At 45.9% G+C, this 59,749-nt stretch overlaps 4 protein-coding genes and 1 pseudogene across 6 annotated transcripts; 1 reads left to right on the top strand and 4 right to left on the bottom strand.

Moving 5' to 3' along the window:
* Nucleotides 1–4,173: 4,173 nt before the first annotated feature.
* Nucleotides 4,174–24,400, bottom strand: orc1 (origin recognition complex, subunit 1; the record flags this gene model as incomplete). Its single annotated transcript, XM_079245170.1, has 17 exons — nucleotides 4,174–4,466; nucleotides 4,978–5,065; nucleotides 5,143–5,309; nucleotides 6,074–6,193; nucleotides 6,265–6,414; nucleotides 9,650–9,757; nucleotides 10,762–10,933; nucleotides 12,191–12,292; nucleotides 12,375–12,481; nucleotides 12,557–12,794; nucleotides 12,866–12,970; nucleotides 15,631–15,693; nucleotides 18,231–18,433; nucleotides 18,484–18,972; nucleotides 21,481–21,653; nucleotides 23,528–23,655; nucleotides 24,306–24,400. 17 exons carry the CDS (start codon nucleotides 24,398–24,400, stop codon nucleotides 4,272–4,274), a joined length of 2,703 nt encoding a protein of 900 aa, XP_079101296.1. The 3' UTR covers nucleotides 4,174–4,271.
* A 1,588-nt stretch (nucleotides 24,401–25,988) lies between these two features.
* prpf38a (pre-mRNA processing factor 38A) lies at nucleotides 25,989–36,721 on the top strand. Of its 2 annotated transcripts, none has more exons than XM_079245012.1 (10): nucleotides 25,989–26,143; nucleotides 28,224–28,383; nucleotides 28,523–28,644; nucleotides 31,204–31,289; nucleotides 31,509–31,619; nucleotides 34,089–34,195; nucleotides 34,275–34,301; nucleotides 34,389–34,480; nucleotides 34,593–34,641; nucleotides 36,618–36,721. In XM_079245012.1, the coding sequence occupies exons 1-10, from the start codon at nucleotides 26,014–26,016 to the stop codon at nucleotides 36,661–36,663; spliced, it is 930 nt and encodes a 309-aa protein (XP_079101138.1). In that variant the 5' UTR covers nucleotides 25,989–26,013; the 3' UTR covers nucleotides 36,664–36,721. The 2 variants fall into 2 exon arrangements, with proteins under 2 accessions (XP_079101138.1, XP_079101137.1); XM_079245011.1 differs by having other exon boundaries at nucleotides 34,275–34,333; nucleotides 34,404–34,480.
* A 2,810-nt stretch (nucleotides 36,722–39,531) lies between these two features.
* On the bottom strand, nucleotides 39,532–41,913 carry LOC306759500 (interferon-induced protein with tetratricopeptide repeats 1-like; the record flags this gene model as incomplete). The annotated part of the gene is made up of 2 exons (XM_079245169.1): nucleotides 39,532–40,780; nucleotides 41,852–41,913. 2 exons carry the CDS (start codon nucleotides 41,911–41,913, stop codon nucleotides 39,532–39,534), a joined length of 1,311 nt encoding a protein of 436 aa, XP_079101295.1.
* Nucleotides 41,914–42,467: 554 nt separating this feature from the next.
* LOC306759499 (interferon-induced protein with tetratricopeptide repeats 2-like) lies at nucleotides 42,468–43,784 on the bottom strand (the record flags this gene model as incomplete). Its single annotated transcript, XM_079245168.1, has 1 exon — nucleotides 42,468–43,784. One exon carries the CDS (start codon nucleotides 43,782–43,784, stop codon nucleotides 42,468–42,470), a length of 1,317 nt encoding a protein of 438 aa, XP_079101294.1.
* Nucleotides 43,785–57,751: 13,967 nt separating this feature from the next.
* LOC306759498 (interferon-induced protein with tetratricopeptide repeats 1-like) lies at nucleotides 57,752–58,511 on the bottom strand (annotated as a pseudogene). The gene has a single exon. The product of its transcript is annotated as an interferon-induced protein with tetratricopeptide repeats 1-like (transcript).
* Between the last annotated feature and the right edge of the window lie 1,238 nt (nucleotides 58,512–59,749).

Below are 59,749 nucleotides of genomic sequence, written 5' to 3'. Positions count from 1 at the left end.
AGGTATACTAACATGTAACAGGTATACTAACATGTAAATGAACCTCTTTTTCGCTGTAAATGTAGATTTTTTTAAAGAAACTATGAGCAGTTATCTTGGAAGTGTTGTGTAACTGCGTTTAGGGAGATTGTGTCAATTCCTTCTAATAAACAGAAGCATCTGAGTCAATGAGGAAAATCAAAAGAAAAACCTGTTTGATATTATTCTGTTCTGTGACACAGATTCAGTTTTCTGACAGTCAAACATGTCTGGACATGTCTCCAGGGTCGGCCCCCAGCCTGGATGCCATGCACACAGAGAAGTGGTCAACACACCCTTCCTGTTTCCCAGCATCTCAAACTAAACTGAGGCAAAAGTCAGAGCAGATAAATCAAGAGAACAACCACATGTTTGGTAAAACACAAGAAGAAAAGCAGCGTGAGGGCTGCATGGTGGGAAGTGACAGAAGTGTGGATCAGAGTGGGCCTGCATCAGCCTTATGGAAGACCAGCATCAACTTTATTTTCACTCAGGAAACTTAATCACATCTGCTCCTGTGTCTTAACCACAAACATTTTAACACCCCAGTTTCCAGCAGCAGACAGAAAGACTCTGCAGAGGTTTATAAAAACTGCACAGTGAATAATAAACTTCCCCTTCTGCTGTGGAGGATCACTCTAACCGTCTCCTCGAGCAGGAGCTGCAGATAAAAGCAACACTTCGGCTTCACTGACGAGCTTTTTAGGAGCCACAAAAATGGACAAAGAGAGTTTTTACTTCATCGCTGTGACATTGTTGAAACGTCTGAAGCATCTTTTTTCTTATGGATTTTTTCTGATGTTATTTCATCGCTACATTTGTTAGTATGTGTGTGTGTGTGTGTTTGTGGGGGTGCACGAGACATGGAGACTATATATTTCTGTCTTTATTTCCTCTGTTTTAGTGGAGCTTTTAAAAGAGCAACAGCTTCCTGCTCTGACTCGTGTTCTGGCTGCAGCTTTGTTTGCTGCCAGCTTTCTTCTGACCTGCAGCAAATATGTGTGTCTTCACCGTCAGTCAGCTGCATGAAGAGATTTCACTCTGTAAACTGTGACTAAGTGGTGCTCGACACGTCTGCCTGCAGTAGTTTAGAGAAGATTAAATGCAAACAATGTGTAGTTATAAATCAGACACACGCAGCGTTTTTTATACGTTTGTAGATTCAAGGCTGAAACATCAGGCTGCACATGAAGAAGAAGGTGTTTTTATCGAATTAAAATCATTCCAAATACCTCAAAGGCCTGAAAACAAACATTTCTAGAAACCAGGAGCACTGTTGGGACATGGGGTGTGAGTGGGAGCCGTTTCCCAGGTCACATCATCTTCCTCTTCCCAACCACCTCATCTGGGTCCAGAAACCAGCCCAGTACAGAGCTGGTCTTCTCTGATCTGGTCTGTCATGTCTGGTCCTGACCACATAGCATGCTAGAAGTAGCTTAGCTTAGCTTAGCTTAACTTAGCTTAGCTTAGACTAAATGAGGATTCATGAGGAGGTAGAGACCCCTGACAAACTGCAGGACTTTGAATTGTTTTTATTTGGCTTCTAATCATCACCAACATTGATTGTTGAGCTACAGATGGCTAACTGCCATCTACGTTTTGTTTATTTTAGATGCAACTTGATGCAAAGCATCACAGCAGAGGTTCGTTGTATCTGGTTCCCTCCGGAGGAGAACCGAGCAAATCCTCACCAACATGATGAATCTCAACCTTTTCAGGCTGGTAAAGCAGCTTCTGCAACATCTGCAGGACACACACATGTCAGGATACACACACACGTCAGACTCTCCCTGCTTCACAGGGGGAGGAAGCCTCCCCTCCGCTTCTTCGTTTGCTGCATATAAAGCTGCCGACACGCTCGCTGCTGTGGAAGAAGAAGAAGAACTCTTTGTGGTAAGTAGTTTACGTCTCTGAGGTTTCACTTTTTTATTTTTAAGAAGACTAAACTTCTGCAGGTGCACAATACTAAAGGATGTAACGTCCTGCCCAAGATCCAAGAAGCATCCAATACCGTTTCTGGCCTGGAAGCCGGTTTGCCTGAGGAAGGAGGTCAGGAGGTGAGGAGGTCAGGATGCAGCAGATCAGAACAGCAAACTGCTGTCTGCATGTTGGCAAAAAGCTTTTAAAACCGGGAAACTTGAGTTTTGAAAGGTTAAAATGTTCTGCAAACAGGATTTTGGCTGCAACTCCTTGTTTTGCAGAGTTTCAAACCTCAGTTTCAGAGTTTGGTCCCCGCGGCTGCGAGCTTGTGGTGCGAGGAGAACACGCAGCTTGTTGCAGATTATAGCAGGATTCTTCTGTTTAACACCAACTCTTCTGAATGGAGAATAGAGAAATGATTTGTTTTTATTATGCTTGGGAAGCTGATTCATGTTCAGTGAAACTTGACGTGAAGGACAATCTGCCAACCTCCAGGATGAAGAGCAGCCTCCTCCTCTTCATCACACGTGATGCTCCTGCTTCCTCTCTGCAGCGCTGCTCAGGTCGGTTTGCATGCAGAAGACTTGAGTTAAAGTGTGTGAGTGCCACACCTTCCTCACACACCGACAGCATGTTTCCACACATCCAGGAGGAAACTAGCAAACCGTTCGTCTCAAACCGCCGAAACAGCAGCAACACACCACGGCTTTTATTTCAGCTGAACACACAGTTTCTGCCAGCATCACCAGTGGCTCCTGCTCTCCGACGCAACACTGCCCCCCCCCCCCCCACGTGTGACGCAACACTGTGGGGATTAGCAGGTGGTTAGTTGTGGGGATTACCAGGTGGTTAGTTGTGAGGATTACCAGGTGGTTAGTTGTGGGGATTAGCAGGTGGTTAGTTGTGGGGATTAGCAGGTGGTTAGTTGTGAGGATTACCAGGTGGTTAGTTGTGGGGATTACCAGGTGGTTAGTTGTGGGGATTAGCAGGTGGTTAGTTGTGAGGATTACCAGGTGGTTAGTTGTGGGGATTAGCAGGTGGTTAGTTGTGGGGATTAGCAGGTGGTTAGTTGTGAGGATTACCAGGTGGTTAGTTGTGGGGATTACCAGGTGGTTAGTTGTGGGGATTAGCAGGTGGTTAGTTGGGAGGATTACCAGGTGGTTAGTTGTGAGGATTACCAGGTGGTTAGTTGTGGGGATTACCAGGTGGTTAGTTGTGGGGATTAGCAGGTGGTTAGTTGGGAGGATTAGCAGGTGGTTAGTTGTGGGGATTAGCAGGTGGTTAGTTGTGGGGATTAGCAGGTGGTTAGTTGTGAGGATTAGCAGGTGGTTAGTTGTGAGGATTAGCAGGTGGTTAGTTGTGAGGATTAGCAGGTGGTTAGTTGTGGGGATTAGCAGGTGGTTAGTTGTGGGGATTAGCAGGTGGTTAGTTGTGAGGATTAGCAGGTGGTTAGTTGTGGGGATTAGCAGGTGGTTAGTTGTGAGGATTAGCAGGTGGTTAGTTGTGAGGATTAGCAGGTGGTTAGTTGTGGGGATTAGCAGGTGGTTAGTTGTGAGGATTAGCAGGTGGTTAGTTGTGAGGATTAGCAGGTGGTTAGTTGTGGGGATTAGCAGGTGGTTAGTTGTGGGGATTAGCAGGTGGTTAGTTGTGGGGATTAGCAGGTGGTTAGTTGTGAGGATTACCAGGTGGTTAGTTGTGGGGATTAGCAGGTGGTTAGTTGTGGGGATTACCAGGTGGTTAGTTGTGGGGATTAGCAGGTGGTTAGTTGTGGGGATTAGCAGGTGGTTAGTTGTGGGGATTAGCAGGTGGTTAGTTGTGGTTCCTGGGGGAGACTGCTGGATAAACACAGGAAACTCTGGAGGATCCAGGTGTCTGATGCCATGAAGGACTGGGAGCTCCTGACATATTGCAGAGGGATGACGACAACCCTCTACAGCGTTGGAGGAGCAAACAGCTGTGGCGAACCACCCTCCAGGAAAGGACCTCTGGCTCCCTCTGTAGGACAGGTAGAAACACTGCGCCGCTAGGGAACCCACATCCCTGACTGAAACAAAACGAAGTTCGTTGCAGGAGGAGCACGTCTGCAGATGATATATAGATGATACAGAACCCCCCCCCCAGCAGAGGAACAAAGCTGGTTTATAATACAGATGTTTTATTGAACATGTAAACACAAAGACGACAATAAAAACAAGCGTGAGCAGAAAAACGTCACATTTAGGATAAAAACGGGGTCTTCAGTCTCACATTTAAGAAAAGATCTAAAATCTGGTTTATAGAGACGTCTGGAGTGACGTCTGCTCTCTTCATCACCTCCCGGTCCTGACTCCCTGTCAGTCGGCCTTCAGGGCGAACAGAACGTCATCCTGGCTGACGTTGAGGCGGACGCGCTGCAGGACCCCCAGCCGGCTGGGCTCCAGCAGCAGCAGCCTGCAGGCCCCCAGACGCTGACACACCGCCAGGCCCTCCGACACGCTGACGGGCTGCAGACCCTCCACCCGACACAGAGCCTGGTGCTGCACGAACACCTGGCAGACAAAACCCAGGGGAAAGTATTCAGATGTGACAAACAGTTCCAGTTCAGGAGCCACAATCTGGACTCCAGTGGGCCAGACCAGTAAAATACCAGTATAAAACCTAAAACTGATCAAAACGCCACATTTTCTCTGTTTCAGCAGCAAGATGTAAAAATATTTTACAGACGTTCACATTTAATGATCCATCCTTTCAAAAAACAGAAATGAGAATCAATATTAAATTTATTTATACACATTTATGCAGCTTTAACACGTTTGTATCAGTTTCACATTATTCTATTTATGGATTTTATTTCATATTTTCAGGTGTTTTTCAGCTGAAAATGAAATTATTCCTCATTTTTAGTTGAAACATTTTTATTTAAACTGAATAAAAATATTTTCTCCGCTTTATTTTGTCTATTAAAACATATTTATACATTGTGGGAAATAAATATTTGAACAGCTTGATGGCAGCTGCGTCCGAGCCAGAAATCCCACGGCGTGGTTTATGTGGTCTCACCTGCTGGAAGGTGGCCTCCTCCAGCCCGAGGCGCCGGAACTCCGCCATGACGGCGCGCAGGAAGAGCTGCTCCTGCGTCGACGCACACCTGAAGAAGAAGAAGAAGAAAGTTCTGTTTTCCGTCACATGAACACCGGAACCCCACAGCAGCAGCTCAGGTCTCACCTGATGGCGGTGATGTAGGCCGAGGAGAACATCTCATCCAGCGCCTCCATCACATGACTCATCCCCACCAATCCCGCGGAAGAACCGCACAACGAGTGCTCGCAGATCTCCGTCGCCCGGCGACAGATGTCCAAACATCGGCGAGCGTCGCCCGACAGAGCCGCCACCTGTCAGGGTCAGAGGGTCGCTTTGGTCAGGGGTCAAAAGATTCTGGTTTAGGGGTCGCGTACGACCCAATCTGATCCAAACTGGACCAGTACAATAACACGATAACCAGTAAATAACAAAATAAATATGATCAATATTTTTAGTACAACTGTGCCTTCGTTCAACATGAAAAATTTCACATTTTTATGGTTTTAATGAATACACTTTATTTCTTTAATGTTTTAGATGCATATATCTATCTATCTATCTATATATATCTATATATCTATATATATATATATATATATATATATATATATATGTATATATATAAAGTCTTGAAATATATTCAATTTCTCAATTGAATATATTTTATTTACATTATATTTATTATTAAATAATTTAATTAAATTAATTAATCATTAATAATATATTTATAATTAATTTTTATATTTATTCAATTATAAATTAACTAAATTAATAATAAATATTACTTAATTATTAATTAATACATAATATATTGTATGTAAATAAAATATATTTACGTACATATTTTTTAATTTAATTTCATAAAAGTCTTTTCATCTTTAACATTTAAACAGATGTTTATATATAAATCTATCAAATAGATTTTTTTTGTTTCAGTATGTAATTTTATAAAAAAAAAATTCTATATATTTTATGACTTGTGCTTTTTATATACTTATTTATTTGAAATACTTCCAGATGGATGACAGTCAACTTTATGCCACGCATCTGGAGGGGAATGGAGGAGGTCGCCTACCTTCCTGGACACCAGCTGCAGAGCGTCCTCCTCGAAGGCCTTCACCTTGTTGAGGCGCGACGTGATGATCTGCTGCAGCTGCTTGAAGCTGTACGGCTGGAAGGACATCCGGGTCAGACCCTGCAAACATCCCATCACCGTGTCAGCGCAGCGCTTCACAAACTTTCCTCACCAACGGCGCAGCGTCTCACCAGCCTGCTGGCCACTCGGTTGATCATGATGCGCTCCGGCAGGTCCATGGTGTTGGCGATGGTCAGCACCACCAGGCGGGCGTGGCGCCGCGTCGGCCAGTCGAACAGATTGTACATCACGTTCTGCTTCCTGGTCCACAGCAGGTCCAGCTGCAGGAGATGAAGCACGCAGGACGTCAGAGGTGTTAAATATACGGTCCAGGGACCAGAAAGTGGCCTCCCAGAGGGTCCGATCCGGCCCGCTGGACTCATTTAGGAAATAAATTCCTAGAGTGTTGAAGTTTCCGAGGCAGGAGGAGAATTTTTATCTTTTCATCCACTAAAACCACAAATGTGACACGTATGTGCACGTAAACCAACTTCTAGATCTGGAAAAGTGACTCTGATCACAATGTGTAATATTTTTCACTTCCAGACACCTGGGATTAAATATCAGCTGCTTTTACACACCCTTTCCACCTGGAAGTTGTACCTGAATTAATATTTGTTACACTTCTGGATGTTTGACCCACAGGGAGCAGATACAACAGACGAGGTCCAAGAACCGATCCCTGGAGGACTCCACAAGTCATGGCCACTCACTCAGATTCATAGCAGCAAATGGCATTAAAATAACTTCTAAAGAAGACCAGAACCCGTTAAGAACCGCTCCAGAAGGTCCAAACCATGAGGCTCATCCTGCCCGACTGTCTCCTGCAGCTCAGCTTCAGCTGGACTCACAAGTCGCCACAACACACACCTTTCCTGGAAGGTTTGGACCTTGATTGTCGGGAAATTCCTGTTTCTTCTTCTGCTTCCTGTTTCAGCTCTGAAACGTTCTCACAGTTCCTGAAACAAACGACGAAGACCACCCCGTCTGGCAGATTCCATCTCATGGAAGCTAAACGAGCTAAAAACAGAAACTAAATCTGACGTGGAAAATGAGTCATTTCTGTTTCTTCTTCTGACAAGTGGACCCTGGTCGAACCGTGCAGCTTCCTGCTGTGGTTGTTCTGAACTCACACCTTCGCTCTTTCAACGCCTCCGGCGTCTTTCTGTTGCTCGTAAACAACAAATCCAGACATATCTGCCTGTTTCTCCGTTACAGAGGGTGTGTGAAAGAAGCTTTAACTGGTCAGATTTCCTCAGCGGTGAAGCTTCACTGTGGTCAAGTGGAAGATGAAACAGGAAATATGAAGGATTTTCTCCTCGTTGGAGCATTTTATAGTTTATAAGACCTTTAAAAAATCTGTTGTAGGAGATAAAACACTAAAATATCCATGAATCAACATGTGGCCAACATCTGTGCAAAGAGCGGCGGAGCAGAGGTTTTAGTGGAGATAACTGGTGTGTTTTTCACATGAACGTGTGACATCGTATTGATCCTAGAGGGGAATGCCTGCGTCGCAACGCTCCTTAGAAACCATTCCACACACGCCCAGAGGAAACAGGAAGCTGCTGAATTTAATACCATAAATAATAAACCTCCAAACGAATAAAATGTGAAGATAAAAATACAGAGCGGAGACGCCTCGGAGCGCGGAGACGCCTCGGAGTCTAGCGCGGAGACGCCTCGGACAAGGAGACGCCTCGGACAAGGAGACGCCTCGGAGCGCGGAGACGCCTCGGACAAGGAGACGCCTCGGAGTCTAGCGCGGAGACGCCTCGGAGTCTAGCACGGAGACGCCTCGGATAAGGAGACGCCTCAGACAAGGAGACGCCTCGGAGTCTAGCACGGAGACGCCTCGGAGTCTAGCACGGAGACGCCTCGGAGTCTAGCACGGAGACGCCTCGGATAAGGAGACGCCTCAGACAAGGAGACGCCTCGGAGTCTAGCGCGGAGACGCCTCGGAGTCTAGCGCGGAGACGCCTCGGAGTCTAGCGCGGAGACGCCTCGGACAAGGAGACGCCTCGGAGTCTAGCGCGGAGACGCCTCGGAGTCTAGCACGGAGACGCCTCGGATAAGGAGACGCCTCGGACAAGGAGACGCCTCAGAGTCTAGCACGGAGACGCCTCGGACAAGGAGACGCCTCGGAGCGCGGAGACGCCTCGGACAAGGAGACGCCTCGGAGCGCGGAGACGCCTCGGACAAGGAGACGCCTCGGACAAGGAGACGCCTCGGAGCCCAGAGACGCCTCGGACAAGGAGACGCCTCGGACAAGGAGATGCCTCGGAGCGCGGAGACGCCTCGGACAAGGAGACGCCTCGGAGCGCGGAGACGCCTCGGACAAGGAGACGCCTCGGACAAGGAGATGCCTCGGAGCGCGGAGACGCCTCGGACAAGGAGACGCCTCGGACAAGGAGACGCCTTGGACAAGGAGACGCCTCGGAGCCCAGAGACGCCTCGGAGCCCAGAGACGCCTCGGACAAGGAGACGCCTCGGACAAGGAGACGCCTCGGAGTCTAGCGCGGAGACGCCTCGGAGTCTAGCACGGAGACGCCTCGGATAAGGAGACGCCTCGGACAAGGAGACGCCTCGGACAAGGAGACGCCTCGGAGCGCGGAGACGCCTCGGACAAGGAGACGCCTCGGACAAGGAGACGCCTCGGAGCCCAGAGACGCCTCGGACAAGGAGACGCCTCGGAGCGCGGAGACGCCTCGGAGCGCGGAGACGCCTCGGACAAGGAGACGCCTCGGAGCGCGGAGACGCCTCGGCTCCTTCGCTGCAGTAGGAATTCAGGATTCTGGCAGAACCATGAGCTGCATCTGGCCTGGCGGAGGACGAAGAGGAGGGAGCGCAGTCCTCTGAGGATCTGAGACGCAGCTCTGTTTCTCTTCTTCTGTGGTGGAGCGTCTCTTTTGAGACGTAGTTTTGTTCAGATCAAACGTGACGCACCATCGTGGAAATATCGATCAGCTGATCTGCATGACTGATGTTGCCGTGGTTACATCCATCTCACCAGTCTCCGTCGCTACGGAGGGATTGCAGCTCGGCCGGCAGCTGAGTCCCGTCAAATCCATCGAACCGGGTGGAAAATGGGGATTTTCCACGAGAACTGGTCTCAGGAGGACTCTGGGAAGTTTTCCGGTTCCGGTCGACAGAAGGACAAAAGTTTAGTCAGACTTCCCGACGATGCGTTTGCTGCTTCAGCTCGTAGTGAGATGAAACTTCCAGCAGAGACGTCGTTTCTCTGCGTTCTCCCGTCACAGAAACGGTTTCAACGAGTTTTAGCCGAGCTCCTGAACTTTTAACACGAGTCTAGATGAGCAGACCTGCAGATGCCTGCTGGATCTGGGCGTGAACCCCTCCAAGCCCAACTCAGAAGGTCAACCTGGAAACGGACTCATCCAGCGAGATAAACAGCTCTTCTGGTGCTTTCAGGTCCAGAAGACATGAACAGTAAAAAACATCTGCTGCCTGTTTGGGTTCATTTCAAGGTTTTTGTTTCCTGTAAACCTGTCTGACCTCGTCCACCAGCAGCACGGTGCTCTCCTTCCTGGGCGCCGGGTTGCTGAACCTCCTCTCCAGCAGCGCTGCGGCGTGGTCGGCCGTGGCTTTCTGACCCGTCAGCTTCTGCAGGGAGGACAGCCGTCAGTCAGCATCAGCATCGTCTCTGCAGCTCCACACGCAGCATTACAGGGCTGATCTCAGACTCTGCAGCGAACCGCCAGGAGCCTCGAGTGGAAACGTCACACCTTCACGCCGCTTTTCATGCAAAACCTCCAACACAACATTTAACAGCTTTTCTGTTTCTATCATTAATAAAAAATGTCATCAAAACACTTATTTTAGAATAATTGATTTCTAATAGTTTTATTCTGTTATTTTTTTTAATGGTAAATTCACCTTTTTTTTTAAAAATTACTTTTATTGATTATATTTTACCAATTCTCTTATTTATTTCTAATAAATTGTTTTTTTTTAAATGTTTTATTTTATGTTCAGAACTTTGTTGTAAAATGATTTATAAATAAGCTATATTGGCTTTAATTACAGTTAATATTTAATTTAATTTAATTTGCACATAATTTCATATTCAAATTAAAAGTATTTTTTTCGTTATTTTATATTTTCTAAATTTATCAGATATTATTATATAACTATATTTTATTTAAAATTTTATTAATTTTATTAACTATTCTATCAACTCTAAATTAGTTTAATTTAGTTTTAATTTTTAACTAAATATTTTATGTTATACTGTATTTAATCTTATAAACAATTTAAGTTGAGCCGTTTCATATCACGTCATATTTAAGTCAATATATTATGTTTTATTATTATTTAATTTAATTTTATTTAATGTCAGATTCAACTTAATCACATTAAATTTAATTTAAAATCTTGATATTATGTAGATTTAAGTTTACATCCTTTTTTATTCAACTCTTCTGGTTTTAATTCTACTTCGGCTTATTAAAGCTGCGTTTATAAATACGTTTACTGGTTTTACTGGTGCGGGAATTCATCCTGTGCAACAACAAACAAGGAGTCTAAACTGTTTCTGTAGACTAGGAGGTCTCTCCTTCCTCCTGAACCCCCACCGGGTCTCCTGTCCAGCTCTCCACCAGAGTCACCTGCAGGATCTGGACGTAGGCCTGATGAGGGTCCGTCATCTTCATCCCGTTGATCTCGATGAAGCTGAACGGCGGGATCTCATCCACATCAGCTGCGTGCTGCAGACAGCGCATCACCTCGTGGACCGTGGCGGTTTTACCTGTTCCAGGTACGCCTGAGATGTACATGCACCTGAAACACAAAGCAGCAGGTCAGTCAGAGCCGAGCAGACAGAGCAGAGGTTGGCTTCAGGGTACGGATCTGAGCCTCTCTCTGGGGTTTTAACCAGTTAGCTCCCGTATGTCCAGCAGACATGTCTCCGACCCAGACTGGAAGTAACCGGAGAGGTTTCAGGGCGGTTTTCATGACCTCGTGGTGAAACGCTGCCATCTGCTGGTGGTGTGCAGACAAAGCAGCTGACGTGCAAGTCATCCCATCTCCTGGTTTTAGGACTTCTACATCCTCCTCATCAAACGTTACAGCTTCGTCAGAGCTTTTAGGAGCACATGAGCCTGTATGAAGTCTGAGATGCTCCTTATCTAAGAGCAGAGGTGACAGAAGGAGCATCACAGCGTCCTCCAGCTTCACCATCTGTCCCACGTAAACGACTTCATCCCGTTTCTTCCATCCACTGCAGCAGAACGCTTTATTCCACCTTTTCACAGCAAAACGACCAATAATCATGATATGGTGCCAGTTTTATGTCAGGCTGACGGCGCTACGCTTCTGCACACCTGTAACCAAAAACATTATCCAGTACCAATGTTTAGGTTTATTCTGTTAGGGTTAGAAAATGAAGGAATGTTTAGATTTAATATGGTGAAACTCTGCACTCCACATGAATGCCGTTCATGGAACCTGGTACCGCCGTCACTCTGAGACTCTTCAGCTTCATCCCGACGACGGGAGGATTTTACTCCGACGCCAGCTCTGAGCAGCCCTGATGAATACGGTTCCAGTCCTGCAGCATTTCCTTCCCATTAAACCAGACTTTCCTGATTTTACTGATTGCTCAGGATGGAGGATTGGATCCAAGTCATGACTCCATGCAATCAGTTGGTTTCTATTATAGGATGTGTATGAATTGGCTGGAAATGATGTGTCCTGTGACAACATTGTTGTGAAGTGGCGCTGTACAAATAAAGTTGAATTAAATTGAATATTTTTTATTCTTGTGGTGTTTTTTAAGCTTTGAGTGGATTTTATCTGCTGCTATGTGAAGCACCTTGTTAAAAAGAGCTGAAGATGAATTGTAACGTTCTCATCTGCATCTCCAGAAGCTCCATGTTGTTCATTAAGCAGCTTCATGAACTCAGCCTGACCTTCTGCTGCTTTCAGGCGTTTAATCGCAGCTGATCCGTCGCCATTTTACGCCGCCGCCGCCGCAGCAGAGCTGAGGCGTTCCTGCACCGCCGAGCCGGCGGGTTTGTGTGTGTTAGGCGACCTCACCCTCCCGTGCCGTCGATGATCTTGCTCTCCACGAAGCTGTAGATGTCCTGGAACTCCTGCTCCCTGCAGGGCAGAGACTCCGGCACCGAGGACACGTGGAGCCTGAGGGAAACATGACGATAACAGATAAATCCTGTGGATGGGGCCGATATCAGACCACCGAGTCTGCGCCGGGTCGCTCTACCTGCTTCTGGCCTCCTCCAGGACGTTGGCGGGCCGTCGGGCCGGCAGCGCCCTGCAGGGGATGCTGGGCGTGGCGTTCCGGGGGGTCCGCGGCGTGCTCGGCCCGCTCTGTTTAAAGAAAAGCCTCTAAGTAAGAAATGTCCCAGCGACATCCCTAAACGTCGTCTCCATGGCAACCCTCACCTTCCTGCTGGGAGTCTTCCTCGGCGTCCTGGTCGAGGACCGGGTTTTCTGTTGGGACTGAGGCACGCGACACCCAGCGGCCCGGCGGCTCTTCTTCACCGCCACCTCATCGTCGCTGTCAGACCCCGCCTCCTCCTCCTCCTCCTCACTGCTGCTCTGCAGCTCCTTCCTGGACGGAACGAACTCGTCCTCGTCGTCGCTGTCAGAGTGGCGGTCCAGTGGACCGTCCAGGAGGCTCCTGATGAGAATTCACAACCTGATTCATCATTTCCTGAAGCCGGAGGTCAGAGGTCGCGATGAGTCACTCACAGCTGCTTCCTGATGCGAGACGACACCTTCAGAGCCGACTTCCTCCTGGAGCTCCGCGGCGTGGCGGCGACCGGCAGCGTGGAGTTCTCATCGTCCGCCTCGGCGCTGGGCGAACAAACACGTCACGGTTAATAAAACATGTTCAACGCTAAACCAGACGTCATCAGGACGCCATTTCATGGCAAATGGCGTCGTTTCAATCGCAGACATCCCCAACGTCAGCAGCTTCCAGAGGAGATCACGTAGGAACGGCGTGATGGGATCCGGAGGCCGCTCTGATCCCATCACGCCGTTCTGATCCCATCACGCCGCTCTGATCCCATCACGCCGTTCTGATCCCATCACGCCGTTCTGATCCCATCACGCCGTTCTGATCCCATCACGCCGCTCTGATCCCATCACGCCGTTCTGATCCCATCACGCCGCTCTGATCCCATCACGCCGCTCTGATCCCATCACGCCGCTCTGATCCCATCACGCCGTTCTGATCCCATCACGCCGCTCTGATCCCATCACGCCGTTCTGATCCCATCACGCCGCTCTGATCCCATCACGCCGTTCTGATCCCATCACGCCGTTCTGATCCCATCACGCCGCTCTGATCCCATCACGCCGTTCTGATCCCATCACGCCGTTCTGATCCCATCACGCCGTTCTGATCCCATCACGCCGCTCTGATCCCATCACGCCGTTCTGATCCCATCACGCCGTTCTGATCCCATCACGCCGCTCTGATCCCATCACGCCGTTCTGATCCCATCACGCCGTTCTGATCCCATCACGCCGTTCTGATCCCATCACGCCGCTCTGATCCCATCACGCCGTTCTGATCCCATCACGCCGTTCTGATCCCATCACGCCGTTCTGATCCCATCACGCCGTTCTGATCCCATCACGCCGTTCTGATCCCATCACGCGTGTTGCTTTGTTTCCTTTAATGTGAAATTTCCCACCAAAAACTGACGGATTAAATCCTCCTGCGGCGGAGGATGTCTCGCCTTGCGACCCTTCAATCTTTATGCTCTGGCTGTGGAGAAAAATAGTGTTTTTCTGTGGAAATTAAATTAAAATGTTTGGAAAATGGTTCTTTTGCTGGGAAACGTAGCAGATCTCTAGTTTATTCCGTCAGAACCACAGACTGTGTATAAAAGATGGGCGGAGCCTCCGTGACGTCACCCGTAGGTTTCTGAAGAGCTGAATTGAAGCTCGGTGGGCGGTTCCTACCATCACCATCTTGGCAGGGGCGTGCACGTCGTCTCACCCGGAAAATACAAATATGGTCAAAGAGGTGGAGCTGAGAGGGGGGCTGAGAGCATCATGGTGGATGATTGACATCGAGCGAATTCTGAGCTTTCTGTAGCTAAGAGCTAACCGAGCTAACCTGGAGATAACAGGAGCTAACCAGCTAACGGAGGTAAGCGGGCTAAAGCTAAAGCCTGTTCCATCCTCCACGAGAAGCAAGAACTGAGTTCTTGTTCTCGAGGCTGCAAGAACAAGAAAAAACGTCTTGTTCGGCAGGTCCATCCATCCTCCACGAGAAGCAGGTCTGCAGCGGGGAGGGGTCACTGCGGGGGGGCAGATGTCTGCTTTACGTGCGATGAACCCGGTTGTTACCTCCGCCGAGGAGGTTGTTTTCCCCGGCGTCTTTTTGCTCAAGATAACTTAAAAGGTTACGGAGGGATTTTATAAAGAGTTGTTGCAAATGTAAAAATGAAGAAGTGATTAAATTCTGGTGGTGATCAGGATCACCGTTTGGATCCAGGAATGTTTTAAAAGGATTCTTAAACATTGTGCTTTGCGGAGGTTTCCGCATCTCCTGAGTTTCTAGTTTCATATTTAACGAGCAACTTCGTCCGCGGCGGGGCGGGTCGTGCACGCGGCGGGGCGGGTCGTGCACGCGGCAGGGCGGGTCGTGCACGCGGCTGGGCGGGTCGTGCACGCGGCAGGGCGGGTCGTGCACGCGGCAGGGCGGGTCGTGCACGCGGCAGGGCGGGTCGTGCACGCGGCAGGGCGGGTCGTGCACGCGGCAGGGCGGGTCGTGCACGCGGCAGGGCGGGTCGTGCACGCGGCTGGGCGGGTCGTGCACGCGGCTGGGCGGGTCGTGCACGCGGCTGGGCGGGTCGTGCACGCGGCTGGGCGGGTCGTGCAAGCGGCTGGGCGGGTCGTGCACGCGGCTGGGCGGGTCGTGCACGCGGCTGGGCGGGTCGTGCACGCGGCTGGGCGGGTCGTGCACGCGGCTGGGCGGGTCGTGCACGCGGCTGGGCAGGTCGTGCACGCAGCTGGGCGGGTCGTGCAAGCGGCTGGGCGGGTCGTGCACGCGGCTGGGCAGGTCGTGCAAGCGGCACCTATTAAACCTAACATGGATTTTTGAACCAGGCTGTAAACATGTTTATTTCTGCTGTAAACATGTTTATTCTTGCTGTAAACATGTTTATTCCTGCTGTAAACATGTTTATTCCTGCTGTAAACATGTTTATTCCTGCTGTAAACATGTTTATATCTGCTGTGAAGTTGGTCTTTTTAACATGGGAGTCTATGGGGATTTGCTCGTTTTGGAGCCCCTAGTGGATGAAGGGGGAACTGCAGTTTTATGTACTTCCACATTTCCTTCACTTTTAACCACAGAAGGTTGCTACTTGGTTGGAACATTTCAGTATTTTTAAGAATGTCGGCTGTTTTCTGTCCCCGGCGACAGCATCCGATTGTTAAGCAGCTCAGAGCCTGATGTGTTTAAGCAGAAAGAAAACCATGTTAGATAAACTCACAGGACGGCCAGAGCTGGCTCCTTCACCTTCCTCTGCTCCTTCTTTCTGGACGGTGTGACAGCTCTGTTGGAGGACAGAAAAGGAGACGTGAGCTCTGTTGGGGGACAGAAAAGGAGACGTGAGCTCTGTTGGAGGACAGAAAAGGAGACGTGAGCTCTGTTGGAGGACAGAAAAGGAGACGTGAGCTCTGTTGGAGGACAGAAAAGAAGACGTGAGCTCTGTTGGAGGACAGAAAAGGAGACGTGAGCTCTGTTGGAGGACAGAAAAGAAGACGTGAGCTCTGTTGGGGGACAGAAAAGAAGACGTGAGCTCTGTTGGAGGACAGAAAAGGAGACGTGAGCTCTGTTGGGGGACAGAAAAGAAGATGTGAGCTCTGTTGGAGGACAGAAAAGGAGACGTGAGCTCTGTTGGAGGACAGAAAAGAAGATGTGAGCTCTGTTGGAGGACAGAAAAGGAGACGTGAGCTCTGTTGGAGGACAGAAAAGGAGACGTGAGCTCTGTTGGAGGACAGAAAAGGAGACGTGAGCTCTGTTGGAGGACAGAAAAGAAGACGTGAGCTCTGTTGGAGGACAGAAAAGGAGACGTGAGCTCTGTTGGGGGACAGAAAAGAAGACGTGAGCTCTGTTGGAGGACAGAAAAGGAGACGTGAGCTCTGTTGGGGGACAGAAAAGAAGACGTGAGCTCTGTTGGAGGACAGAAAAGGAGACGTGAGCTCTGTTGGAGGACAGAAAAGGAGACGTGAGCTCTGTTGGAGGACAGAAAAGGAGACGTGAGCTCTGTTGGGGGACAGAAAAGAAGACGTGAGCTCTGTTGGAGGACAGAAAAGGAGACGTGAGCTCTGTTGGAGGACAGAAAAGAAGATGTGAGCTCTGTTGGGGGACAGAAAAGAAGACGTGAGCTCTGTTGGACGACGTGCTGCGCAGACACCTCAGATAAAACTTGATAAAATCCCAGAACAACAGACTTTTCTCAGTAAAACACCAGTTTGTGCTCCAGGATTCCCAGTAGCCTCTCTGCTGTTATGCTGACCATCAGAATCAAACTGGTGTCCCGTTAGCATCCCAGTTTGCTCCAACGGTGCGTTCACTGACTCACGTTGTCACCCGCATTGAGCGGTTTGTCCTCGCGGTGGCGCTCCGTGTCCTCGGTGTTCTGACTGCATCCGACACCCAACAGACCTCCGTCACACACCAGTGTTCTTGTGCTTTCATAACTGGTTGTAGACCAGTTCAAACTAAACTTCAGTGCCCAGTGATGGCTGGGACAGACTCCAGTTTCCCAACAGTAACTGGACTAAGCGCTCTCAGCGATTTCTCTTTGCTCTTGTTTCCTCCCCTCCCTCCCACTCTGGCCTGCGACTTTGTCCTGTCTGACTCGGAGCCTTTTTTTACATCTCTTTACTGGTGATCGGGATTCTACTGGTTGGCGCTGGTGGAGTTCTGATCTACCTCAAGACCCGTGAGATTCTGGCAACAACTGGCAGGCTGACAGAATTCTGTAACGGTATGGGCCGGGCTAGCAGTGCACAGACTCTTGTGTTGACCGGACTCGTCCGTAAGCAGGATGCCAGTCTGGCCCATACTGGTCATCTGGCTGCGGTCCCGGAGCTGGTCTGCAGAATCGATAACAACATGGAGAAGATGTCTGCTGGAATCGGTGGAAATTGACCCCCCCATTCAGCTGTCTGGAGCTGCCTGTCTGAGATCTGCTATGGACTCAAGGCCGAGGGCAAATTGTTTCCCTCGCCTGGAAACCAAACAACAAACATATCTGGATTTGGCTTCCCAGCGGCCTTGGGTCGGTGCAACCCTCCCGAGTACAGAAGAGGAGATCTCCTCCTCATCCACCCCCAGTCCACTCCCACATGACTCACCGCCTCCCTGGACTTTGTGTGTCTTGTTTTAGTTTGTGTTTCAGTGTATGAGATTTTTTTTCTCTGTCTCTTTGGACAGCGTCATCTTGTGGCGCGGCCTGGAGTTACATGACCTTTTTTCCCTCGACCCCCTATGATCCTCATGTATCTCTGTTCTTACCCGTTATTAGGCGGCGCCGGTAAAACTGGGTGCGGGGCCGGAGCTTAAGCTTGGTTCTGTATTACTCTTCTGTCATTAATGTTACATGTCTGTATGTCGGACCTTGGACGAGCTGGTTTGAACTCTGAATTTCCTTTCGAGGATGAATAAAGTATCTTTGATTTGATTTGATTAAAGACGGCAGGAAGGAATAATGTACGTTTTAACGCCAGTTGAAACCTTGAACTGAACCTTTCTCCTCATTCTGACATGTTTGTTACTTCCTCATCCCGTTGCCGTTGACGACCAGCCTCCAGCGGATAAAACTCCTTCCACCAGAACGTCAGACCTACAGATAATCTAGAAACCAGTTCTTCTCATCAGGTCTGGCTCATCAGACCAGATCAGAACCGGTACAGACCTCCTCTTTGCTCTGTGGTTACCATGGTGACAAGCACACACACACACACATATATATAAATATATATATATATATATATATATATATATATATATATATATATATATATATATATATATTTATATATATATATGTATGTATATATATTCACAAACATCCGCTCTCACCTGCCAGACGACGGAGGACTGTGCGCCTCGTCCAGGGACATTTTCCGGAGGACGACTGCAGACGACTTCAGGGGGGTGGCGCCCTGAGCAGCGGGGGGCTTTCGGAGAGGGGTCAGGCCGTGGGTGAGGGTTGGAGAGCAAGGGGGGGAGGACGGTAGGCGGCGAGCCAGCGCCGCCTCCTTCTCCAGGTCCTCGTCCAGCAGCTGGAACAGGACGTCCTCTCTGTCCATCTTCTCTGGACCTGACGGGACACGCAGTTTGTCAGCATCTGATTGGACGCCGCAGCATCAGCGGCTCCTCCCCCTTGCTGCTCACCACAGAGCTGCAGCTTCTTGCAGACCCCCGGCGTCCCCGCCGTCGTGCTCCTCCTCGCCGCGCTGAGGCGTTTAGAAGCCGACAGTTTGGTTGCCGAGTGAAGCGACTCGGCTTCCACGGCAACGGCGGCTTTACCGGCGCTCATCGCGGCCCGGCTGCATCTCGCCTCCCCCAACGCGGCTCTGCGCATGACGGCGGGGTCCGGCGTGGGCAGGGCACGGCGAGATGGTGCTCTGGAAGCGGGGGTGGCTGCAGGCGGGGAGGAGGGGGGAGACAGGGGGAGGGAGGGGTGAGAAGGGGGGGAGGCAGGCTCAGCGTCCATCACAGCAGCATCCACCTCCCTGAAGGTCTTGGAGTCCCAGGAGAACTTCACGTAGAAAGTGTCGGGATCGCCGGAGAACGGGGCGGTGGCGGCCAGGTGCTTCACCTGCACAGGGAAAGGGGAGGGGCTTAAACGTCAGCTGCTCACAGACGCCGTTTCCCAGCAGAGGAAACTCAGCGGGTGTGGTGGAATTTATGCATATAGTGTTGTTATAATATGTTACTCATTTATTAAGTTTCTTTTAAGTAGTACAAGTTATATATTCTGCAGAGTTAGAGTAGTTCAGTAAGCTTGCTTTGGTAGATTCATGCATAAAACTAAGTGTTCTGTTCAAGTCCTGTTTCAGCTTTGACTGAAACAGGACTTGACTGACCGGCCACAGTCACCGGTTTCGATCGAGCACGACGGGATCTCAACCCACCTGTGGATTTATCTGGTGAGAAGTATATTTTTCCAAATTATGATCTGATTGAAAGTATTTTTGTTATCATATTGTAGACTGAGTGATTCTCATTGCTAATCGAGCTGGAACAGTTTATAAAATTGACGATTGTTTTCATAATAATGGTGGTTGTGCTCCTTTTCCCCAGGACTGACTTTGACAATAAATAAAAATAAAGCAAAAATAAAACAAAAATAAAGACACAGACTCTACGAGATCAGGTTCCAAAAAGAAGCCCTGTGAGTAGAAATGACTGACTATTCTGACATAACAGAAATATAAGACCAGGTGACGATGGGGACTATAGGGGGAAAGAAGGAGCAACCTAAACCAGATTCTATGAAGGTGTTTTTAAAGCAGCAATATGGTGAAGATGTAAGTAAACTATTTAACGTTCTGCTGTGAAGAATGTGGGTTTCCAGAAGGAAGCTTTATGAGCATCATTCTCCATAAGAGGAATTAAAAATAGAGGTCTGACCTGCTATTCTCTGGAGAGTTGTGTGGAAATATTGTAGGAGATTTTTTTATTTTTGTGACTCTTTTCATGGGTGAAATAAAACCGTATGATTGGCTGGCTTGGTTGACGTCACAGGGCCATAGCGGCCATTCACACAGAAATCAGTGTGTGTGTAAGTTTGCTCATATGGTGGCAAGTCCCGTGGTAAAGTGGTTGGAGGATCCACATATCTGATGTACCTAGTATCAAAATTATAAACACATCTTGTTGTCCACACTAACTAATGATTCAGCAAATTTTCTCAAGTCAATGTCTAAGAACAAGAACAAGAATATATATATATATATATATATATATATATATATATATATATATATATATATATTAAAGATTGAAAATCAGATCACGGGCATTTCTCCAAAAGATGACAGTAAAGCCTGGTTCAGGCAGACTCTGTTAGATATGACAGAACGTGCCTGGATGGACCAGGAAAGAAAAGAGAGAATATTATCTTCCCTTAACAGTTTAGTGAAGAGGAGGTTAGAGATTAAATGAAAGACAAATATGTATTATTGCAGAGTTTAGCAAATTTTGAGAAATTTAGAAAGAACTGTTAGAAGCAGAGGACGATTTCAGAGCACATCTAACATGTTTACATGTATTTTACAAACTACTGATCAGTGCAGGTGGAGGAGATAAGGAGAAGCTTGGATGAGGAAGGCAGAGCAAAGGAAAGGAAAACATGAGAGAGCGAGGTGAGGAAGAAGAGTGTGTTCATTCAAGGCCTTATGCTCACTGAAGGGGATGATGTCATAGCATTTTTAGTTGTAACAACACATTGGATGAAGTAAAGAATAAACCGAAAGATGAGGGACGTGATGTGTGGCGTTGGGAGCTGATTCTGTTGGGTTGGTGTGCACTGCGTGGACTGGATGGGCTTCTGTTTATTCCCTTTCAGACATTATTTACAGATAGGTTTATAGGTTATTTATAGAAACCCGGGTTTCACGCCGACACACTGACCAGATCGTTCCTGAAGAGCAAATCCACAACGAGAAACAATAAAAACAGAGGAGTGTGAGGAAACGGAGACGACCCCCCCCCCCCCCCCATTACTAAACTAATTACTGAATAAACAGATGATAATTATGCAATAAATATGCAAATATTCCATTTCAGATATTTTAAATTATAACAAATCATTTATTTACCAATAAGAAAATAACAGAAAAATGACTCCTTATTGAAAACAAACTAAATTATCTTCACAAGTAAATAAATAAAGCCTGAAACTGATAAATCCTGTGGAAGTCATGGATCACATCCAAAGTTCAGCCTGTCGTTCTGTTTCTCAGACTTTTCTTCCCTTTACGGCTGTTTTTTCTCACGTTTGACCTCTGAACCAACTTCTTTTAATTCGATTTACTCAGCAGCTGTTTGCTCAACGTTAAAGTGATTTATAAATAAAGCAGAATAAACATCTCCATGGTAACCATCCTGCTGCAGGGAAACCAGAAGAATTATTATCAAAACTAATGAAACATCTTCAAAGTAAAGAAGATTTCCAGAGAAAGACAGGAAGGAGGAGAACACGCGACGTCGTCCTGCTGGAGGTCAGGAAACTCTCCGGAGGAACTTCTAACAGAAATGAATTCATCATCGAAAGACTTTGTGCTCATTGAGCTGCCGGTGAATGAAGGAGCTGCAACGTCACCTGGACCGGTCTGATGATGGAGTCCGCGCTGACCTCGTCCTCGCAGCTGCGTCCCTTATGGAGGAAGATCTCCTGCGGGTGCGGCTGTCTGCCCAGCAGCTTCAGCTTGCTCGGAGGCACTTCGGAAACCCGCACGAACCACCGAACCACCGCCTTCTTCTGCTCGCCGTTCTCTGGAACAGCCGGAGATCTCGGGTCACATGGTCATCACCTTTTTGACCTGGCGCCCTCAGGGAGACGCTAAAGCTGCTGCATCACTGAACTCTGTCTTAGCTGCAGTTTTAGGGCCTGAGAGACACTTTTTCATACTTTTTTAGTATTATCTTATCAATAGTCTTGTTTTTTTTATCGTGTTTTTTCTGTGTTTGTTTATTTATTTCATCGTTTTAACAGGAGAGCGGTCTGTGGCACTTTCACTGCAATGACCTTAAAGTTTACTGGATTGAATTTTAAAAGGTGATTCTTCAGCTGCCATTTCTTTTTAAAATCCTCTTTATTCCTAAATTTCCCTCCAGTATCAACCATGACCTGACCAACATGTGGAGCTGCCTGAACCCAAACCCCCTCAGATCGGATCCAGTTTCCTCCAGATGCCAAACGGCTCCTCAGTCCGGTGACTCTGGAGAGGCTGGTTTCATCTTTCCACCTACAGAAAACCAGCTTTCCAGCAGCCAAAGGTGTGAAAGTTTCAGCATCTCCTTCACATTTTGTTAGAAGAGTCTAATCAGAAGCTGCTCCACCTGATGCCATCAGCAGGTGGGAATGAAAGGCACGTTGTGGGACATCTTCTGTTGTTCTGTAAACCTATCACTGCTGTGTTATGACCTTCACTAATAATCTGACACATTCTTGCAATCCAACAATTTTAGATTTATTTCTACATACGACGGGTAAACCAGGAGGGAAGCACCGTGACCATCTGGAAACTACAGCCGCTGGTAAGGGACAAACTGCACCAACGTTTTCCCTGCTAGTGACGGAGATGTCGGACTGAGACTGGAAGAAGGAGCTTAAGTAGGAGAAAGATTTTAAAAGCTGCAGTTTTCTCCTCCACCAGCAAGCCACCTGCCCTGCATAAATTAGCCTAAAGCTAACTGTTTTCATTGGGTTTTGTTAGCCAGTGTTGCTCGTTAGCATCGTCAGCTAACACGCCGGCCTCGCTGCGACAGAAGTCGATGTTTACGTGCTTTCAGTTGCTTTCAAAGTCGGCTTTTATCACAGTAAATGCAGCTTATGAAGTTTCCCACCAGCTTTTAGTCCGGCTACACCGCCGCTGAACGTCCTAGAAGTCCTATTATGTTTTCCTCTCTGTCTGTAAAGCGTCTTGAGATGGCATTGCCGTGATTTGACGCTATATAAATAAAGTTGAATTGAAAGATGGTGGTTACCATGACAACAGAAGCTACTGAAACCACATCAACATGCAGCTCATCAGAGGAGGAGAACCGGACGCAACTGGACGAATGATGTGATGTAGTTTGTGATGTTTATGAAATGTTCATCTGAGTGAACACTCGATTTAGTTCCGGAGGACGTGGTTTCATCTTGTTGTCGAGGCTTTTTGGTCCACGGTGGCTTCCGTTGTTGCAACAGGAGGTAGATGCTTTAAACACAAGAATGCTGTACATGATTTCAGTGTTATATAAGAGTCATTTTTACACATTGATCTGACAGAGTTGTAAATATTTCTCTTCAGTATTCAGAGTCTGGGGCCCAACAGTGTGAATAAGTGTTCCTGCTTGACGGGGTTCATGTGGTAAACGACTACATAGCGCTTTCCCAGTCATGCCGACCACTCAAAGCACTTTATATGTTCCAGTCACACACACACACACACACACACACACTCATACCCCGATAGGCACATCAGGTTCAGTGTCTGTCCCGAGGACACTTCGGCATGCAGTCAGGGGAAGCCTGGAATCAACCCAGCAGCTTTCCGGTTGGGAGAAGACTGAGCCTTCAGGCGAATCTACAGCATCAACTTTAAACAAAACAACAGGAGAAAAATCCACAAACAATCAGGGTGTGAGGGATAAAAACTCACCGTCACCGAACAGACGGATGACTTTAGCCACATACGGGTTGTCGTCATCATCGCCCTCGATCAGGATGTGTTGGCCGGCTTTAATGATGGTGGTCTTCGGGAGACCCTCCACTCTGATGGACAAAGAGCTGAAACACACAAAAAAAAGATCAAAATGAGGAATCTCACCTACGTCATGACCTTTCTGCAGCAACCGTGTGATGGGATCTCACTGGAATGCTTCCAACAGCCTTGAGAGTAAAAATGAGGCGTTTCTGGAGGAGAAAGGGTCCAACTGTGAGTGTATCTGCTGGCAAACGGCGTCTTCTGTTTCTGCTGTATTTACATGTTAAATCCTCACTAAATGAAAGGTTTGATTCAGTGTGAACTACTGAACGTTAGGAAGCTGTGAACACTTCTGATGCCCAGTACAGATTCCACATGTCTGCATGAGAACATTTCCATGTTTCAGTGGGAGACTTCTACCTGTGGACACACACCTCCTCCTGAGAAGCATCACTTACCACAGTGATCTAACCTGGTTGAAACTGGGACAAACATCACAATAAAATCCAACATTTTAGGCTCAAGTTTCTGTTAAACTCCAACATTTAATCCCACATTTAAAAATAATTATTCATATTCAAACTATGTGCTTTCCACTTAGACATGAAAAGAAGATAAAAACTTGTAAAAGTAACTTTTACAAAAGAAATCACCCATATTCCCACTTACACTTAGACATGGACAGAAGATAAAAACTTAAAGCTTGTAAAAGTAATTTGGGAACAGAACTCACCCATATTCCCACGTTTTAAGCTTCCTGTTGAAACTCAGGGGTTTTCCTTGCCATTCATAAACCCGTTTTACTCTCAGTCTGGTGAAATATTTCATCCCGTTTCCTTCCTGTCAGCTCAACGGCCACCCGGAAAAATATTTAATAACACTTCTGATCGAATTTAATGTCGATCCACTTTGGTTTTTCTGTTTCAGCTCAAAGTTTCCACAGAAAGCAGCTTAAAACAGACAGCGTGTCGCGCGAAAATTCTACTTCTGCTAGAAATGTAGAGAAGCAACGTGGTGGGACACTGCCGCTACCGCCACCTAGTGGGACACAGCGGGCATAGACATAGACATACTATATACAGAGACGCCTCATTGAGCGCTGGAGAGTGAACCATATTGAATAGGTCTCAGCTGCAGAGTCAACGTAGTTTCCCCACATAACTGTTTTCTGTGGAACAATACGTATATATTACACACAGACAAAACACTTTTCTACATAACTGGTTTATAAATAATGTTAACACAGAATAATCTACTAAATGCAAATGATAAATTTTACTCCTATGAGGTGTTGATGGAAAAATATGATATAAGAGAGTTTTACATGGTAGCATAAGCCAAGGAGGTTACATTTTTACAAGTTTATCTGTTTGGGTTCAAGATAACTTAAAAAGTTATGCACTGATTTTTATTAAATTTCCAGGACTTGCTGGAACGTGAAAAGGAAGAACTGATTTAATTTTGGTGGTGATCCAGATCACCGTTTGAATCCAGGAACTTCTTAAAGGCCTTGGCGGAGGTTTACGCTCTTCTTGTGTTTTTCTGGGTTGAAGTTTTGATACAATACTTCTTTTTCAGACTTTGTAAAACTGTATCTCTATGTCGATAAATTAATAAAAGTAAATAAAAGAAAGAGACAGCCATAGTCCAGAGAAAGCTAGCAACTATTCCAGGATTTTGTACAGCATTTGGTTGCAGTAACTGGCGAAATATTGAAAACATATCGTGTGGAATGACATTTAACAAGGTTGAATAATAATTTATTCAACCTTTATTTAATTTTTAAAAATAGAAAGACAAATCTAAATACAATCAAACATGTTAGTATAAAATTAATTTATTCATATTGTAGCTACCTTATGTAATAATATATAATAATAATATATGTAATAATATATAAAAACATGTTTTAAGCATAAAAGCACATTGTTTTTAATGTTTAACAATGATCTGTATCATAACAATATCTCTGCCCTTTATAACAAACGAAACTGTTTGAAAAAAATCAGGTCAAAATTGGTGAAGTTGTTGTTGTGATTGTACCTAAACCTTATAAATAAATACATGAGAGGCGCATGGAGATCCATCCAAGATGGCGATGAGATGAGACGTCAGCGTGGCGCCAATGTATATATGATCTATGTATATGATGTCTATGGGGCACACTACCGCCACCTAGTGGAACACAGCGGCATCGGGCGAAAAATAGACCCCCCCCCCCCCCAAAAAAAAAAAAAACGGAAACTTTTCTTTTTAGTATTGGGAATTTGCAGTTCATATAAAATTGTTAGTGTAAATAAAATATGTAATTATCTTTGTTCTGAGTGATGTTATTGTATTAATATAAATCCAACACAGCGAGACAACAGGAAGTAGTAACATCTGTTTCCGGTGTTAGCGCACGTCTTCTCATGCTCGTGAATTAGCTCAATTCTGTCCCGATGGCTAACAGAACTGTTAAAGATGCGAATAGTATACATGGGACCAATCCACAATATCTGGTGGAAAAAATAATTCGGACTCGAATATATGAGTCTAAGTACTGGAAGGAGGAATGCTTCGGTCTCACCGGTGAGTAGCGTGTTAGCATGTGAGCTAATGCTAGCTTAGCTTAGTTTAGCTTGATCAATATGAAACCAGCAGGATTTATAATGTTTGTTTTTAAAGTAACCTCGTTACATTTGTGTGATTATTTTTGGGGCAAAGCTTTTTTTTTGTTTGTTTACATATGATACCATTTGATAAATGAAGAAACTAAATTGTTTCACTATTTATATAAAACATGCCTCCAAAACAAAAAAGTAAATAGTCTCATTAGCAGTGACCAGAGTCTCCTACATATCTCAGTTAACTGTTTATTTTGTTTACTCAGTTCAGAAAAGCCACACAAGTTTCTTTTTGTGAGTCTCACTTTATACTACTTTAGCTTCATTTGATTTTCTTTGGCTGCAACTATAAAAACTACAGTTACCTTTCTACATGCTGAGGTGTATTTTCTGATATATTTGTTGAGTTTTTATCAGTTCAGCCAAGACTGAGCCAAGTAAACTGCACTGGATGTACTTTGTTTCAATCAGCAGGTTTTTCCTGGACTTTGCAGTCCTCATTCTGGAGGACAGGAGCCTCTAAATCTAAGTGTAAAAGAAACCCACATAGACCAGGTCCCCATTTCCATACCAAACATCCCCTGAAACACAAGCTGGGAGTGATCTGACCCCTTCAGACAAAATCCCAACCAATGTAGAAGTTTTTAATTCGAGTCACACCATCAGATAGAAACAGGTTCATCCCAAAGTCCTGTTTAAAAAAAAATGGAAGAAAGAAAAACAATGTTGCATCCCTTCAGCTATCCCAAAGAGATTACCACATATTCAGTGCAATTCAGCTTTATTTGTGTCACGCCACTTCACAACAGTGTGTGGCATGACAGTGTGTTTCTGTAAGGTGCTGCGAGACACAGCACCTTACAGAGACATCAGTTTGAGCCAATAATAAATAATAAATTGCCTGGTTAAGGGAAACCAACAAATTGCATCAAATTTCGACTTCGATCCAATCTCCCATCTTGAGCTGCATGAGGCGACAGTGGGAAGGAAAAAACTTCCTTTTAACAGGAAGAAAACCTCCGGCAGAACCCGGCTCAGGGAGGGCAGCCATCTGCCTGGACTGGTCGAGGTGGACAGGACAGGAAAGACAGATCAACATGTAGCAGCTTTTATACAGGAAAAACCTGCAGAGGAGGAGATTTTTGTTAATAATGTTAATATTGTCATATGTTTCTACATGGGGGAAAAGTATTCACACTTAGGGCCCATAAAATCCATTTTATTTTTTCCCAAATTCCATTTTATTTTTTCTAAATTCATTTTTTTCCATTTTAATTTTTGGGAATTCCATTTTCTTCCATTATATTTTTTTGGAATCACACTTTTCTTTCTTTTTTTTTTTTTACTTTCTACTCCTATTTTACTTTCAAAAACATTGTTTTTGAAAAAAACAAGGCCGAGTCAGTGAAAGCGGCTTGTTGTGCCACCAGATTTCTTTGCCTCCATGCAGTTTTCTCCAGACAAACGTTCCTTCTCCACACAATAACAGTTCTGCAGTCAGATTAAGTAAACTTCTGTGATGTTCCGCGTAAAAAAATGTATTCCGTCTTAATTGGCCAATTCCGCGATTCTGTGATCGCAGAAAGTATAGGGCCCTACATAGCCTCAGTTAAAACCATGAACTTAAGGAGATCTCAGGTAAGTCATGACCTTTGTAGACTCTGAACCAGGTGTAGTTTATTCGGTTCTATGAGGGCCACAGTCTAGCAGGTTTTCCATGTTTACTTGCTCCAACACAACTGACTTGAAGGAATCATTATCCAGAAGCTGATTAGCTGTGAGATTCATTTAGTTAGATTCAGGCGTGCTGAAGCAGGGAGACATGGAAAACCTGCTGGATTGCAGCTCTTGTAGGACCGAACTGAGTAGCTCTGCTCTAAAGCAGACTTCAGCGTAATCTCCTCTGGATGAGATTAAAATGTCTTTGTGAACCAAACCCAGTTCAGCTGGTGTGACCTAACCTATGCAGGATGCCGCGACCATCCAACAGGTTATTTATTCAGCCGCCACGTTAAAACAAAGCGAACATCTTGTGCCACCCTCAGCGGAGCTGGTTGTCGACAAAGCCATGGAGTTGAAGTTTGTTGGCGGAGTCTTCGGTGGAAACATCAAGCCGACCCCCTTCCTCTGCCTCACGCTGAAGATGCTGCAGATTCAGCCTGAGAAGGACATCATCGTTGAGTTCATAAAGAACGAAGACTTCAAGTGAGTTTCCTTCTGGGAAAGACGAGGCGCGTTCATTCTCTCTTCATACAGATGGAGCTTCCACATAAATCACTCAGAACTCAGTTCAGGTTGTAAACAAGAAGAAAATGTCAGTTTTTCACCTCTCATCTTGTGTTAGATATGTCCGTCTGCTGGGAGCGATGTACATGAGGTTAACCGGCACCGCCGTGGACTGCTACAAATACCTGGAGCCGCTTTACAACGATTACAGGAAGATTAAGAGTCAGAACAGAAACGGAGGTGAGTGTGGAGGCATGGAGGGAGCGTTCGGCACAGCCGAGCTGTTCGACGTGTCGCGCTAACCTTCATGCCAGATGGGCTCCTTGGGCTTACTCTGGGGTAGGGCTGCAACGATTCGACAATAAAAATTCATCGACGCAAAATTTCATTGTCGACGCGTCGTGTTTTAAACGCCGTACTTTGCTGATAAAACACTGCGCCAGGGAACGTAACGCCATTCAACCACGGCTTTCAGACAGAATAAGAACTGTAAACACCGAGCAAACGACGCAAAGCACCGCAGGAAGGGCAGGGGGCAGTGTTGTCATTCTGTGCAGCGTCTTAACCAACGAAGAACAACTCAAGACCGACGGCGGCGCATACAAAACAGTCGAGTGAAAACAGCTTCAGAGGTTTGGGAGTTTTTCCAGCTAAGCAACCTGACCAGAAAGGTGAAATGTGTCGTTGGCAGCACGACGGTCATGCATGTGAAGAGAAAGTCACGGTTTCTGCTAGCATTACCGAGTAGTTACGTAGTTTTGTCATACCTGTCAAGTTTCCCGTTTTGGCGCAGAAACTCCTGTTTTTTTAAGTTGTCTTTGCCGCAACTTCCCAGATTGTTATTTTCCTGGATTATGAAACGGGGAGGAAATAAACCGACACGATTGTACTATTAAAATATTTTATTTATTTTGTTTTCTTTTTGAGGCAAATTCTGTAGTTTGGCTGTGACATTATAAATATGTTTGTTTGTTTCAAAACAAATTCATAGTAAGCTGTTAAGTTTATATTTGATATTCAACTAGTTCAGGAATCGTTTTACTGGTTCAGGAGTCGTTTTACTGGTTCAGGAATCATTTTACTAGTTCAGGAATCATTTTACTAGTTCAGGAATCGTTTTACTGGTTCAGGAATCATTTTACTAGTTCAGGAATCGTTTTACTGGTTCAGGAATCGTTTTACTGGTTCAGGAGTCGTTTTACTAGTTCAGGAGTCGTTTTACTAGTTCAGGAGTTGTTTTACTAGTTCAGGAGTTGTTTTACTAGTTCAGGAGTCGTTTTACTAGTTCAGGAATCGATTTACTAGTTCAGGAATCGATTTACTGGTTCAGGAATCGTTTTACTGGTTCAGGAATCATTTTACTAGTTCAGGAATCAATTTACTGGTTCAGGGGTCGTTTTACTGGTTCAGGAATCGTTTTACTGGTTCAGGAATCGTTTTACTGGTTCAGGAGTTGTTTTACTGGTTCAGGAGTCGTTTTACTAGTTCAGGAATCGTTTTACTGGTTCAGGAGTCGTTTTACTGGTTCAGGAGTCGTTTTACTGGTTCAGGAGTCGTTTTACTAGTTCAGGAATCATTTTACTGGTTCAGGAATCGTTGAACTGGTTTAGGAGTCGTTTTACTAGTTCAGGAGTCGTTTTACTAGTTCAGGAATCATTTTACTGGTTCAGGAATCGTTGAACTGGTTCAGGAATCGTTTTACTGGTTCAGGAGTCATTTTACTGGTTCAGGAGTCATTTTACTGGTTCAGGAGTCGTTTTACTGGTTCAGGAATCGTTTTACTGGTTCAGGAGTCGTTTTACTGGTTCAGGAATCGTTTTACTGGTTCAGGAATCATTTTACTGGTTCAGGAATCGTTTTACTGGTTCAGGAGTCGTTTTACTGGTTCAGGAATCGTTTTACTGGTTCAGGAATCGTTTTACTGGTTCAGGAGTCGTTTTACTGGTTCAGGAGCCGTGTTACTGGTTCAGGAGTCATTTTACTGGTTCAGGAGTCGTTTTACTGGTTCAGGAATCGTTTTTACTGGTTCAGGAGCCGTTTTACTGGTTCAGGAGTCATTTTACTGGTTCAGGAGTCGTTTTACTGGTTGAGGAGTCGTTTTACTAGTTCAGGAGTCGTTTTACTGGTTGAGGAGTCGTTTTACTAGTTCAGGAGTCGTTTTACTAGTTCAGGAATCGTTTTATTGGTTCAGGAGTCGTTTTACTGGTTCAGGAATCGTTTTACTGGTTCAGGAGTCGTTTTACGTTACTAAAGGACATTATGTTGTGACTGACTGGGAGTCAGGCGGAGATTCATATGATGCAGATGAAGAGAGTGGGCTGAAACACACTGGAGCCTGTAAAATAAAAACTGGAAACAGATGGCGGGTGGGACAGAAATAATCGTGACTAATCGAAAAAATAATTTACAGATTAGTCGACTATGAAAATAATCGTTGGTTGCAGCCTTACTCTGGGGTAACTGTGTATTTCCAGATGGTCGGGACTTGACCCACAGGATGTTTCCAGACTTAAAGCTGGTCTGGGAGGAGTTTTTATATCCGTAGAACCTTCTGACGTCGTCTCCTAACTTGGAGCTGACCGCTGGGAACTCCAGCTGTAAAATAAAATGAATACCAGCACAGCTTAGAATTTCTTGTTGCAGCGTTAAAGTTCAACGTAAAGCTTTTTACCCTCTCCACAAGAAGGAACTCCCCGCCTCTCACCGTCCAGCTGAAGTGTTCGTGGTTGGTCTGAAAGCTTCAGGCCACGTTGGGACGGAGTTCCAGGCGACTGAAACTGAGACGATGTTTCGTTGCAGAGTTTGAGCTGATGCACGTTGACGAGTTCATCGACGAGCTTCTTCACGCAGAGAGGATGTGTGACATCATCCTGCCCCGCCTTCAGGTGCGCCGACGTTTCCCTTCCTGAAAGTTTCTAAGAGTTCAGCCTTTATGTAGGAAAATCAGGCTCCACAGCGCATTGCTGGAAAAGTCCGAGAGATGACGCTCCATGGTTGTTGCTTTAAATGAAAAATTAGAATTTTTATTTCTTTTTCAGCTTCTTTAAAAACGTTTCCATTGTGAAAAATGGCCTGAAACTGTTTTTTATGTTTCTATATTCCAGAAGAGACAAGTCCTGGAGGAGGCAGAGATGTTGGACCCGCGGATCAGCGCTCTGGAGGAGGACCTGGATGAAGTGGAAAGCAGCGAAGAAGAGGATGAAGAAGAAGAAAAGGTGCTCAAAATACATTTCTGTGTAAATCTGCACAAAATCCCTTCTGCCAAAATGATTTGGGTGAAAAACCTGAAGTTTGTGTCTGAAACGCAGCAGCGAAGCGAGGCGGGACAGTAGAGGTCCTGCAGGCCGACCAGGGGGACGAACACTTTCATTTCAGTTCCAGGCTTAACTTTAATGTGTGTTAACAAACATACCTTTATCTTTGTTTAAACCGCTGAAGCCTCCTGCTAGGTCATTGTGAATGAGAGGTTGTTCTCAACTGATTTTACCTTAAAATCGTAAATAAAATACAAATATGTCGGATTTAGCAGGTTTTTCCATCCGTAGTCCCTTAAAACAAAAGCAGAGTAAACAGAGGCAGCAGGAAGCCAGCGGCTAGCCGAGCAGCTGATGTGGCCGAGCGTTTGGCAACATTTTGGTGTTTATGGACACGAGACGAGACATGGACAAGATTCCCTGCATGTGGAATAAATCTAACAGAACAAACATATGAGAACAGCTCCGTTCCAGCCCAGTTAGAGAAACCGCTTGTTCCTGGCTAATGCTAACGTTATTTTCCTGAAGATTGCAGGGAAGCGTTTAGAGAGGAGATGAGAAATATGTTTGGTGGATTTATTTATGGTTCCACATAAATAAGAGAAAGTGGAGATAATTAGTTTGGTAACTGGATTTATTGGATCCTGAATGGAGACTGAAAGTCGTACAAATGGAGCCACGGAGTGTTGAAAAATGAAGATGCATGAAGAACCCGACAATCATTTAATAAAAGAATCGTAGCAGCTGAATCGTACTCGAATTGTGAGGTACCTCAGATGGGACAAACTTAAAATGAAATCTTCTAAAATCGTAATAAAACTAAAATTCACACGTAAAAATGTTTTTTACCTCAGTTAAGCTTGATTTTAATTAGTTTTGGGGAACAATTAAAATGTTTAGTTGGATTGTTGAGCACATAATTCAGTCATGATTCAAACACATGTAGCATGTAGCGTGTAGCATGTAGCGTGTAATGTGTAGCATTTAGCGTGTAACGTGTAGCGTGTAGCATGTAACATTTAGCATGTAACATGTAGCATGTAACGTGTAGCATGTAGCGTGTAGCGTGTAGCATGTAACGTGTAGCGTGTAACGTGTAGCGTGTAACGTATAGCATGTAGCGTGTAGCATGTAACGTAGCATGTAACGTGTAGCGTGTAACGTATAGCATGTAGCGTGTAGCATGTAACGTGTAGCATTTAACGTGTAGCATGTAGCGTGTAGCATGTAGCGTGTAACGTGTAGCGTGTAGCATGTAGCATGTAGCGTGTAGCATGTAACGTGTAGCGTGTAACGTGTAGCGTGTAACGTGTAGCATGTAACGTGTAGCGTGTAACGTGTAACGTGTAGCGTGTAGCGTGTAACGTGTAGCATGTAGCGTGTAGCGTGTAGCGTGTAGCATGTAACGTTCCTCTAGACCAGAGATCCCCAACCCTGGTCCTCCAGGACCGGTGTCCTGCAGGTTTTCCTCGTGTCCCTGCTGGAACGCACCTGACTCGGACTCAGACCAGCTCTGCACACGTCTGCTAAACACACGATGGATTCAACCAGGTGTGTTGCAGCAGGGACACTTGGAAAACCTGCAGGAAACCGGCCCTCAAGGACTAGGACCAAGGATCCCTGCTCTGGACCAGGAGTGCTATAGAGTCTAGACCCGTGTTCCTGGTCCTCGGGGGCCGCTGCCCTGCATGTTTTAGTTCCTGCCAACTCCAGCACACCTGATGCAGGTTAACTTACCTGCCTGCCAAGTTCTATGAAAACCTGATAATGAGCCGTTGATCTGAGTCAGGTGTGTTGAGGTAGAGTTACCTGTAAGCCGTGCCAGGCAGGGGGCCATGAGGACCCGGATCAGGTAGGGGAAACACTGACATGCTAACATCCCTCTGGAAAGGGATAAAGATAAATCACTGAGTTTTATTGATGATTATTGCCTTCATTAAACTGATTTAAATTAAAATAAATCACTGGATAATTGAAGCCCAGCTCTGCTACATTCAACGTCTAAGTCGCCTCGTTGGCAGCGGTGCCAGTTACCAGCTCTCCTGCATCCAGAGCTGCACCGCTGCAGTTTTACATGGACTAATGTGCACAGATGTTCCCTTCTCTCCATGTTAATGCACCCCCCCAGGATAACAAATCCAGACTATAGCCTTTGCTGCTGTATGCATCGTAGCTCACAGTCTGGTCTCTGCTGCCCCCTGCTGGACATATTGACAACTTTCTCCTCGTTTTTTCCTGTTCTGGGCTCTAAAAGCTTTTTTCTTTACAGAATCTAGAAGCAGAATTTACATTCAGGGATGTAAATACTGGATTACAAAACCAACAAAATGTTGTTGTGGTTCCGTTTTGTGTAGAAACTTCTGATCCTGCGACAAACGGAACTTTCTGAAATGTTGGTCGTGTCTCTGAGTTCTTCCTTTTGTGCTGCAGATGGAGAGACTTCAAACTCCTGAACCTCACAGGCGAAGTTACCGTGACAACGACAGGCCGCGACGCTCCCCGTCGCCCCGCTACAGACGCAGTCGCTCACCCAGACGGTTCGTGTTGTTTCTGTTTATGAACCAGATTTTCCCCGACTTCGTTCGCGTTAACGCCAGTGTGTTGTTTTCTCGGCAGGCGCAGCAGATCTCCAAAGAGACGGAGGTACGGCAGATCTTCCATTCAACGCTTCGACGGTAAATCACCACTCTGTGTGTGTGTGTGTGACTGAAAGTGTGTGTTCGTTAACAGCCCGTCGCCTCGCAGAGACCGCCATCGCAGCAAGAGCCCTCGCCGGCACCGCAGCCGATCCAGAGACAGACGGCACCGCTCCAAATCCCCCGGTAGGCCGGCGTGTTTGCCGCTTCGCTCGGGAGCAGATGGAGAACAGAGACAGATTCCCGTTCCTCGGCAGGTCGTGTTATTAACATGTTATAACCGTTTGTTGTTACGCAGGTCACCACCGAAGCCACCGACATCGCAGCCACTCCAAGTCTCCAGAGAGGTGAGTGATGATGCTGTGCCCGTAAAGCTGCCAACTCAGGCTGTTTTAAGGAACTTTATGAATAAAGTTGGGTTGAATCAGGTGTCAAACTGGTTTCACTCCAGTTTGATGTCATGTTGGTCCGAGCAGTAAAAACACAATAAACCTCCACATTTCACAAGGTTGCTATGAAAACGTTCATGTTTAGTAACCCCTCCCTGTTCAGAGAACATAGAAACAGTCTGAAAGTCCGAGAGGAAACATTTGGAAAGTTTATTAATACTTTTAAAAAGTTTTTATTTAATATTTCTCATTTATATTTTTCATATTTTTGTAATAATATTTACTTGTTTCCATGTGCGTCAAAGTTTCCAGATCAGCATGAATCTGTGCAACCAGTACATATTTACCTCCAGGTATGAGGAGAGACGGTACAGCACATACGTGTCCGTTTCCACACGTCATCACCTCGTCATGGCGACTGAAGTCGCTTCTGTGATTTCACAGACGTTTAAACATCACAATGAAACCTCACATGGAGACGCTGGGAATTAAAGTTAATGTCATTTTAAAACTGACCCCGTCCATCTGGACCGGACCAGACGCGACCGGACCGGACTGGACCATACCGGACTGGACCATACCGGACTGGACCATACCGGACTGGACCATACTGGACTGGACCGGACCTGATTGGACCGGACTGGACTGGGCCATACCGGACTGGACCATACCGGACTGGACCATACCGGACTGGACCGGACTGGACTGGACCATACCGGACTGGACCGGACCGGACGCGACCGGACTGGACCCGACCTGACCAGACCGGACTGGACCGGACTGGACCCGACCTGACCAGACCTGACCATACCGGACTGGACCGGACCGGACTGGACTGGACCATACTGACACTGGACCGGACTGGACCGGACTGGACCCGACCAGACCGGACTGGACCGGACCGGACTGGACTGGACCATACTGACACTGGACCGGACTGGACCGGACTGGACCGGACTGGACCCGACCAGACCGGACTGGACCCGACCTGACCAGACCGGACTGGACCGGACTGGATCCGACCTGAACTGGACCGGACTGGACCCGACCAGAACTGGACCGGACTGGACCCGACCAGACCAGACCAGACCGGACTGGATCAGACCTGAACTGGACCGGACCGGACCCGACCAGACCGGACTGGACCGGACCAGACCAGACCGGACTGGACCGGACCGGACCTGACCTGACCTGACCAGACCGGACTGGACCGGACTGGACCTGACCTGACCAGACCGGACTGGACCGGACTGGACCGGACTGGATCCGACCTGACCAGACCGGACTGGACCGGACTGGATCCGACCTGACCAGACCGGACTGGACCGGACTGGATCCGACCTGACCAGACCGGACTGGACTGGACTGGATCCGACCAGACCGGACTGGACCGGACTGGACCCGACCTGACCTGACCGGACTGGACCGGACCGGACCGGACTGGACCCGACCTGACCAGACCGGACTGGACCGGACTGGACCCGACCTGACTGGACCGGACTGGACCGGACTGGACTGGACCGGACTGGACCGGACTGGACCCGACCTGACCAGACCGGACTGGACCCGACCTGACCAGACTGGACCCGACCTGACCAGACCGGACTGGACTGGACTGGATCCGACCAGACCGGACTGGACCGGACTGGACCCGACCTGACCTGACCGGACTGGACCGGACCGGACCGGACTGGACCCGACCTGACCAGACCGGACTGGACCGGACTGGACCCGACCTGACTGGACCGGACTGGACCGGACTGGACTGGACCGGACTGGACCGGACTGGACCGGACTGGACCCGACCTGACCAGACCGGACTGGACCCGACCTGACCAGACCGGACTGGACCGGACTGGACCCCTGTGTTTCATTTCTGTGTTTCACATCGTCTGTTTTATGATGTTGATTCTACCTTTTTATGTTTTTTACAGGAGTTCAAAAAAGAGTCACAAGAAGAGCCGAAGAGGAAACGACTGATGTCCTTTTATTTTATTTTGACGTATTTTCCTTTTTTACCCTCTAAACTGGGGGGGGGGGGGGGGCAACAACTCTGGTCCTCCAGCGCTGAAGTCCTGCAGACGTTCAGAGTTTCCCTGCTCCAACACACCTGACACATTAGCAGGTAATTCACAGACTGATGCGGAGTTTGATGTCTGCACATGAAGTCTGATGTGTGTCAGGTGTGTTGGAGCAGGGAAACTCTGAACGTCTGCAGGACTTCAGCGCTGGAGGACCAGAGTTGCCCCCTCCTGCTGTAAACCGGCAGTGGAAGCCTTCTCAGAGGCTCGTTGCTGATGAACTCTGGATGAGTGTAAATAGAGAAAACGTTTTTTCTGAGCAGGTTGTTAAATCTGAAATAAAAACTCTGATTTTAGGTTTTGATGTTTTGGTTTGTTTAAAATGTCTTATTCTGAACATAAATAGGACAGAAGGGGATAGGTTTCTTTTATATTTGTGGCGTATTACCTTTAATATTAATCCGTGATACAATGTCTGTGTGACAGTAGGCGCTTATTATTAATTTGCTGTGTCCTTAGACAAGCCAAAAACTTCGGGGCACCACCCTGCCCTAAATTTGTGGTACAGTCAGGCAGGGAAGTAAGATGACAAAAATATTTATCTAATAAAAGATAAACATCAGTCTCAGAATACGCTAAGTCCTCGTCAGAGGGAACAAATCACTTCACAAAGATGATCACGCTACTACAACTTCTTAAAATATAACATTCTTTATTAAAACCACATCGGTTAAAATCAACAAGCACAAATGAAATTAATCAGATAAACCAGACAGCAAACGTCTCGAGAGAGAGAGAGAGAGAGAGAGAGAGAAAAACAAAAAGAAGAGGAAAAACAAACACAAACAACTAAAGAAGAGCAAAACAAAAAGAAGAGGACGAGAAGAGAAGCACAAAACCAGAAGAAGAGAGCGAGTTCTGGGAAGGCAGGTAGTTAAATTTGCCGGCGTTTTGGGGAAAACTTTAGATTATCCACTTTCCACGGACCTGATGGGTCAAGAAATAATTTCCCCACAACATGTTCTTACTTTGAGTCAGAGTCGTTAATAACAGCTATAATTGTAAACTCTGAATTTAATCAACATGCAATCTATTTTCTCGACCTGTTCGATGGTGTCCACGAGATGGTGCCATTGTTCCGTCAAAGGAATCAGAAATGAACTCATTTGCTATCTTCTGTGGATTTAACCTCTGAAAAACGATTAATGTCTTGGATTAATTGAAAAAGGAAGGAGAGTCCATTTATCCAGGTGTGCTGAATGTACATCCATAATTTTAGACAGTTTAAAAGTTCAGAGCTTAAGGGTCCCGCTCTGGAACCAAGTCTTTGTGAGCTGTGTGTGCAGATGGACCTCCTGTGGTGGCGAACCACAGACTCTTACCTCAGGCTCCAACTTCAAAAGGGTACCAGAGGCTGTTTGTGTGATAAGGTCTGCAGGCTTTGATGGGCAGTCTGTCCAACGGTATTGTGATGGATCTGACTTTTATGCATTCCGGGGGTCTCTGTTTGGAGTGCCGGGATGGACTTCCAGTGAAGTAGAAAATCCCGATTTCTTATCTGATTCTGGGGTCAGTTTGGACTTGGGAGGTTGCTACATATTTAAAAAGTTAAATCAGATTAAAGTCATTTAACTGGATAAAGCCTCTGCTGGTATGAGACGGAGACGCAGGCTGGCCATGTGTAAATTCACAGCTTCCGTCCTGCAAAAAACCAGAACTTTTAATGAAGGCTGCGTTCCACTTTGAGATTGTTTATATATTCATATAAGTAAGGGATTATGACCAACGAGGTGCCCATTATCAGAAATCAATGGATGACGCGGTGGAACGGTTACCTTTGCAAAGTCCATGAATTTCTGATAATGGAAACCTCGGAAGGCATTACCCCGGTAACACCGTGGTCACTCACAAAGGAAATGATATAAGATCAATTACTAATGTTGTTTTTACTGTTAAAATCATGTTTTTTACAAGACGCGGCAGAGCGGACTATTTAATGTCTCTTATTGTGGCGTTGCCAAGGTAACCGGCACAGCAGCAGATACCATTGCAACAAATACCCAATGATGCACCCATGTTGAGGCACGCCTTGGTCTGCACAATGCAGCCAGGGTTAATTGTGGGGAGCTCAGTGTGTATGAACGTGAGTGAGTGTGTGCACATGGTGTGCCGTCAGGTGATCGAGCCTGAAAGACATAGTGTTGAAAGGAAGGGCCGCCCCCTTCTCTTAACGAATTTGATGGTTGGTTTCGGAGATGGGGAGGAATTGGGAGACATGTTTTTCCTTTCTGTTCTTTCCTCTCTGTTTATTGTCCAGATATTCTTTCTGCTCTCTGATCTGCCCGATTGTCGCTAAGAATTCAGTTGCTATGGTTACCAACTGGCGTTTGAGCCAGCGCAATGATTCAGAACTATTGGGCTGTTTCACAGAAGTTTTTTAACTGATGTCCGATATCACTTTTTAAGCGACACCCTGCAGCCAGTCAGAATCGAGTATTCACCCAGACCGTGGTATAAAAGTAATGAATGCATCACTCGGTATGCGTTTACTCTGATGAGAATGACAACGTTTCTGAGACGTCTGCAGCTGCACGGAGCTTCATTCAGACCTAAATGTGCATCAGGATCTCAACGTCAAACACTGGCAAACCAGAATATTTCATCTTACTGTAATAAAAGCAAGACAAAGAGAAAAAACCAACAGATTGTCACATAAACAGCTGATATGTAAGATGAGATGTTCACATGTGGACTTGAAACTTTAGTTATCAGGAACTCACAAAGACCCAGAACCTGGAAGGTTTTCCAGAAACTCCCGGATCTCTCCTCACATTCTGTGCCTGCCTCGATCTTTCTTCTTCAGTATGTTGATGCTGCTCTGCTGGAAGAAGGATGGATGAGGAATCTCTGCTGCCTTCATGTGGTACTCAATCGACCTTTGATACTCCCTTCTATCATAGAATAAGTATTTTGCGTAGCAGTTATAGAGTATCTGCTTGTCTGCAGGTTCCAGATCTCTCTCCATCATCTCCTGATACATCTGCTCTGCTCTCTCCTGGCCCTGACCAGACTTAGCATACACGTTAGCAAGAGCAACCTCCTTCAGAAGACAAGAATGAGGGTAAAGAGAGATCACCTCCTCATGCAGACTGATGGCTCTGCTGATCATGCTTTTAGCAGGGCGACTTTCCTTATAAAGAATTATCTTCCATTTATAGCAGAGAGCGGCACATCTTTTCAGGTACCTCACATCTGGATGCTTCTTCAGGGCCTTTTCTGCCAGATCAACAGCTTCATCGTAGCATTTGAGCTCCCCGTAAACCCTCATCAGTGTTTTGATGCCGCTGTAGCTGCTGACAGGATTCATTAAGATCTTTTCTTCCAGCTCATGTGCTTCATCTTGGACTTGCTCTCCTCTCTTGGCTCTCAGCAGCAGGTCGACAGCAGCAAGGTACCGGTTGTCTGGATCCTGCTCTCGGGCCATTCTCATTTCCTCCAACATGTCAGCATCCTGGTCGGTGTTGTGTTTATAAGCACCCACCAACACCAGCAGGCGGCTGGTCTGCCATGGCGCCATGTCTGGCTTCATCCTGATGGCTCTCTGGAAGTAATCTGCAGCCTGCAGCTTCTTGTCTTTGTTAAACTTCATCAGGGTCCAGGCCTTCTCAGCACAGACCTCTGGGTGGAGCTCATCCTGGATTGGAGGTGGAGACTGCTCCATCAGGGTGTCCAGCTTTGATAGGTAAGCTTGGCTCTCGGTGTCTTCACCTAGATGGTGGTGCAGCCATGCCAGGTTCCCGTAGTTCACCAGCAAGCAGGGAGCCTCATCTGCATCTCCCAGCTGGTGGAAGGTCTCCGTGGCCCTGCTGAAGAAGTCCCGGGCCTCTTCCCTGAAGCCCAGCTGGTAATGGATGAAGCCCTGCAGGTTGTAAATGTGACCCAGCCAGACGTTTCCCTCATCAGTACCGATGTCCACCAGTTTGTCTCTGAGATGCATCAGTTTGGACCTGCTGGCGTCCAGATTCCAGGTGAAGTGGCACTGCAGGGACTCCAGTCTGGACGGACTCTGAGCAGCACTGGAAACCATTTAAAAAGACAAAGGTTAACCGTCAGACCATTAATTTAATCTGCTGATACTTTCAGAACAAACTGGAGGAAAGAGCAATGCAAGAAGCTGCAGAGTGGACTATTTAATATCTCTTGTTGTGGCATTGCCAAGGTAACCATCCTTAATGGTGTTCTGCCATAAATTTTGGTTTTGTAGAAGTCATTTATGTTAATTTAGCCTCAGGGTTTTTTTTTATGGAGTCTTTTACTTTGAAGGTCCGTTTGAGCCTGTGACAGGAAGTCAGCCATGTTGTGTTAGTTCTCGGTCAGCCACATGCAGGGAAATTCATCCTCTGACATCTGCGTTCTGCTCATGCCATCGACATCACCGTCTGCAAGTTTTTACTTAGTTTAAGAGCAGTATTTTGTTTAAGCTTTTCTTATTTATGTGGAACGTTTATCATAAACCTAAATTTTGATTCTTACAACATTCTAACTGGTTATGTTGGCTCACTGAGGTGCAGACATGCACTAAGCTAAAAGTAGCTGTTTCATTTTCTTTATGCAGTTTTACTCCATGTTGAAATGTGTACGTGGCTCATCGTCTTAAAGTGGAGCTACATCCTGACTCATATTCATTCAAGCGGAGTAAGCCTTACTGCTAAATTGTGTTGGAGAGAAACAAGGAGAGCAGGACAGGCAGCACCTGCAGCTCGAACGGCAGCAGATACCATTGCAACAAATACCCAATGAGGCACTCACGATAAGGCACGCCTTGGTCTGCACACTGCAGCCAGGGGTAATTGTGGGGAGCTCGGTGTGTATGAACGTGAGTGAGTGTGTGCACACGGCACGCCGTCAGGTGATCGAACCTGAAAGATAAGAGTGTTGAAAGGAAGTGCCGCCCCCTCCTCTTAACAGATTTGATGGTTGGTTTTTATAACAGCATCAGAAAAATTCGGCTGTGGGAAAAACTAAATGCGAACAGCACAGACCTTTTCAATTCATAAAGATTGTTTCTGTAATTTCTTTGTTCCTGTTATTGCAATAATTTTATTCTAGTTTTCAGAACATTACTGTGAAGTTGCTACGCTACACACCGCTGCAGAGTGACGGTCGGAGCCGCTCTGTCCCTCTGCAGTGACTGATTTATATCAACCATCTCGATACGACATCAATATCATACAGAACTGAGATGGGGAGGAATCGAGACACATTTTTTTCCTTTCTGCCGTTTCTTCTCTGGTTATTGTCCAGATATTCTTTCTGCTCTCTGATCTGCCCGTTTTTTGCCAATATTTCTGTTGCTATGGTTACCAACTGGCGTTTGAGCCAGCGCAATGATTCAGAACTATTGGGCTGTTTCACAGAAGTTTTTTAACTGATGTCCGATATCACTTTTTAAGCGACACCCTGCAGCCAGTCAGAATCGAGTATTCATCCAGACCATGGTATAAAAGTAATGAATGCATCACTCGTATGCGTTTACTCTGATGAGAATGGCAACGTTTCTGAGACGTCTGCAGCTGCACGGAGCTTCATTCAGACCTAAATGTGCATCAGGATCTAAACGTCAAACACTGGCAAACCAGAATATTTCATCTTACTGTAATAAAAGCAAGACAAAGAGAAAAGAACCAGCAGATTGTCACATAAACAGCTGATATGTAACATGAGATGTTCACATGTGGACTTGAAACTTTAGTTATCAGGAACTCACTCAGACTCAGAACCTGGAAGGTTTTCCAGAAACTCCCGGATCTCTCTGCACATTCTGTGCCTGCCTCGATCTCTGATCTTCTTCAGCAGGTTGATGCTGTTCTGCTGGAAGAAGGATGGATGAGGAATCTCTGCAACCTTCATGTGGTACCGAATCGACCTCTGACTCTCCCCTCTATCATAGAAAATGTTTTTTGCGTAGCAGTTATAGAGCATCTGCTTGTCTGCAGGTTCCAGATCTCTCTCCATCATCTCCTGATACATCTGCTCTGCTCTCTTTTGATCCCGATGAGATCTCGCCAGAATGTCTGCAACCTCGATCTCCTTCTTGAGAGAGGAATGAGGGTAAAGAAAGAAAACCTCCTCATGCAGACTGACTGCTCTGCTGATCATGTCTTCATTCAGAGGAATTTCCCTGAAAAAAATGATCCTCCACCTGTAGCAGAGAGCGGCACATCTCTTCAGGTATCGCACATCTGGATGCTTCTTCAGGGCCTTTTCTGCCAGATCAACAGCTTCATCGTAGCATTCGAGCTCCCTGTAAACCCTCATCAGTGTTTTGATGCCGCTGTAGCTGCTGACAGGATTCATTAAGATCTTTTCTTCCAGCTCATGTGCTTCATCTTGGACTTGCTCTCCTCTCTTGGCTCTCAGCAGCAGGTCGACAGCAGCAAGGTACCGGTTGTCTGGATCCTGCTCTCGGGCCATTCTCATTTCCTCCAACATGTCAGCATCCTGGTCGGTGTTTTCGTACTTGAATCGAGTCACCAACGCCAGCAGGCGGCTGGTCTGCCATGGCGCCATGTCTGGCTTCATCCTGACGGCTCTCTGGAAGTAATCTGCAGCCTGCAGCTTCTTGTCTTTGTAAAAAGTCATCAGGGTCCAGGCCTTCTCAGCACAGACCTCTGGGTGGAGCTCATCCTGGATTGGAGGTGGAGACTGCTCCATCAGGGTGTCCAGCTTTGATAGGTAAGCTTGGCTCTCGGTGTCTTCACCCAGATGGTGGTGCAGCCATGCCAGGTTCCCGTAGTTCACCAGCAAGCAGGGAGCCTCATCTGCATCTCCCAGCTGGTGGAAGGTCTCCGTGGCCCTGCTGAAGAAGTCCCGGGCCTCTTCCATGAAGCCCAGATGGTAATGGATGAAGCCCTGCAGGTTGTAAATGTGACCCAGCCAGACGTTTCCCTCATCAGTACCGATGTCCACCAGTTCGTCTCTTAGATGCATCAGTTTGGACTTGTTGGCCTCCAGATTCCAGGTGAAGTGGCACTGCAGGGACTCCAGTCTGGACGGACTCTGAGCAGCACTGGAAACCATTTAAAAAGACAAAGGTTAACCATTAGACGCTTGATTTCCTTTTAACCTAATAGCTACAAAATATAATTAGACATTCTGTCATGTTTTGGGTTCATTATTGAGAAATACGTCTTTACTACAATCACACCTCAAACAGCCATATTGACGGCTGGGTTTCCAGGAAATGTTGCTTTAGTGGACAAAAATGCCCAAATGATGCAGAATTAGGGTTATGGCTCCAGATCTGGTCCAAGACCAGTAACACCAGTGTCACAAAGTTCCACCATAGAACAGACATGAGAAGATAAAATCACCATCATGATGTCAAAGAAGAAAGAAAAGAGCGATGTGTGTAATATCTCAGCACGTTTGTCTGACAAAATCGAACTTGCAGCGTTAAAATGTCCGAGGGGTTGAAAGGAAAGTCATCTGTGGACATTTTAACATGTTTGGTTCTAGTGTTTAACAGTCTGCAGTTTCATCTCATACGGAAGGATGAAGAGAAAGTCTACACTGAAAGACGAGGAATTAAACATGTTCTGAATGTGAACACCACACAAAGACAAAAAGTAAAATGCTGAAAGGTCAGTGGAAGATAACATGTCAGGAAGGAAATGAAGGAACCTGGATGATAAAAGTGATTGAAAAGGATTGAAAATGGTTAAAAAAAACACCATAACATCCTTTACCTCATCATCCAGCTGTTTTCTGTAAACACGAAGCTGTGAACGTTTGTGGTGTTAAAGCAGGAGCTTCTCCGGTGGTGACGATCTGAGGATGTCGACTGGAAGACGATGGCTCTGCTGGAGACTTTTATACGGTGTTCCGGCTGGCTTTTGGATTTCCAGAAATGCAGTTGGTGTGAGAAAGAAGCAGGTTTCTCCGGTCCTCATAGTTTTAAGCTTAATAATGCAGCTAATTTGAACCCTCCTGGATTAGTTTTTGTTTTGGTTTGTTTGTGTTTCCTGTCAAACACATGAAACTGAACAATTCTTTGTCTCCTATAGCGTAGAGCAGCATCGGAGGCCTTCAGGGCCGCGCACCAACAAACAACGGGCCCACGCACGGTGACATTTTCACATGACAGGAAATCTCAGCCTGATAAAAAGTGACTGAAACTGCAGCCGCCACAGATCTGTGGGGGATGAGTTCCTGGAGAGATGCAGGTGGAGATGGTGGTGGAGGTGGAGATGGTGGTGGAGATGTAGATGAGAAGCAGGTGGACCTCAGGTCAGTAGGAGATCACGGCCCCGTGGCCTCACACTATCCAGCAGGTTGACACCTGGGGGTCACACCACCCAGCCAATGTGTCCATGTGGGACCACAAGGGTTAAATCTGAGCTGCAGATGAAGTCCCACATGGGTTTGTCCACGGTTTCCATGGTAACCTCCCCTGTGTCTGTCCATATGGGTTTCAAATTGATCTGATTGGATTTTAGCCTGCAAGCTTGTCCAGTTCCATTTCATTCCCACTCAGAACCCAAACCTAACCCTCATGGCGCCGCATGGACGCCCTGGCGGGGACGTTTCCAGGCCAGGTCTCCTTCAGCTCAGAGGGAGGAGTATTATGGTGATGTTTTACAGAAACGCAGCTGAATCTGTGTCGCGTTATACTTTTGGCTGCCGGTCTGCAGACTGACTGTGTGTCATACACACACACATACGGCAGGTACACCACACCTTTGGGTTATCCAGATCTGACTGAACCCTTCTCTAAGTTTCATCCTTCTTCCTGGTGTTGGACTCATTACAGGTAAAAACTTCTGCACCTGAAAACCACTGAGTATCTGCTGGACTGTGTTTTAAATCTTTATCTCCTACAGACTTTAAATTCAGCAACAAGAAGCAGACATTCCTCCTGCTGCACAGCATCAGTTTCAGAAGCCAGCAGTCGGCCTCACTGCTCCGTAAATGAAACTTAAACTGAGCTGCTTTGCTTCAGTTTCATTTACAGAACAGGGAGTTGGTTGTGATCTTATCAACCACTCCTCAGGGTTTATCAGACGGTGAGCTCCTCCTTGTTTACGTCACATGAACAGTGTTGCATCAGTGCAGCTCAGTCCAGTAAAGAGCAATGGAATGAGTCAAAAGATGAGCTATAATCACAAATAAGCAGGGAATCATTTTCCTTCCGTCCTATTTGTGTTTTGATCCTTTTATCCAAGTTAAACCAAGATAAAACCCATCCCTTGTTGCCAGGACAACAAACAAAGTTGTTATTGGCTGGTACACGCCATCCATCCATCCATTCTCTGCCGGTTATGTGGGGAGTCGCGGGGCAGCAGCCGAAGCAGGGAAGTCCAGACTTCCCTCTCCCCAACCACATTTGCCAATTATGTGGGAAATATAATCCCTCCAGCGTGTCCTGGGTCTTCCCCGGGGTCTCCTCCCAGAGGGACGTGCCTGGAACACCTCACCAGGGAGGTCCAGGAGGCATCCTGACCAGATGCCCGAGCCACCTCAACTGGTTCCTCTCAATGTGGAGGAGCAGCGGCTCTACTCTGATCTCCTCCCGGATGACCGAGCTCCTCACCCTATCTCTAAGGGAGAGCCCGGCCACCCTGCGGAGGAAACTCATTTCAGCCGCCTGTATACGAGATCTCCTTCTTTTGGTCACTACCAAACGGCAACGTCCGTCAGTTAAAAGTGAAGCCTATGCGGAAGTGCATAAAACTGCAGTCCCCCCTTCATCCACTAGGGGCTGCAAAACAGCGCAAATCCACATAGACTCCCATGTTAAAAAGACCAACTTCACGGCAGAAATAAACATGTTTACAGCCTGGTACAAAAATCCATTCTTGGTTTAATAGTTCAGGTTTGCCTTCATGACAACTGTGAGGGGAGTAAATTTAAAAGTAATTTAATCTTGAAATTCGACATGTTTAGGGGTGTGTCCTTTTGATTTAGAAGTACCCGATCTTTAGCCGCTTAACAACATTACCTAGTGTAGCCCGCTTACCTTCGTTAGCTGGTTAGCGCCTGTTAGCTTGGTTAGCTCTTAGCTACAGGCAGCTTGGAGTTCGCTCGATGTCAATCATCCCCCCCTCCCCCCTCCCCACAGCCCCCTCTCAGCTCCACCTCTTTGCCCATACTTGTATTTTCCAGGAGAGACAACATGCATGTCCCTACAAAGATGGCGATGGTAGGAACCGCCCACCAAGCTTCAATTCAGCTCTTCAGAAACCTACGGGTGACGTCACGGAGGCTGTGTCCATCTTTTAGACCCAATTCACGACCCAATTCAATTCAATTCAATTTAACATTATAGCGCCACTTCACTGTATAGCGCCACTTCACAACAATGTAGTCACAGGGCACTTTACATACCCAAATCAACATACACATAATTTCAAGCCAATTCATACATATCCTATAATAGAAACCAACTGATTGCATCGAGTCATGACTTGGATCCAATCCCCCATCCTGAGCTGCATGCGGCGACAGTGGGAAGGAAAAAACTCCCCTTTAACAGGAAGAAAACCTCCGGCAGAACCCGGCTCAGGGAGGGCAGCCATCTGCCTTGACTGGTTGGGGTGGAGACGACAGGAAAGACAGATCAACATGTACAACTGCACTTATTCAGGAAGACCTGCGGAAAAAAGGACAAAAAAGTTAGAGACGGCAATATTGGCATATATTTATACATTAATATATTAGAGAAATAGAGCGAGGTACTTCTCAGTGCATCAGGTAACATCCCCATTGCTACATAAGTAATTGTTGGCGGGGTCTCACCTGACGTGCTGACGTTGCGGTAACGTATTGTGTCATTTCCTGTTTCCCAAGCGTGTGTCACTGCGGATTGCTACGAGCCGTTGGCTCCTTTAACCTATTTCTATTGTTAACCAACCACTCACTTCAGCGCACAATATCTTCCCAAACCACTGTTTTATATATTGCATTTATTTTCGGGATCTTTGGCTTTCTGTTTACTTGACTTAAACAGCTCAAGCACTCGGTTTTAGCATGGCTGCTAGCTCTCTTCCCACACGGTCCCCTGCCTTTTCTTGCTCGGTGTGTCTGATGTTTAGCTACTCCTCCGCCTCCTTTAGTGATAACGGTAGGTGTATTAAGTGTAGCAGCTTGGCAACTTTGGAGGTGAGGCTCTGCGAGTTAGAAGCCCAGCTCTGCACTCAGTTAGGGAAGCAGTTAGTCAGCAAGCCCCCATTAGCCAGTGCGGAGCTACCAGCCAGGGCAGCCATCCCTAGCGGTCCGTCAGCAGTTTCCGCGCAGCCGGGAGCCGAGGCGGGCTGGACGACGGTCAGGCGGAAGCGTAGCCCCAAACCAAAACCCACTGGCCACCACCGACCTGTTGACGTTTCTAACAGATTTTCCCCGCTCGGCGACACACCCGCTGAGGCAGAAACCCTGATTATAGGTAGTTCCATAGTCAGAAACGTGGCACTAGAGACACCGGGGACCATAGTCAAATGCATTCCTGGGGCCAGAGCGGGCATCGTCGAATCGTATTTGAAACTGCTGGCTAAGGCTAAACGTAAATACCATAAGACTGTAATTCACGTCGGCGGTAACGACACCCGGTTACGCCAATCGGAGGTCACTAAAATTAATGTTGCTTTGGTGTGTAACTTTGCCAAGAGCATGTCGGACTCCGTAGTTTTCTCTGGTCCCTTGCCAAATTTAATCAGCGATGACATGTTTAGCCGCATGTCATCTTTCAACCGCTGGTTGTCTAGGTGGTGTCCCGATAACAACGTGGGTTTTATAGATAATTGGAGCGCTTTTTGGGGAAAGCCTGGTCTTATTAGGAGAGATGGCATCCATCCCACGTTGGATGGAGCCGCTCTCTTATCTAGCAATATGGACTCTTTCATTAGTCAGCTAAATTGACAACTCAGGGTTGGGACCAGGAGGCAGAATTGTAGTCCTACACACTTTTCTGCAGCTTCCCACCTGCCGCCGCCCACCCAAAACCCCATTCCGACCTTATACAACTCCCCAGCAGTAAGAATTAAACAACACAAAAACACTTCTCGGGTTAACCGTGAAAACCTCATAAAAATAAAAACAATAGATCAAATAAAATCTGAAAATAAGACAATAAAGTGTGGCCTACTGAATATCAGATCCCTCCCAAATAAGTCTTTATTAGTCAATGACTTGATAGGTGATCACCACATTGATTTATTCTGTCGTACGGAAACCTGGTGACAGCAAGAGGATTATGTTAGTATTAATGAAGCTACACCAGCTAACTATTTAAACTTTCACATTCCTAGAACTACAGGCAGAGGAGGAGGTGTTGCAGCTATCTTTAAGTCAGAAATTTTAATTAATCCTAAGCACAAAACTAACTATAAATCCTTTGAATTCCTGACATTAAATTTATCTCATCCAAAATGGAATTCAGAGAAACCGCTCCTTTTAGCATTAGTGTATCGCCCACCTGGACCTTACTCCGAGTTTCTGACCGAATTCTCTGATCTCTTGTCTGAGTTAGTGCTGACTACTGATAAAGTCATTGTACTAGGTGATTTTAATATTCACGTTGATGATGAAAATGATAGTTTAAACATTTCCTTTAGCTCTATTCTAAACTCAATTGGGTTTTCACAAAATGTTAATGGTGCCACTCACTCTCATGGTCATACTCTTGATCTGGTTCTAACATCTGGTATTGAGACTGATAAGCTCAAAGTATTTCCTCAAAACCCTGTATTGTCTGATCACTTCTTAGTAACCTTTGAATTCACTTTAACTGATTACTCACTGACCAAAAATAAATTCTACCATAGTAGATGTTTATCAGACAATATTATTACAAAATTTAAACAATCAATTAAAACAATTTTTTCACATCTACCATGTGTTAGCATGACTGAGAGTCCCCCTTTAAGCTTTACTCCTGCTCAGATTGATCAGCATGCTGATATTATAATAGCTTCATTGCGTACAACCTTGGATAATGTTGCTCCCCTAAAGAAGAAGAAATTGGATAAGATTATGAAGGCTCCCTGATTTAATTCCCAGCTTCGAGCTCTAAAACAGGCGTCAAGGCGTTTGGAAAACAGATGGCGTTCATCAGGACTAGAGGAGTCTCGCTTAACCTGGAAAGAAAGCTTAATTGTCTACAAAAAAGCCTTACGTACGGCAAGAACAGCTTATTATTCATCACTGATAGAGGAAAACAAAAACAACCCTCGGTTTCTTTTCAGCACTGTAGCTAGGCTTACTAGGAGCCGGAGCCCTGTGGAGCCATGTATTCCTTTCTCACTTAGCTGTGATGATTTCATGTATTTTTTCAGGAATAAAATTGACACTATTAGAGATCAAATTCACAATATTCTTCCTTCTACCTATAATGTTGAGCCTGTTGTGGTGTCCAAAGCATCCTTAGAACCAGGATCTGACTTGTGTCTAAATAGTTTCTGTCCTGTCCAACCCTCTGAATTAACTAAAATAATAGCTTCATCTAAACCATCCACCTGTACCTCAAACCCTCTCCCAACGAGCCTCTTTGAGGACATTTTCCCTTGAGTTGATACATCTCTACTAAATCTTATCAATATGTCTTTAGTGACAGGATATGTACCACAATCATTTAAAACTGCTGTAATCAAGCCTTAACTTAAAAAGCAATCTCTGGATCCAGAGGTGTTAGCAAATTATAGACCTATATCTAATCTCCCGTTTATGTCCAAAATTCTGGAGAAAATAGTTTCAGCTCAGCTACATGCCCACCTAAGCAGAAATAATTTATTCGAAGAGTTTCAGTCAGGATTTAGAGCTCATCATAGCACTGAGACAGCATTGGTGAAAGTTACTAATGACCTTCTTATGGCCTCAGACAAAGGATTTCTGTCCGTACTTATCTTGCTTGATCTTAGTGCTGCATTTGATACAGTCGATCATAACATTCTGTTACAAAGACTAGAACAGGTGATTGGAATTACAGGTACAGCGTTAAGTTGGTTTAAATCATATTTATCTGATAGACTTCAGTTCGTTCATGTAAATGACAAGTCCTCTTCACAAACTACAGTAAGTCGTGGAGTTCCTCAAGGTTCTGTACTTGGACCAATACTCTTCACGCTATATATGCTCCCCTTAGGCAAAATTATTAGACAGCATGGAATAAACTTTCATTGTTATGCAGATGATACTCAGATATACTTATCCTTTAAACCAGATGAAACAAATCAGCCCAATAGGCTACAAAATTGTCTCATAGACATAAAGACTTGGATGTCTAGAAATTTTCTCCTCTTAAACTCAGATAAGACTGAAGTAATTCTCGTTGGATTTGAAAAACTCAGAGCTAAATTTTCCGGTTTTGTAATGAACCTGGATGGCATTACTTTAGCTTCCAGTGCTACAGTGAGAAACCTTGGAGTAATATTTGACTCGGACCTGTCCTTTGGCCCACATATTAAGCAGGTTACTAAAACAGCCTTCTTTCATTTACGTAATATAGCCAAAATTAGGGACATTCTGTCTCAGAGTGATGCAGAAAAACTGGTTCACGCTTTTGTTACTTGGAGACTAGATTACTGTAACTCTCTATTACTGGGCTGTCCTAAATATGCCCTGAAAAGCCTTCAGCTGATCCAGAATTCTGCAGCCAGAGTCCTGACCAGAACCAGCAGGAGAGATCATATTTCTCCAGTTTTAGCCTCTCTTCATTGGCTGCCTGTTAAATCTAGAATAGAATTTAAAATCCTTCTCCTTACATATAAAGCCCTTCACAACCAGGCACCACTATATATCAAAGACCTCATTGTTCCTTATATACCAAGCAGAGTACTTCGTTCGCAGACTGCAGGCTTACTTGTGGTTCCTAGAGTCTCAAAGAGCCAAGCAGGAGGCAGAGCCTTTGGTTATCAGGCCCCTCTCTTATGGAATAAGCTCCCAGTTAGTGTTAGGGAAGCAGACACCCTCCCCACCTTTAAGACTAGGCTGAAGACTTATCTTTTTGATAAGTCCTATAGCTAGGGATGGTTAGCATCCCTTAGTTATGCTGCTATAGGTTTAGACTGCTGAGGGACATTTCCTGATACACTGAGCTTCTTTCTCTTTCTCTTTCTCGCTCTCTTTTACACCCCCCCCCCAATAACAGTGTAGCACCATTAACATGTATGTCTCCTGTCTCAGCAGGTCTCCCTGGCCGGGAGTAGCATTTCCTGTTGTCTGTTGTCTTTCTGTCCTCTTTCCCCCACTCAGCAGAGGCAGATGGCTGCATGTCCTTGAGCTGGGTTCTGCCAGAGGTTTCCTTCCTGTTAAAAGGGAGTCTTTGTTGGTTTCTGTTGGTTTCCTTATATAGGCTATTATGAATTGGCTTTCATTATGTTTTCTTCTCTGTCTGTAAAGCGTCTTGAAATGGCATTGCCGTGATTTGACGCTATATAAATAAAGTTGAATTGAAAGTTGAATTGAATTGGCTAGACTACCCATAACTATAAGAGCAATGAGCCTAACCTGTCAGGGGGTGTGGGTTCTTTTCAGGATCCACCAGAGGGAGCCAGAGGAACCATTTTCTGGAGGGTGTTTTCACCACAGGTGTGCAAGTCTGCACACCTGTAGAGTATTAGAGATCTTCTGCCAGCACTATATCTGCAGCTGATTGCCGTCGCTTGAGCGTTGAGCCTCTGTGGTAAAACCTAAGCCCTCCAGCAAGTTCCTGTAGCCGCTAACGTTTGAGAGACTTTACAAATTCTTGGTTTTTTTCCAGAGACACTCCTTTGTGGACTCTCCAGAGCTACCTGCGATTTCCCTCCCAGCAGCCAATCATCACCAGCAACCACTCCCTACCAATAACCTGGCTTTCTCTTCACTGGCTATCCTCCGGATCCGATCAGCTTGTCGCTGCCTATCTGCCCTCCACCGAAAAGACCCTCACTGGCACCCACTGCCAACATCCATCCTCTCGGACCTCCTGACACCACCCGAATTCACGGCAACTCCGAGACAAGTAGGACACCTTCACTTCCCTGAGAATTATTCCATCATTTCCATTACTCATACATCTATCTTTGCAGAGAACCCCGCCTTCGGGTCTTTCCGGAACCATCCCCTCAGTTCACCAAATAAACCATTTTCACATTCTCCAGATTGTTTAATCGTGCATGTGGGTCCAACATCTTCGCACCATGACATAACCTGGATAGTTGGGTCCCATACATGCATACTCCAACTCAGGAGATGCTCATATCCTAACTATAAGAATCATGGAAAAGGAAGGTTTTAAGCTCGATCTTAAAGGTGTGGAGGGAGTCTGCCTCCCAAACCCATGGTGGGAGCTGGTTCCATGATAGCTAAAGGCCCTTCCTCCATAGTACTTTTTGAGACTCTGGGAACCACCAGTAAACCTGCAGTCTGAGAGCCAAGTGCTCTATTTGGAATATATGAAACTATAAAATCTTTTATGTACAATGGAGCTTGGTCATGGAGAGCTTTATATGTGAGGAGAAGAATTTTAAACATTATCCTGGATTTAACAGGGAGCCAGTGTAGAGAGGCTAAAACTGGTGAAATATGATCTCTCCTGCTAGTCCTCATCAGAACTCTCGCTGCAGCATTTTGGATCAGCTGGAGACTTTTCAGGGCATATTTGGGACAACTCATGAATAAGGAATTGCAGTAATCCAGTCTTAAAGTAATAAAGGCATGGACTAATTTTTCTGCATCTTTCTGGGACAAGATGCCCCTAATTTTTGCAATATTACGCAGGTGAAAGAAGGCGGTTCTAGAAACCTGTTTTAAATGTGAGCTAAAAGACAAGTCCTGGTCAATAATGACTCCAAGATTTCTCACAGTGGTACTGGAGGCCAGATTAATGCCATCCAGATTAATTACATAACTGGATAATTTTGTTCTAAGTTTTTCAGGCCCGAAGATAATGACCTCTGTCTTGTCTGAGTTTAAAAGGAGAAAATTCAGAGTCATCCAGGTCTTGATGTCTGTAAAACATCTTTGTAATCTAAGAAACTGGTTTAATCTGGCTTCATGGAGAGGTAGATCTGAGTGTCATCCGCATAGCAATATAAATTTATACCATGCTGCCTGATGATATTTCCTAAGGGAAGCATGTATAATGTGAAAAGTATTGGTCCAAGTACAGAACCCTGAGGAACTCCATGACTTAGCCTGGTGTGTGAGGAAGACTCATCATTTACATTTACAAACTGAAATCTATCAGATAAATATGACTGGAACCAGTCTAATGCGGTCCCTTTAATCCCAATAACATGTTCCAGCCTCTGTAGCAGAATATTGTGATCAATAGTATCGAATGCAGCACTGAGATCTAAAAGAATGAGTACAGACAGAAGTCCTTTATCTGAGGCCATGAGAAGATCATTAGTGACTTTCACCAGTGCTGTCTCCGTGCTATGATGAGCTCTAAATCCTGACTGGAACTCTTCAGATTGTTTCTGCTCAGATAGGAACATAGTTGGGTTGAAACTGTTTTCTCCAGAACTTTAGACCAGAAGGGGAGATTAGATATTGGTCTATAATTAGCTAAAACTCCTGGATCCAGAGTTGGTTTTTTAAGCAACGGTTTAATTACAGCTGTCTTAAAATATTGAGGTACATATCCTATTAATAGAGACAAATTGATCAGGTCCAGTACAGATGTATTGATTAAAAAACATATTTCTTTGAATAATCTGGTTGGGATGGGGTCTAAAACACAGGTTGAAGGTTTAGATGAAGCTATTATGTTGGTTACCTTGGAGAGCTGTACAGGCAAGAAACGGTCCAAATGACAATCAGCTTCAAAAGACGTCTCTAAGGCTGCTGCAGATGAAATAACATTAGTAGTGTTAAGGCTATTACTGATTTCCTTCCTGATAGAAACTATTTTGTTTACAAAGAAACTCATAAAGTCGTCACAGCTGAGGTTGAAAGGAATAGATGGCTCAACAGCACTATGGCTCTTAGTCAGTCTGGTTCCAGTGCTGAAGAGAAACCTGGGGTTGTTCTTCTTCTCCTCTATCAATGATGAATAATAAGCTGTTCTAGCCACACGCAAGACTTTTTTGAACACTATTAAACTTTCTTTCCAGACTATGTGACACGCTTCTAAGCCAGATGAACGCCATTTTCTTTCCAAACGTCTTGATGTCTGTTTTAAAGCTTGAAGCTGGGAATTAAATCATGGGGCGCCACTTCTTCTGACTGGCTCTCTTCTTCTTTAGATGAGCAACATTATCTAGTGTTATATGTCATTCTAGCAACACATTCATCGACCTGTGTTGGAGTGAAGCTCGGATGGGTGTTTCCTGTCAAGTTAACACATGGTATTGGAGGAAATACTGCTGAAATAGACTTCTTAAATTTGTAAACACTGTCTGACAAACATTGATTATCATGAATTTTCTTCTCAGCCCTTGTGTAATCAAGTAAAGTAAACTCAAAAGTTGTTTAAAAAATTATCAGACAGAACAGGGTTAAGAGGAAAAACTGTTAGTTGATCACCTTTGATGCCGTATGTCAGAACAAGATCCAGAGTGTGATGATGAGAATGAGTCGGTCTGTGGACATTTTGCGAAAATCCGATTGAACTTAATATAGAGTTTAAGGCAATGGTTAAACTGTCATGTTCATCATCAACATGAATGTTAAAATCCCCCAGAACAATAACTTTATCAGTATTCAGCACTAGGTCTGATAAGAGGTCTGAGAAGTCAGTTAGAAACTGTGAGTAAGGTCCAGGTGGACTGACAGGGACTCTGCCAGACGTTTCCAGCAGACTTTCATGAGGATTTGTGCCTGCCAGACCTGACCGGCTTCTTCCTCCACCATCTGACAGTAGTCAGGACCTGTACCCCCACCCGCAGGTGGAGGGAAACTACCCTTTCAACCACCAGGGTAAACACCAACATGCAGGAACCAAGCCATGGGCCAATAAGAATGCCCAAACGTGCCTGGCACCTCTCACCATGAGCAACTCCAGAGTGGAAGAAGATCCAGCCCCTCTTGAGGGTACTGGTTCCAGAGCCCAAGCCATGCATTGAGGTGAGTTTGACTATATCTAGCTAGAACCGCTCAACCTTGCACACAAGCTCAGGCTCCTTCTCCGCCAGAGAGGTGACATTCCATGTTCTTAGAGCCGTAGGTAGGGTCCAAAGAGTGGACACATTTTAGAATTCCAGAAACAGATTTATTTGTTCTTTCAGGGTTTCTGATGATCTCCTAGAGCAGAGAAGGCAGGTTGGCAGGCTGGCAGGCAGAAAAACAGGCAGGATCTCTGGCAAGGAGAAATACTGGGCAGGTTACAAAACTGAGAATTTACACTTGGGTAAACCATCAAGCTGTTACCGCAAGGCAATCAACAATCTGGCGACGATCAGCACGCTGGACTGGACTTAAATACATGGGACGTTGATTGCCAGATGCCGATCAGGTGCTCCTCCACTTGCCAGAAGCTGACCATGCCCACCAGGAAACAGGAATCACCACAAGAACCCACTGTGTGAACTTCTAGACCTTGACCCAGCGTTGCTTGTGGTCTCATTTGTGATCAAGTAACCCCAAATTCAGCCTCTGGTTTTACAAAGGCCTTGTCTGGTGCCCTCTGCTGGTTATTGTTTGGTGTCGTTGAATTAGTAACGTCATCATTCATGTTTACGTCCCTCATGCTGTGTGCTCTATGTTGTAATGTTTGGTTAGAGAAGAGTATCTTGTCAGTCTTACGTTTGATGGACAGACAGAAAGACTTACTCAACTGTGAAGCATTATCCGCCAAATTTAGTATAGAATTTATTGTCGCTCTGAGTGAAATGGAGTGAACTTTTAATTACATTTATTGGATTTTTTTTTTTTTTTATTACACCTCTTCAGTTTTAACTGCAAACACAAAGTGCACCTTGTTTCCTGGGAACTGCCAAAGTGCCAGCCAGTGGGAGGAGGTCAGAAGAGAGAGTTGCTTTGCTGGCCCGGGTTGTCGACAGGCTGTATTGCAGTGGGGCTGGTGGCCCTTGGGCTACTGCTACACCTTAGGGGTGAGTCAGGCAGGCTCCTTGTGGCTGGATGGAGGTCACAACTGCAGCGCCCAGCCTCATGGGAGCTGGGGGGAATGTTGGTGGGCCATAGGGGTCTGGTGGCTGGTTACATCAGCAGAGAAGATTTGTTTTGTCATGTATGTCTATATGTCATACCCGTATGTGGTATATCAGCCCTCATACTCAACTCTGCTGCTATATAAATATGCCTCCATTTGAAAGGTAAATAGACAGACTTTCCAGCAGTAGAAGATTTATTACCAAGAAGCTTTGTTACAAGAGAAAGTCCACCAAACATTCATTTCCATCACTTAATGTTTAGCTATTGTGTTTTAAGCTGTTGTCCAGGTTTCATCGCAGGGGCTGGCTGGACCCGCACCCTGAAAAAGCCCACATGATGCCACCTCTGACTGGGTTCACCTCCTGCAGGAAGGGAACTTCTGAGGCAGCCGAGGACATTTAGAGATAATAACACAAACTAAGATAAAAAACTAAACTTAACTGAATATACAAGAAACAAGACATAAAGCTAAAAGCAAAACAAAAGCTAGAAGAAGAAAATTAAAGCAAAATGAACCAAAAAAAACAGAATTTTTTTCAAATTAAAACCAGACATAACCCAGCAGATCATTACAAACAGCTATCAGCTCACGTTTAACACAAAGACTTCATACATGTTGAGTGACATGCCGAACAGTAACGTATGTTTAATGTTTGTTTCATGCAGTTATTGAAGTTTAAATTCAGCATTGTGTGTTCTAAGTAGATCCTGTTATAATGTTCATACTACCAGAGGCTGTCACCACTGCAGATATTACAATGTTTCAAATACACTTCTTGTCAAAAGTTTGGACACACTTTTCTATTGGATTTAAAGGAAAAAGTGTGTTTCTTTTGACTAGTAGTATATAATGCATAAAAAGGCTATATCTGGATTAATTTATAATCATGCTTTTGTCAGTTATCAGGAACTCACAAAGACTCAGAACCTGGGAGGTTTTCCAGAAACTCCCGGATCTCTCAGCACATTATGTCCCTGCCTCGATCTATCTTCTTCGTCAGCATGTTGATGCTGTTCTGCTGGAAGAAGGATGGATGAGGAATCTCTGCTGCCTTCATGTGGTACTCAATCGACCTCTGATACTCCCTTCTATCATAGAATAAGTATTTTGCGTATCTTATTATAGAGTATCTGCTTGTCTGCAGGTTCCAGATCTCTCTCCATCATCTCTTGATACATCTGCTCTGCTCTCTCCAGGCCCTGACCAGACCTCGCATACACGTTAGCAAGAGCAACCTCCTTCAGAAGACAAGAATGAGGGTAAAGAGAGATCACCTCCTCATGCAGACTGATGGCTCTGCTGATCATGCTTTGAGCAGGGCGACTTTCCTTATAAAGAATTATCTTCCATTTATAGCAGAGAGCGGCACATCTTTTCAGGTACCTCACATCTGGATTCTTCTTCAGGGCCTTTTCTGCCAGATCAATGGCTTCATCGTAGCATTTGAGCTCCCTGTAAACCCTCATCAGTGTTTTGATGCCGCTGTAGCTGCTGACAGGATTCATTAAGATCTTTTCTTCCAGCTCAGGTGCTTCATCTTGGACTTGCTCTCCTCTCTTGGCTCTCAGCAGCAGGTCGACAGCAGCAAGGTACCGGTTGTCTGGATCCTCCTCTCGGGCCATTCTCATTTCCTCCAACATGTCAGCATCCTGGTCGGTGTTTTCGTACTTGAATCGAGTCACCAACGCCAGCAGGCGGCTGGTCTGCCATGGCACCATGTCTGGCTTCATCCATCATTTTGGACCTGCTGGTGTCCAGATTCCAGGTGAAGTGGCACTGCAGGGACTCCAGTCTGGACGGACTCTGAGCAGCACTGGATACCATTTAAAAAGACAAAGGTTAACCATATGCGCTTGATTTACTTTTAACCTAATAGCTACAAAATATAATTAGACATTCTGTCATGTTTTGGGTTCATTATTGAGAAATACGTCTTTACTACAATCACACCTCAAACAGCCATAATGACGGCTGGGTTTCCAGGAAATGTTGCTTTAGTGGACAAAAATGCCCAAATGATGCAGAATTAGGGTTATGGCTACAGATCTGGTCCAAGACCAGTAACACCAGTGTCACAAAGTTCCACCATAGAACAGACATGAGAAGATAAAATCACCATCATGATGTCAAAGAAGAAAGAAAAGAGCGATGTGTGTAATATCTCAGCACGTTTGTCTGACAAAATCGAACTTGCAGCGTTAAAATGTCCGAGGGGTTGAAAGGAACTGGAAGAAACCGGTTTAAGTTGGGAGACGTGGAAGGAGGGATGAACCCGCATGGAACTGGGGAGCTTAAGTTGAACCACAGTAGGGTTGATGATCCGTTGGATCTCAAAGGGGCCCAAGTAACGAGGAGTCAGCTTCCTGGCATCGGTCCGCAAAGGAATGTTCCTGGATGAAAGCCAAACCTTCTGACCTGGGGTATAACCGGGCGCAGGAGTCCGATGACGATTGACTTGGCGCCGGTTCCGTTCCCCCGTTCGGAGAAGCGCAGCCCGAACGTTCCGCCAAACCCGTTGACAGCGGCGGATGTGAAGCTGGATGGAAGGCACAGAAACCTCATCCTCCTGGGCAGGAAACAGTGGTTGCTTGTACCCTAGAGAGCACTCAAAAGGGGACAATCCAGAGGCTGAGGAGGTGAGAGAATTGTGCGCATACTCAACCCAGTCCAGATGTTCACTCCAAGAAGATGGGTTAGCTTCCGCCACACACCGGAGGGCAGTCTCCAAGTCCTGATTTGTCCTTTCAGCCTGACCATTGGTTTGGGGGTGAAATCCGGACGACAAACTCAGTGTGGCTCCAAGAGACTGACAAAAGGCTCGCCATACCTGTGACGTGAACTGGGGCCCCCTGTCAGATACGATGTCTGCGGGCAGTCCATGGAGTCGAAAAACGTGATGAACCAGTAAGTCAGCCATCTCCTTGGCTGAGGGGAGTTTGGGGAGTGCAACAAAATG

This window comes from Telmatherina bonti, assembly GCF_933228915.1.
Source record: "Telmatherina bonti genome assembly, chromosome: 8".
In the NCBI taxonomy this organism is placed as follows: Eukaryota; Metazoa; Chordata; class Actinopteri; order Atheriniformes; family Telmatherinidae; genus Telmatherina; species Telmatherina bonti.
Note: the sequence above shows the minus strand (reverse complement) of the source record. Positions and strands in the feature narration are given on the sequence as shown.

Excerpts from the sequence above, each read along its gene's own strand:
- prpf38a (XM_079245011.1), top strand. The coding sequence starts at position 26,014 with ATGGCTAACAGAACTGTTAAAGATGCGAATAGTATACATGGGACCAAT. Across the intron at positions 34,196-34,274 it reads CGCAGTCGCTCACCCAGACG|GCGCAGCAGATCTCCAAAGA; the intron begins GTTCGTGTTGTT and ends TTTTCTCGGCAG. Across the intron at positions 34,642-36,617 it reads CACTCCAAGTCTCCAGAGAG|GAGTTCAAAAAAGAGTCACA; the intron begins GTGAGTGATGAT and ends TGTTTTTTACAG.